General features: G+C 41.9%; 1 protein-coding gene across 1 annotated transcript; it reads left to right on the forward strand.

Moving 5' to 3' along the window:
* The first annotated feature begins 14,918 nt into the window (after positions 1–14,918).
* Positions 14,919–53,115, forward strand: BANF1 (BAF nuclear assembly factor 1). Its single transcript, XM_044073791.1, has 2 exons — positions 14,919–15,069; positions 52,647–53,115. Exons 1-2 carry the CDS (start codon positions 14,944–14,946, stop codon positions 52,791–52,793), a joined length of 273 nt encoding a protein of 90 aa, XP_043929726.1. The 5' UTR covers positions 14,919–14,943; the 3' UTR covers positions 52,794–53,115.
* Positions 53,116–72,089: the final 18,974 nt, after the last annotated feature.

A 72,089-nucleotide genomic window follows, 5' to 3' on the forward strand; every position in this document is an offset into this window, starting at 1 on the left:
CTGTGACTGAAAACGGTGGCATTTGGCATGAGGTTGCTGAGGGTAGCAACCTCCTCTATGCATAGGATGGTGGGCCTCTAATGCTTGAAGTCTCTTGGGTCAACATACATTCTGATTTCGTCTGAGCTTTTCTTATGAGCAACTACCATGGAAGATAGTTCGGTGACTGGACAAAACACCTTGTTGCACCATTTTACCTAACTGGACCTTGACTGTCCTGCATAGCTATCTGAATCATTTTCTCTGGTCTGGCCACTTGACTGACCTCTGGGTCTAATTTCGTGGAGTAAACAACAAAGTTTACCTAGCTTGTCTTCAGAAATGTTGGCATACTCCTGAGAAAATGGCATCGGTGAGACTGGAACTAGGACATTTGCTTACATGATGGACTTCTTTGGTAAAAGAAAGCAATTTCATTCTTAAACCGTCTTGAGACCTAATAATGACTGCACAGGTCTTCTGACTAAAGTTGTAACTGTTCCCAGCTGAATAGCATGAAAGCACTACTGAGCTTTCGGTTTGAATCAATTCACCTCCATAAGCAACAAGCTTCGCACTGTTGAATAAGTTGTTCAGCCTTTACTCTAGCAAATGTTTCTGCTGATGTAGCGTTGCACTTAGTCTCTACTTTTGAGCTCTCTGGGTTTACCATTGATCAGGACAGTACAAAGCACTTCGTTCTTTGCCACTAAATTACTGCATTAACCTTTTCAGCAACCACTGATTCACCATCTACATAGATCTATGTAGAGTTGCAGCTTTCTGTATGATCAACTTGGTAACGTTGTTACCTCACAGCAAGAGGTTCTCCTGTTCGATTCTCAGCTTTGCTTGGGAGTGCCTTCTGTGGGGAGTCTGCATGTCTTCCCACAGTTGGGTAGTGTTAGAAAGACATGCGTGCGTAAATGGGTGTGCGTTGAAGGTTGGGCGTAGAGCTGGCACCTCTGTTTAGTAAATCTACTGCCAATCATTAGCGGACCGGAGTTCCACTGTGATGACCCCTTACCAGGAAAAAGCTGAAAGACCAACAACTTGCTTTTTTGAGTGACTTTTTTCTTTCTTAAATGAATGAGGTTGGCTTGAACAAAACCTATAAAAGTGGTTCCATTTTTTTACCTTTGGCATTGCTGACCAAATGCTAAACTGTTTTCTCTCTGACTTGATTGGGACCGCAATTATGACATTAAGACTACTGGGTTTTGCTGACCCACCCTTGTGCTGCACATAGCATGTCTGTTTTACTGAGCTAGTCTTGGTACTTGCTGGAAGTTATGGGCTCTCCCTGGAAATCCTGCAGGGGCTGCAGCTGCCATGTGCTTAGGCCTGTTTTCTGTTAGCCATGTGCTGCATGCTGTTTGCTCTAGAAGCTGCTGAAAACCTGCTCGTGTCACTTGGCAAGCATGTTTGTGTGCCTTTCTATAAGCTCAAGTATCGGACAAATCTCTCTAGCGTTGCTCAAGCCACATAAGCCTGTCTTTATCAACTCATCTTTCATATCACCAAACCTGCACATTTTTAGCCTTGTTCAAGTCAAGTTTATCCTGGCTTTTGGTCTCTTGTATAAAATGGGTGTGCCTCCAATATTTTTCTGGGGGTTAGATTTCTCTTGTTTCAGCACACTTGGGGTACTACCTTGATTTCTCCCCTTCTCCTGCATATATTGCTAGTGCAAAATGCCCTTGTACAAGCCGCATGTATGAAAATATCGTATTCCTTCTCAAATACTCTGGGTCTGAGAAATGCCTTTGCCATATCAACACACAATAGTAAAGATCCTTGAAATTGTGTACAAACATGCGCACATGTCAAATTTTTATGCCAGAACTTGTAATTATGACCAATAGCACAATAGACTCTTCAAAGTAACTAATGCCTCCGTAGCACAAGAACACTTGAAAACCAATGTACTTTGCAAAACCACTCGGTGTAAGAAACACTTCAAAATGATTGCACTTTGCAAATGAACTCCACACTGCACAAGTAACGTCACAAAATCGCTGTACTTTGCGAATTAACAGTTAACACTTTGCAAAGAAAATCTATATGGCAAAAACTTTTCAAAATGACACTTCTGATTGCACTTTACTGTATGCAAAGTAGTCATCTTGCAAACTTTGAAATAATTCTGTAATAAAAGCACACACTGCAAACACTTTGCACACTCTGAAATGCTTCGAACAACTCCTACTTTGAAATATATAAATTTGCCCAAAATAGCTTGTCAAAATATGATCATTTTACTAAACATGCAGTTGCCTTGCTTTGTGCTTTTATGCTTATTTGCCCTTTTATTGTAGTCATTATGCTTATTTGACTATCGTGCTCGTTATACTTGTGTTCGTTTTGCTTTTAGCAATGCTTGTTATGCAATTTGGAAGTAACTGAACAAGTATATCTTTCCGAATGCTTCTTATAATCATTCATGCGAGTTTGGTTACCTACAGTTCGTTTCTGGCCTTTGTCAGTCACCCAACCTGCTCCATGTACTTCACAGTTAATTCTGCACCTCATGGCTTGAACCTGCACACTGTCACTGTTCTGATACTATGTTGCTCGTCTGGTTAAGAGAAGACTGTCGTGGGTTCAGCTTCATTATATACAAACGTATCAGGACTGAGGCTTAACTTATAAAACAGACTTGACTACTGCACTCATGCATGTTAACACTCTGGCTGTTCTCTCAAAATGGCACTGCTGCCTACACATGCTGCTTATTTATATGCACATACCCTTACTTTGAAATACATACACATGCTCTGCTCTACAGTCCCATCCTGGTTTCAAGAGAAATCACACTTTCAAGCAGCTTATTCTGCAAAGTAAGATTTGTAGCTAAAGTTGATTTTTTTTTTTTTAGGTTCATAGTTCCCCCATGGGCTGTTTTAAGCTAGCCAGTTTTCCTTTTGGACTTTAACATGTCCTGTTTTTGTTAGTTGGCCTTTACAATCCCATGGTTGATAACTGTATGTTGTCCCTAATGTGAATAACTGGGCTTATACCATGGATAAGCTGGGGGAGCATGCACTGGGTAAATCTTTTGGGAGTTGCCTATGCCTTTCTAATATAGGGGCTGTCCTGGGGTTTCCATCCGTAGCTCTAAGCTGTGCTGAATATAGGCAGGGATGGACTTTGTGGGTGTGAGTTTCAGAGCAGCGGTATCCTCTGAGATGCACATGTCCTTCCAAAATGTTCTGTTGATGTTGCCAAAGAGGTTTAGATACCTTGACATTGTATGATTCCATTTAACTTGCTGATATGTAGTAAAATCATCCGTATTAGGTCAGAGGATTCCTTGAATGCCAGATGTGGGTCACCCCTTTTCAGTCTGTGGGATAAATGGTATAGATGCAGTAGGAGTTGGTCCATGTAGAACATGTTACTTGGGCCTTGTATCCTTTAAGTAGGGCATCTCTGTGGGAGTTCGATTGCATGTGTACAAGCAGATGCATGCCAAAGAGGGTATTGTGTTGAGTGAAGAGGGACTATATGACATCCCTGGATCTACACGCACGTTCCTTTTGTTTTTAAGCTGTGTAATAGAAGATTTACAATTGACGTGGATCGGGGATGAGGCCTCTAACATTCTGGGAATTACTCTTGCTTTTAGTCAGAATTGTTTTCTCGTTGATATTCTGGTTCCACCATGTGTTGTGTTTTTATTTATTTATTTATTCTTCTCCCCTGTAATTGCTGGTATAATGTGATACTGTACTTCATATTCAGTGAAGTTAACTGGGTTTGGTGGGGATTTTGAAGCTTGCCAGTGTATCACTTGGTTTGGTGGGGATTTTGAAGCTTGCCAGTGTATCACTTGGGAGTTGGTAGTTTTGTCTTATTGGAAGGGATTATGGCATGCATAACTAATATGAAGTGGTTCACCTGATGTGATTTTGTGATTGTGTTTTTTTTTTTTTTTTATGGTTGTCTGCTTGAAGGGTGAGGTGATGTGTATTTTGTGTACTTTTAGACTGCAAAGGAATCCTTCCCAGAGTTTTGTGGTCCTGTAATCTCTTACCAGGTGCTCAATGTAAACTGTAGTGTGTCCGCCACTGTTTATGCCCCAAAGTGGCCTCCTGGACAGTGGTAGTTTAAACAAATTGTCTTGCTGTCCCCCCCCCCCTTCCATATAGGTTCATAGGTAGGTACTAGGCTATTGGCCCTGGGGCCTGTACAAGCCCAGCCAAAAAGGTACCCTGGCTTTTGCCACCCAAGAAAATTATTTTCCTGTACCACTGTCGAGCAGAACCACAGAGGTGATGGGGTGAATTTCCTGAGTGCTAATGAGGAGCTTTGTTAGGTTTATTCCAGAGTATGGGAAGTCTCTGGGACATGAATCCATCCCTCCGGCATGTTCTGTTTATTGTGATGACAAGGTTTATGTCCCTAGAGCGTGTAGCTCTGAGGGATTGGGATTTCTTTAAGTGGAGCATGTCCAACAGCTCTGGGTTTGACATAGCTTTGTATGTTGGGCAGAGATCACCTCTTGAGTAGGCGATATGTGACAGAGTAAAGCTGGAGTTTTTGAGATGGTCTGCATAGGGCATCTGTTTGAGGCCGGTAATCCCCTCTTTGTGAGGTATTTCTGAGGCCTTTCCAGTTGTAGATGTCTTGTGAGGTACATACCAAAAGGGACGTTTTACTCTCTAATGGAGTGATGAGTAGAGGGGAACTATGACTTTTTTTTTTTTTTTTTTTTTTTTTTTTTTAAGAAACCTTTTGTGATGTGTGCCACACAGGATTTCCTGACTACTGTGGCGATGTGGTTATCAAAGGAGAGACTACTGTCCACCTGTGTCCCAAGGTTTCTTATCACACTTTCGGTGTTGAGTATACTACCGCCTATGTTGTAGTTCATGGGTACAGAGTTTTTACCAAAGGGGATGACGGTGCACTTTTTGGCATTGAGCTTGAGGCCATGGCTTTGACAGCAGGTCTCGGTGAGGCCGTTTTGTAGGATGCCCACATAGTTAGGAGTTTCGATTATGGCTCCTAGTTTGCAGTCGTCTGTGAACTTGGTTAGCCAAAGACCTTCTGTGTTAGCCTATACTTCAGAGCAGTAGATACCAAACAGGAGAGGACCCAGGACTGAACCCTGTGGTACTCCACTTGTCACTGGTCTGAAGTTGGATTTGGAGTCTGCTACTTCAGTGTGGGTTCTCAGTGAGCCAGTTGGCAACCCATCTCGTGACACAGGGATTTATGCCTAGTTTAATGAGTTTATCTATAATTCCAGAGTGGGGGATGGTGTCGAAAGCCTTGGCAAGATCTAGATAGGCTGTGTGATCCACCTTACCCTTGTCCATCAGGTTTAGGAGACTTGAATCTGCCTTTTTCAACCCGAACTGGGTGGGATCCAGAGTTTGGCTTGTTCCCACAGAATAACTCCTAAACTTGTTCTGTTTTTAATGTAGAACATTTCTGTGCTGCTACATCGGCTTGACTGCATACTTCTCCAGCAAGACTCTACAAGTTGGGTGTGAACTTGTTTCAGGGTCATTGTGTTCTGACATTATTTCCCAAGGTGTTTGGGTATGAATTCCATGTGTTTGAAGTGGATAGACTAGGTCATGAAAGATGATAGTCATAACCCTAACATCTTCATGATCTGTATGCATAGAGTTCAGCATTGGCCCCACCTTGATTACTATACCACTTTGCATTGGTTTGGTCAAGATAACTTTGTCAAATGGAAAAACTTTCACTGAAACCACTTTCAGTGAACTCGACAGTTGTATTTGTATGGGGGTGGGCAAGCCCCCCACCCCTGGACTTGTATGTACCAACTTGAGGTCACACAACAGTGGAGAACAAAGCAATTCTCACTGTTGGTGCAAGTTAATTTTGACACATGCTCTCATACTATAGAAGTGAGGAGCTAAAGCTTTGGCAGTGTCATGTATTTGCTAAGAATTGCGGCCTGCAGTGACGAGTCCTAGTGTTTAAAGTGGGAAGACATGGATAATGAAGCTTTGAACTTTATAAATATGTGGGTCTGTCCTCTAATGATAACGTGCGTTAGCTACACCTTGGTGTAGATTACGTTTAGTCTTGAAGGAGACTAGATTGGTGCATTGTGGAATTGGTAGAGGTGCCAAGCAACCTGGAAGAGTGTTTGTTTTTTTGGATTGTTATGCAGATATCCCTGCCTGGTGTTATGGAAAGTACTTGAGTTTACGTAGCCTCTTGTACATCAGTGGCACTGTTGCAAGGCTTATAGTGCACAGTAGAAGTCTTGTCTGCAGCTTGAATGCATTTCTCTTCTGAGAAATGGGAGAGCAGATGAGTGATGGCTTGCTTGTTCTGTGCAGTCAGTATGTTAGCTTGATTTTCTTCTGTGCTGTAAACTTCCCCCGGAATATAATTAAGTCTTCCAAGTTGGCTACTGTTCCACTTTAAATTGCTGACTTTTCACTTTGGGTAAGTGTATTATGGCAAAAGCTGCAGTAGTGTGTGCAGGTAAATGTAACACAACTTGGTCCTTCAACTTTACAAGATCCTGCAGTGTTTGTGATCTTAATTGTCATACCCCAGGCATGGTATGCTAGTTCTAAATTCGAATAGACTGCAAAAGGGATGCTTTGCACAGTTTATAGGTCTTTGGGTAGTTCTGGAAGACACATACCAAAAGGAAAGTGCATGGAGATGGGTGGCGCTTATGTTCCGCCGAGCATAGACTTTGGATTTTCCTCAGAGCGTAGATTTTGGATTTTTGTCATTGACCAAGTCTGTGGTATATTTATTAGTCCATGTTTTCATGGTGTTTATGGGTTACCAATAAGCAACTTTCCTGGATCTGCAGACCAGTTGACTTTCTATCAGTAAGCCACTCTAGCATAGGTTCATAGGAGAGTACTAAGCTAGCTGCCCTTACAGGCCACTTTTAAGCCTAGCAAGTTTTCTTCAAAGGTGGTGATCGAACCTGTGTGGTGAGGTTAAATACCATCACCACCATTATGCAACCCCAGCCCTCTTAGTCTGCAGACTATTACATGGCTAGCCAATAACCAGCCAGAGACTAAAGGTGAGAATTAAACCTTGTACCTGGTGTTGCCTGTGAGGTAAACACCTTGACCACGAAGCCAACCCCATGACCAAAATAGTTGGAGAAAAAGTATGCTTTTGCATACAAATTTCAGGCATTGGCAATAATGTCCTACCCTGCCAGTGCTGTAGTGTCCAGGTTGTTTAACACTATCTAAGCTAGTGCTTGCTTTTATTTGTGAGACTCTTCAATGCATCAGCTACTCTCTCGGCAAACCAATTTCACCTGTCCATTCCTATGTAGTCCATATAGGCTGTTATTTCTGTATTACCTTTGGTAACCACAAATTTTCCAAGAGGTAGCAGTCTGTCCAATGTACTAGAATAACTTCTCTTGAATGTCTACAAGTCACTGTATAAGTTCAGATATTTGCGCCTCGTGATTTAATGTTTCACTTCCATGGATGCCCTTGATATATTTTTGCTGTGTTCTGTACAATTTTCTCAAGTTTTTAAGGCTTTCTGTTCCATACTCACATTTGTCTAATGTAACTAACAATCATTTCTGATTTCCTAGACTTTATAGAACTACAGGGTGCATAAAAAGATTTACAATTGTCCTTAACCAATTGACTGATTAGAAAAATTCAAAGCTGAATCTACCCATATACCAAAATACTTAAATAATTCTGTAGTTTGTCACTGTATACTGTTAAATATTCACACTTCAGTTTGTCTCCAAAATCTCATATGCTTAAGTGTTTTTTTATGAAAAGGTGTTTTAAGTTGAATTGGAGAAGCAAACAAGGCAGAATTCTTGGCATCCACAGAGGCTCAAAGAATGCCAGCTCATAAGGTTATGGGTAGAGGTGAGTATCAAAGAAGGCATGAGCTAAAGTCCAGCTCTTGTTTTATGATTGGATGCCACTGAAATGGACAAACTGGATCCTTCAGGATGTGTCTAGAAGGGGAATCTTCTAGAACGTGGTGTCTAAACCTCCTACAAAAGGATGCTAGACAAGCCCTCAAAAATAGTGCATTTAAAATTCTGTCCCCTTGGAAGCAGGGTTAGGTGTGGTGGTGTAGAGGAAACTGAAAACAAGTTGTATCATTGTGGTATTTAGAATTCACTTTTAGTTCTTACTGTACTGCAGTAGTACTCATGTTAACATGTGCCTCCAGGTGATGTCAAGCTTTAATTCCTATAATGTGGTTTAGCTATATATGTCAGAGTTTGTGTAGTGTTGGGCAAAACAATTCACTGAAAGTCCACTGCAGTTTGTTTAAAAATGTAGCATTTCAGTATCCAGATCTTCCTTAACTGCCTTGCTTTTGTTGGCTGTGGCACTACTGGTCACTCATGAGCATAAATGATTTTTGTGTGTTCTCTTTCAGAAGTGCTACTGAAATTTGGACAGTATGTCATCCACTTCTCAAAAACACCGTGATTTTGTAGCCGAGCCTATGGGAGAAAAGCCTGTAGATGCTCTTGCCGGAGTAGGAGAAGTGTTAGGAGGCAGACTTTCAAACAAGGGTTTTGACAAGGTATGTAGAAAGTGATGGAACTGTATCCTAAGGATATATTTGCTTTTTGTCACTAATGGTGTTGAAGTATAGTTTATTCCTGAAATGTATTCCACATTGCACTTAATGGGTCGGGTAAGACCATGGTGTTCTAAAATAGCTTGGCAAAATGCTAGTAGACAGCAAGCTGCATTTTTCATCTCATTTAATGGTGATTAAGGCAAGGGTCAAATTGTAGTGCTTGTATGCCTGCACAGCCTGTAGCCAAAGGGAGTGGAGGCAGAGGGACAGTTGTACAGTGTCATGGTGAGCTGGTGGTTGGTTTCTTGGTTTTTCTTTTGTAGAAGTGTGGAAGGTTTTTGCCTCTTTGTACTGCTTAAATGGTTCAAAGACAGTATTTGAGCCTGTGGGGGCTGCACGCATTTCTTGGAAGAGTGGAGAACTACATATTTTCTTAACAGTTTCTCCCCCCACACACCTTGCACAAGAAACCTGAAGTATATTTTCTTTACTTTTTTACTACCTCTACCTGTCAATAGTATTTTTGAGTGGGTGAATTTACTGCTTTGCAACACCCATTTTTTTTTTCCCCCTGTAATTTCATCTTTCATAACCAATTCACGAAGAGTGGTTATGCATGTTCAAACTAGCATTGGGAGTCAAAAGCTTGAGCTCCACTCCTTGCTTGCATAATGCATATTCATTCCTCTTTGCCACTCTTGTTTACTGCTAACGAGCATTGCATGGATCCTCCACTGCTAGTGTGTTCTGTGTTCTCTTGTGTGTGATTACTAGTTTTTTTTTAACTGACTAATTCAGTTTCCTCCTCAGTCCCAACCTGTTTCCTTTTACTGTAAGGTTGATTCATTTCAGGCCATCTTTTCTACAGGTGTACTGTTTTCTTGCTGTTTGCTGTTTTTGTAGTAGTATCAAGTGTGTGCCTGGCTACTATGTCCTCTTCCCACCCTTTTCAATGTTTCATTAAGTGCACAGTTACTGCAATAGATGGTTTGGTAAAACTTGGCTGCTGTTTTTCACTCCAGTCTTCGGTGGGCCATAGCATTTTTAAACCAAATGGGCAATGCCTTTGGTGCTTTAGGTGTAGCTGTAAATTACACAATAAGACTCGCGCTACCTGTGTTGTCATGAGCCCTTGTGATGGATTATTTACAGACTTTGTATTTTTTGGCTTTTCCCGGTTAGGGGTCGCCACAGCAGATCTCTGGTCTGCTAATGATCGGTAGTTTTTTACGTGCAGAGTTACCAGCCCTGACGCGCACCCTTCAACGAAGGTATACCCATTCACGCACGTCTCCACGCAGAAGAAGCCCTAGCTGAGAATCGAACCAGACAGCGTCTTACTGTGAGGCGCCAACGCTACCGCAGCACCACCACCGCGGGTATGATTATTTACAGACTGATACTTGTAAGAATTTTAATTTTGGTTCACATATTTGGTGGGGGTGTCTTTCTTTAGAAGAGAAATTGCAAAAGAAGAGGAGGAAGAAGAAAACTAGCAGAGGTTAAGCCCAAGTGATGGGACTGCTGTTTCAAGTATTGAGAGAAGACCCAATACTTGCTAGAAATCTGCCACGTTGGGAACCAGGAATCTCCTCTTGGCTTCTCTAGCCTTGGGGTGCCTGCCTCTCCTTACCTCTGTTTTCCAATGGAGAAGTCTGTAGGTGCCCTTTGGATCTGGTGTTCTGTAAACAGCCTTTATATCCAACCACTATCAGTTATGTTTAGTAATGTAGGTTTGTACATAACTTTAACTGTTCATATAGGTAGGCAAGGATGATGAAGGCCTTGTTCAAAGCCCAGATGTTCTTCATCCCACATTGCTGCAGTCCTAACACTTGGGTAGTCCGCTGTCCCTCGGTCGGCCCGAATATCAGAGTATAAGGCTGACGTCGGTCAAGGTGCATTTGACTGACATCAGAACGTCAGGGTACAAATGCGCATGACCGTCATATCCCCAGTCTTTTTTGCCGCATGGTCCGATGCAGAAGCAGTGTTGCAAGTGCCGTTCGGCGTTCGGTCTGAAACTCCGAATTCGAAAAATTTCAGAAGTCAGAGTTGGTTAAGTACCCCGTTGGGGAATATTTTGGTTTTTTCTTGCCTCAGTGGTTTACTGGATGTCAGAAAAAGTGAATAACTGTATTTCTTGTGGGAAACAGATACTGCATAGGGATTACCATAATTTGTGTATACCTTGTTTGGGACCTGAGCACGACGTTGTTGGGTGTCGCTTTTGTGCTAGGTTCAATAAACGCACTATAAAGCGTAGGTTGGATTGTGCCAGGTTAGTCTTTGGGAAGCGGTGCAATTATATGCCGCCGGATGCTCCGACGCTTCTTCTAAGAAGCGCAAGGACAAGGCAGTTAAACCTAGGTTAGAGGAGTCGTCCGAACCGGACGCCGGTTCTTTAGAGGAGTCAGTGGAACCGGTGGTTCCGACGGAGGCCTCTATGGAGTCCCAGGGAGAGGATGTGGCCTCCCAGGAGGCAGGTCAGGCTGTAGGGGCTTCTCAGGTAACTGTACTCCCCTCCCTTCCTAAGGTGTCTAGGCCCTCTCTTCTGCTTCCAAGGCTTCTCCTAGAGGCAGGTCTAGTTTTGCTTCTGTGGGTGTCACTCCTAGTTCTTCAGGTTCTGTGCCCAAAAAGCACATGCTTAAAATGGCAGAAGATTTAATTACTTTAATTAGAGGCTCTATGCCCCCTCCTGATAAGAGGCCTAGGATGGAACCTGTGTTGGGGATTATGAGCAGGCTTCGGATGTGTCTGAGTCTTCGGCTGAAGACTTGCAGGAGTATTCTCATTATTCTGATTCTGATGTGGATGATTCTACTCCTTCTGCTTCTCCTCCTGAGGATTTTTCTTTTTCAGAGACCCTTCACTCCATGAGAGAGCATTTTAAATGGGAAGGTCAGGATTTCTCTGATTCCAGGAAAAGGCTTAGGGAATTTTGTTTTACCCCAGCATAGGCCTTTAGCTATACCTCCTGTTCTGAATGTAGTGGAAGATGTGTTTGCAGAGGCTTGGCAATCCTGATTCTTTGCCTCCTGCTCCTGTTAAACCAGATAGGTATTACAGGGTGCCTGAAGCTCATAAGTATCTTTTTAAGAGTCCTAGGGCAGACCCAGAAACTGTTAGCCAGGGGCCTAAGGGTGTAAAGGCTTCTGTTGTCAAGAATCCGGTTCCTGCAGATAAGGAGGCCAGGGCCTTGGATAGATGGGGAAAGAAAGTTTATACTTCCACTCTTGCCATGAGAGCTTTGAATTGCCAGTTTCACATGTTGAAATATCAAAATTATCTCCTTTCACAGTTGAAATCTAAGGTGGATGCTCTGGAAGGTATTGATTGTAAAGAGTTACAAGATTTAGTGCATGTTTCTGAACAGGTGGGTAAGCATTCTTTGCAATGTGGTTTTGATGCTGTACAGGCCTCGTCTAGAGTGGCTGCTACTGGGTCAGTTCTTCGCAGGCATGCCTGGCTGAGGGATCAAAATTTATCTGACCATGTTAAAACTAGGATTTTGGATGCCCCTTTGCAATCTGATGTCTTGTTTGGTTCTCCTGTTGAGGCAGTTTTAAAGAAAATGGAAGACAAGGCTAAGTCTATGCAGACTGTTAAAGATTTTTTGCAGGTTCAGCCTCCAAAGTTTAGTAGAAATTGGCCTACTAAAGGGTGGACGTATCCTTCTTATGATTCCCAGTCTAGGGGTAGATCTAGACGTGGCAGGGGCAGAGGTCAGGGCTCTTTCAGGCCTAGGACAGGGAGTTCTCCTGCACAGTCTTCGGGTGAGGGCAGGGGTCAGTCCTTTCGTAAACAGACCCAATGACTTACCTTTTCAGCTGCCAGAACCTTCTCGCCTGGCAGCACCTTTGGGAGGAAGGTTGGCACTTTTCAAAGAAAATTGGAGTTTGATTACCCAAGACAGATGGGTACTGGATATCATACATCACGGTTACAGGTTTTATTTCCATACCTTGCCTCCTTTCAAAGGCATGCCAGACATTCCTCCTCAACAAAGAATAGAGGCTCACAAGCTCACAAGCAAATTTCTCTGTTACTCCAAATAGGGGCCATACAGCCGGTTCCTATGCCAGAAAGGGGCCTAGGATTTTATTCTCGCCTGTTCCTTGTGCCAAAAAAGGGAAACGCTTGGAGACTGATTTTGGATTTATCAATCCTCAACACTTATCTGGACATTCCCAAGTTCAAAATGTTGACGTTACAACAGCTTTTACCTCTACTGGGCAAGGATCACTGGATGGTAACTTTGGATCTCAAGGAGGCTTACCTTCATGTTCCTATCAGGCTAAGTTGCAGGAAGTATCTGCGTTTTCGGACTGGGACTTCTCACTATCAGTTCTCTGCATTGCCCTTTGGCTTATCTACTGCGCCCAGAGTATTTACAAAAGTTCTGGCTCCAGTGATAGCTTTCTTCAGGCTGAAAGGAATACAAATCTATCCTTATTTGGACGATTGCCTGATACTGGCTCAAGGAAGGGAAGAGCTTCTTCGTCATTTGGAGTATGTGATAGCAGTGCTAAGATGCCTGGGGTATTCTGTGAACGAAATAAAGTCCAGTCTAGTACCCTCTCAAGACATGTGCTTTCTGGGAGTAAGACTGAATACAGCATCCCAGATGGCCTTTCTAACCCCGGACAAACAAAAGAATCTTTCCCTTTACTTCCATCATCTATCTCTTCAGTCCGGGCTGACTGCAAGGACAGTCCTTCAAGCCTTAGGGTTCATGGCATCTTGTATTCTGGTGCTTCCCAATGCCAAACTGCATATGAGGAGGTTGCAATGGTATCTCAAAAATGTATGGACACAGCACTGCCAGCATCTGGACACTGTCATTCAAATTATACCTTGCATTCAAAAGGAATTTTTGTGGTGGGCTCAGGAATGTCACCTAAACAAGGGACTCTCTGTGACCCGGCCAGAGGCGAGTCAAATTTTAACAGATGCCTCAGACAAAGCTTGGGGAGCTCATCTAAATGGAAAGTGGATACAAGACAAGTGGCCTGTCAGACTACAGCATCTACATATCAATTTGAAGGAGATGTTAGCAGTCCAGTTTGCATTTGCATTAATAGCTTTCAAGGATTTACTTCTTCCAGGGCAGGTGTTGATTCTAACAGACAACACAACTGTCATGTGGTACATCAACAAGCAAGGGGGAACACATTCTTATCCTCTATGCAGGCAAGCAATGATTTTGTGGGAGACTGCTCTCAGTTACAACTAAGTCTTCAGGCAAGGTTTCTGCCGGGAGCACAGAACTCCTTAGCAGATGTGTTAAGCAGACAAATCATGGATCCCCACGAGTGGAAACTGGATCTTCATGTATTTCAGAAATTGACAGTGTCCTGGGGAACTCCAGACATAGATCTGTTCGCTTCTCCACTAAACCACCAGCTGCCAAAGTTTTGCACAAAGCGGTTTCATCCCACAGCTTGGAAAGTGGATGCTCTTTCTTTCAGTTGGAAAAATCTTCATGTGTATGCCTTTCCACCTCTGCCTCTCCTCCCAAAGGTACTTCTGAAGGTCAGACAGGACAAGCAAAGGATGATTTTGATAGCTCCAGATTGGCCTCTACAGCACTGGTATCCATTACTGAGAAGTCTGGTACAGAAGCCTCCATGGCCTTTGCCTTTGATTCCTCATCTGTTGTCCCAGGAGGACAGTCATTTGCTCAATGTCAAGCTTCACTCTCTTCACCTAACAGCATGGCATATTCTGTTTTAAACCATAAAGGGTCTCAACTTCCACAACAAGTTTTGAATGTGATTTTGGAAGCTAGACGGCCTAGTACAAGGAAAGTGTACGCAGATAAATGGAAGAGATTTTTATTTTGGAGTGCAGCTAAGGATTTGGATGTTTCTGAGCCTGATTTAAGTGTGGCTCTTCAATATCTTACTGAGTTATTGGATGCCACTGAAATGGACAAACTGGATCCTTCAGGATGTGTCTAGAAGGGGAATCTTATAGAACGTGGTGTCTAAACCTCCTACAAAAGGATGCTAGACAAGCCCTCAAAAATAGTGCATTTAAAATTCTGTCCCCTTGGAAGCAGGGTTAGGTGTGGTGGTGTAGAGGAAACTGAAAACGAGTTGTATCATTGTGGTATTTAGAATTCGCTTTTAGTTCTTACTGTACTGCAGTAGTACTCATGTTAACATGTGCCTCCAGGTGATGTCAAGCTTTAATTCCTATAATGTGGTTTAGCTATATATGTCAGAGTTTGTGTAGTGTTGGGCAAAACAATTCACTGAAAGTCCACTGCAGTTTGTTTAAAAATGTAGCATTTCAGTATCCAGATCTTCCTTAACTGCCTTGCTTTTGTTGGCTGTGGCACTACTGGTCACTCATGAGCATAAATGATTTTTGTGTGTTCTCTTTCAGAAGTGCTACTGAAATTTGGACAGTATGTCATCCACTTCTCAAAAACACCGTGATTTTGTAGCCGAGCCTATGGGAGAAAAGCCTGTAGATGCTCTTGCCGGAGTAGGAGAAGTGTTAGGAGGCAGACTTTCAAACAAGGGTTTTGACAAGGTATGTAGAAAGTGATGGAACTGTATCCTAATGATATATTTGCTTTTTGTCACTAATGGTGTTTAAGTATAGTTTATTCCTGAAATGTATTCCACATTGCACTTAATGGGTCGGGTAAGACCATGGTGTTCTAAAATAGCTTGGCAAAATGCTAGTAGACAGCAAGCTGCATTTTTCATCTCATTTAATGGTGATTAAGGCAAGGGTCAAATTGTAGTGCTTGTATGCCTGCACAGCCTGTAGCCAAAGGGAGTGGAGGCAGAGGGACAGTTGTACAGTGTCATGGTGAGCTGGTGGTTGGTTTCTTGGTTTTTCTTTTGTAGAAGTGTGGAAGGTTTTTGCCTCTTTGTACTGCTTAAATGGTTCAGAGACAGTATTTGAGCCTGTGGGGGCTGCACGCATTTCTTGGAAGAGTGGAGAACTACATATTTTCTTAACAGTTTCTCCCCCCACACACCTTGCACAAGAAACCTGAAGTATATTTTCTTTACTTTTTTACTACCTCTACCTGTCAATAGTATTTTTGAGTGGGTGAATTTACTGCTTTGCAACACCCATTTTTTTTCCCCCTGTAATTTCATCTTTCATAACCAATTCACGAAGAGTGGTTATGCATGTTCAAACTAGCATTGGGGGGGGGGGGGGTCAAAAGCTTGAGCTCCACTCCTTGCTTGCATAATGCATATTCATTCCTCTTTGCCACTCTTGTTTACTGCTAACGAGCATTGCATGGATCCTCCACTGCTAGTGTGTTCTGTGTTCTCTTGTGTGTGATTACTAGTTTTTTTTTAACTGACTAATTCAGTTTCCTCCTCAGTCCCAACCTGTTTCCTTTTGCTGTAGGGTTGATTCATTTCAGGCCATCTTTTCTACAGGTGTACTGTTTTCTTGCTGTTTGCTGTTTTTGTAGTAGTATCAAGTGTGTGCCTGGCTACTATGTCCTCTTCCCACCCTTTTCAATGTTTCATTAAGTGCACAGTTACTGCAATAGATGGTTTGGTAAAACTTGGCTGCTGTTTTTCACTCCAGTCTTCGGTGGGCCATAGCATTTTTAAACCAAATGGGCAATGCCTTTGGTGCTTTAGGTGTAGCTATAAATTACACAATAAGACTCGCGCTACCTGTGTTGTCATGAGCCCTTGTGATGGATTATTTACAGACTTTGTATCTTTTGGCTTTTCCCGGTTAGGGGTCGCCACAGCAGATCTCCGGTCTGCTAATGATCGGTAGTTTTTTACGTGCAGAGTTACCAGCCCTGACGCGCACCCTTCAACAAAGGTATACCCATTCACGCACGTCTCCACGCAGAAGAAGCCCTAGCTGAGAATCGAACCAGACAGCGTCTTACTGTGAGGCGCCAACGCTACCGCAGCACCACCACCACGGGTATGATTATTTACAGACTGATACTTGTAAGAATTTTAATTTTGGTTCACATATTTGGTGGGGGTGTCTTTCTTTAGAAGAGAAATTGCAAAAGAAGAGGAGGAAGAAGAAAACTAGCAGAGGTTAAGCCCAAGTGATGGGACTGCTGTTTTCAAGTATTGAGAGAAGACCCAATACTTGCTAGAAATCTGCCACGTTGGGAACCAGGAATCTCCTCTTGGCTTCTCTAGCCTTGGGGTGCCTGCCTCTCCTTACCTCTGTTTTCCAATGGAGAAGTCTGTAGGTGCCCTTTGGATCTGGTGTTCCACTATCAGTTATGTTTAGTAATGTAGGTTTGTACATAACTTTAACTGTTCATATAGGTAGGCAAGGATGATGAAGGCCTTGTTCAAAGCCCAGTTTGAACTTTGTGCTGTCCTTGCCCTTTTTGTTTTCAGTGCACCTAGAGAAAGGCATCCCCTTTACACATCTTGCTTTTACCCTAGGCCTAGTTTTGGTGCCAGGAGTATAAAACAGCTTTGAAAGACCAAACACATGATGTGTCTAAAAAAGATAAAAGAAATGTAGTGTCAAAACATTTTAGTTGAAGTACCCATCAGTTTGTTTTATTGTGCTACAACTTAATGTCAATGTCCGCATTAGAGGTGGTGTCGGCACTAAAACAGTGCAACTCTAAAATCCATTTTGTTTCAATACAAAGTGACAGAGGTAAGGTTCTAAATGTTTGTTCCTTTAAAGACCACTCTTTAGGTCACATGACCTCAAGAGGTAGACCTGAAACGGTGTTTAAGCAGCATTTTATACCCATTTGATTAGATCTGAAGAAGCACCTGGATAGGTGTGAAAGTGCTTGATAAGTTGTCCATCTCTCCTTCGTTCTTGCTGTTTGGGTTCGGAGCCAATCCTTTGCTCCGACTCTGCCATCTTGTATAGCTTGAGAGCTGTTTACTGGCTCGAGGCTACCCCTTATCCCAGTATGCCTAGTGTCGGCTACCCAGATCTCGTTTGCTGCTTCAGCTGCGAGGTTGCTTCGTTACTGGCTCAGGCTTTAATCTGTCAAGTTTTTTATCAAGTTTTTGTCTAGCTATATTACTTTATCCCTTATCGCTTTCTTGTGTTGTAGCTTTATTGGCCGTCGCTCCATAAGTCGCAGGCCTTCCGTTTCCCCTGAACTCGCCCCCCCCCCCCCCTTCAAGGACAGCCGTTTAAATTAGAGGCTCTCCTTTCTGTTCCAAGACTATTTCTTAGTTTAGTAGTATAGCATTTTCTGGTGGTAGTTAGGAAAATGTCTAAGATACCAATGTATCTGGCTTCAAAGTGTGTGACTCCTGCTGTCAGAAAATGTATGACAGGCACACTAGTTGTGTCTATTGTTTGGGTGCTGTTGACCTGCAGGACTCCTGTTCTACATGTCCCCCTTTTTAGTCCAAGGGTCCTGCAGGAGCGCAAAAACAAATTTAATCCTTCGGGGATTATTGAAGCTTCAGGATTCTCCGGCTAAAAGTACTCTGCCAGCGGAATCCCCCAAGTCTGACAAGCTGTCTGCTCCATTTTCGGAGCAGACTCCTTTACTTGACCGGCCAAGTATGTCCGTGCTGGCTGGCACCGACAAGGCAACTCCTCTGTTCCATGTGATATTTCTGAGCCATAAGAGACTGAGGTCTCTGTCCTTGGAGCCCATCCACTCGGCACCTCTGTCACCCTTGTTAGAGTGAACGTAGCCATCATTCTTTCCACATCATGATCTGATAATGAAGGATTGAGAGGAGTGGGGAGAGTAGCAAGTTGCTAAAGTCACAGGCACTGGCAAAATTACTGTCCAGCCCACCTCCAAGGGTATCTGCTCCAACCGCCTCTATTTCCATTCCTCCTCCGACTACATTTAGCTCTGAGCCAGAGACCATGTATGTATCTGCAGGTAGTAGAACCGTCGGCGCCGATAGTCATATTTCCTTAGGTTCCGATTGCCTCGATTGTACCTTCTATCGAGGGATCTGGGTGCCAGGGCGTCGGCTCAGAGGGGGGAGTGGCATCAGACCCTTGTCTGACTCAATTCTCCCCCTCGGAGCTTCGGCGCAGGTGAGCTTGGCTCCAACATCTGCCTTGGAGCTGTCACTTTCGATGCAGAGAAGGACTCCTGTTTCTTCGGAGCCGCTTTCTCTGCATGGGGCAGTGTGTGCTGTCCCCTGAAACTGCTCTAATGCCAGCTCCATCCGCTCCTCCCCCCTGGTGTCTGTTCCAACCTCTAACTCCAGACCCCAAGCATAGGGAACCTATGCCCCAGGACACCCCATTGGGTGATCCCTCTTCCGAAGCCTCCCTTGATCACTCTGAAGAGCCTCCCTGGAAGAAGTGCAAGAGGAAGCACATAGACTCTCATATCTATCTGAGGCAACACTCAAGGGTGAATTGGAAGGGTCCCCCTCTGAAGAGGTTTCCTTTTCGGACTTCCTTGAAATGCTTAGAGGAAGGACTGGACTTTCCTAGCCCCCACAGAGGACAAGTCTGTATACCTGGATGCATTTGGTTCTTTACCTTCCACCTCCTGGGTATCTCCTTTCAATCCACTCATGTCTGTAGTGGCTTGAAAGGCTTGGTCAGCTCCAGATTCCAGAACCTATTCCGATAAGACTAAACAAATTTATTACAGCCCCCCAGGACAAACAGTTCCTCTCCAAAGGTGTGTCCATTGATGCCATGGTGGTAGCAGCAGCCATGCAGAAACCTCTTCATCCTCCAAACAGTGCGTCTCGGACTATGCACAGATATGGAAAGCAAATGTTTGCTTCAGCGACCTTTTCAATGAGGTCCCTGAACTGTCTATGCCATTTTACATGCCTTCAAAGGGAGCTCCTGAAAAAGCTTGGAGATGCCCTTCAAGATCCTACAGCTGAGGGAGTAGCAGCCAAATTAGCTTCTCAGCTTGCGACTCTTAATTCCACAGTCAACTCCTCCATGAGGCTGACTTCCTAATGCAGCTGATGGAGCAAGCAGAGCTGCAGGGACAGGTGTGGCTCTCAGACATGCTTGGATGCGGCTGTGTCAGTTTGTGGAACCCTTTCATCCTTCACCAATACTCCTTTTGATGGCTCCTTTCTCTTTGGTGCTCAGGTGAGACACCTTGACCAGCTGTGAGCAGGAAGGCAGCTCTCTGCCGTGGGAGTTTTTCCAGACTTATCCCAAGGGTCAGAAGAGTTGAAAGATGCGGTTCCGAAAATCCCAGGGACCCTTGCCTGACTCGCATGATTTTTTTCCCCCAGGGGCAGAGGGGGAAAACAATAACAGATGCCCTTGTGGCAGAGGGGGGCCGCAAAACCAGGGTGATAGAGAAACCACCTCTGCCAAGCCCTTCCAGCATCCCTGAAGGGTTGCCAGACTGCTCACCTCTGGAGGCAGTCGGGAAGACTTTCGCTGTACCCAAAAGCCTGGCAAAATATAACAAGAGACAGACTGGTACTATCCATTTATATTCGGAGGTTACAAAATTCCCTTCCTCAATCCCCCATAGAATCAAAAAAGCCCATCCCAGATGTCCCACCCAATCAAGCAGTCACAGAAGTTTCAAGACTGCTAGAAAAGAGCCATTCAAGAAGTCCCCGCAGACAAACTAGGATCTGGAACTTATTCAGACCCAAGATTCTTTTTAATACCCAAAAAGACAGGGGACTGGAGATGGTGACACTGCAGTCCATTTTCCCTTTTCTGGGTCAGGACAATTGGGTATGCTCGATCTTCAGGATGCGTAGTACCATATCAAAATGAACAGATGCTCCAGAAGACTTCTTCACTTCTGGGTAAGGGCCAGTCATTACCAGTTCAGAGCTACAGTCATTACCAATTCAGAGCTCTGCCCTTTGGTCTCACCTCAACCCCCCAGGGTGTTCAAGTGTATGGCAGTAGTCACAGCTCATCTTGAAGCATCAAGGATTCCAGGTATTTCCCTATCTAGACTGGCTCCTGACTGCTACCACCAAACATCAACTCTTAGAGGCACGGGGATTGTACCATCACATCATGCAGTCAACTAGGCATTACAGTAAATTTCGAAAAATCTGCCTTGTTGCTCCGTCACACTATCACATACATAGAAGCAGAATTAAACAAAAATGTTTGCAAGATTACCACAGGAAAGAGTTTCCACTATTCGTCAAAAAGTGTTAATCCTAATGCAGAGCAAAAGGATTCAAGTCAGATATGTCCTCCAAGCTCTAGGCTTCATGGCAGCTGCCATTCTTGTCCCATTAGTGCATTTCCACATGAGAATCCTTCAGTGGCTTTTCATGCAGTGTTTTTTTTCCAGGAGCTACCCATGTCTCACATGATCCTGATCAGAAACCTGCAAAAGGCACCTTTCTTGGTGGATGGTCTCCCCACTAGTAATTCAGGGCAGACCTTTCATACAACCCCCTCTGGTAGCCACAGTGACCATGGACACCTTCCTGATAGGGTGGGTGGGGCATTATCTAGGCAGGTCAGTCCAAGGCACTTGGCAACCTCGCGAGTACCATCTGCATATCAGTGTCTTAGAAAAGAGCAGTGCTCCTAGTGTTGCAAGCCCTTCAAGACTCTCTTCCTTCCGTGACCATTGCAATCCAAACTGACAAGTCAGTGGTATGGTACATCAACAAACAGGGCGGGACCAGGTCTTACCCCTTGTGTCGAGAAGCAGTCAAGACTGTGTGGCAATGGGCGATTTCCTCCCAACGTTTTCCGATAGCAACGCACATCCTTGGGAAATCCAGCGTCCTAGCAGACAGGCTCAGAGCTATCCTCATGCCTCAGAGCTATCCTCATGCCTCACGAGTGGTTTCTGAATCGGGAAGTTGCGGATCTTATCTTCTGCAAATGGGGACAGCCTTGCTGCAATCTATTTACCATTCCTCTCAAATGCAGCAGCTACTTCTCCCTACTTCCTCTTCCAGGTCATATACCAGCAATGCTGTAGTCCACGATTTGGCCTCAAGGACTCCCATTACACTTTTTTCCCCCGTAATACCAAGACTCTCAAAGCAAAATTGTTGGGTTGCAAAATGATCCTTATTGTCCCATATTGGACCTGGTTCCAGATCCTGATTCATCAATCAGGTAGGTTGCACCAATACCTTCACTCCAGCTCACAGCTTGATTACTCTTCCAACCTTAGCCGGGCTTTCCACTATCTCCCCAGCAGTCTGTGATATTGTTGCCTCGCAAGTCTACTACAAGGAAAACGTATGCTAGTAAACAAGCTTTCTTACTGGGCAGATTCTAGAAATTTGGATCCTTTCTCGGCCCCAGTCCATGAAATTCTTGAATTTCTAGCACAACTCTGTCTGGTGTGGCTTCTGCACCATTAGAGTACAGCTAGCTGCCATTTCTAATTTTCATATCGGTATGTTTAATTCTAGCATAATGTCTCGAGTTCTGCAAGGCCTTTGAGAGGAACATCTCTTCTTAGACCCCCAGTTAGAGATCCTCTTCCTCCTTGGGATCTCAATTTAGTGTTAGCTTCCTTAATTTTGCCTCCCTTTGAACCAGCAGCATCATGTTCTTAAAATTTCTTTCTTGGAAGACAGCAAGGCGGAATACAAGCTCCATCATTTGGATGTGCTCAGACAATTGCATTTTTACCTCCATAGAACTAAGTCAGACCAGTTATTTCTTAGCTTTCAACAAACGAGGCCTTCCAGTTTCTAAGGTCACCTTATCCAGATCGTTATGATACGATTGCCTTTATTTCAGTTACGAAATAAAGCGCTACCAGCTAAACCAAAAGTCATTCTACTAGAGCATTAGCCATTTCTGTAGCCTTTCAGTCTGGGTTGCCCATAGACTTTGTGCAGCTGCCACTTGGGCAAACCCTCGCACATCTCTCATTACAAGGTGGATATGGTCTCTGCTGTTCTGAAGAGTCTGTTCCAATGAGCCACCCGGGATTTTAGATGTTAGGGACGCTGTCCCAAACAGCAAGAACTAAGGCGAAATGGACAACTTAACATGAAGTTATGTACCTACCATAACATTCCATGTTGGCGGTCCTCATCTCTCTTTCCTTCTGGCATCCCCCCCCCCCCTTTACAGGATTGAGGAGTTCCTTTTTGTTTTCACTGGCTGAGTATATCTCATTACTTCACATGCCAGGTAATTTTATGAGACTCTTCTTGTTTAGGTGTATTGGACAACCGGTTTTTAGGTAACTGGTTGCTCTACTTATGTCCTAGTGTGCGCTATCATAAATGATCTGGGTAGCGGACGCTGGGCATTCTGGGATAAGGGGTAGCCTCGAGCCAGTACACAGCTCTCGAGCTATAGAAGATGGCCTAGTCTGAGCCGAGGATTGGCTCCGAACCCAAACAGTGAGAAGGAAGGCAAGATGAAGGCAACTAACATGGAACGTTATGGCAGTTACATAATTTAACATTCTTATGCTGTTTTTATTAAAATTTGGAACTGCTACTTTATTGGATTCAGATGCATTGACCTGTTGTCCTTTTATCAGGAGTTTTAATTCCATGTTTGGAAGGACTGTGGAAGGGAAGAGGAGGAAAAGGGGAACAAAGTCAAATTTCTGTGTTGCATTTCCAGTTACACAGTATCGATTGTTTTTATTAAAAATTGACTTTTTTTTATGTAGACATTGTGGTGCAAAAGGAGGAAATAAAGATGGGTGAAAACATGTTAAGGCTAATCTTGGCTGGTTGAGGTGGGGGGATGGGTGTAAAAGCGCACAGATCACAGTATATGTAGGGGTGGTTTATTTTGCGTGGGTGAATGTTTGGATTACGACCCTTGGCTTAATCTAATTTGAAGTGGAAATAAGTAAATATGAGAAGTTTTCCTTAAACAGTAAATGTTTCAACTGGTCTTTCAGGCTGTAGCAGAGGGCTGTTTGTCTTTATTTTTTTTTTACCTTAAGATTCCATGAGGACAGGCTGATAGGGCAATAAAAAGACTGGTTTCTTTAAAATTTAAGTTGATTTCTGAAAGCATGCATGTTTTCACATGGGGGACGGGTTAAGATGTGTTTGTGTTTTTCTACACAATTACTGTAAGTAGAAGCACAGGCATAACGTACATCTTGGCTCTAATGACCTTAATTTCTGGTTAACTAGAGCCTGTTTTCTCTGGGAGAAGTGTCCCTATTAAGAGGGTTAAACTTCATTGTTTGAAGATGTATATAGTTTGTATTAAGTCAACAGGTTATGGGATATTCTGTGGGATTTATTAAAACCATGTTATAAATGTGACATGGGTTCTAGTGTTGGCGGGGGGGGGCAAAATTAACCTGCCAAACAATGGGTGCATGCATCACAAAGATGAAAATAATTTTTTTAAAAACTTTATAAAATAGGTGAGTAATAACTTCTTGGAGAAGTAGAGACGAAAGAGTATATTAAAAAAAAAAAAAAAAATGAATAGTTCTACAGGAGACCTATTTGGAAAGAGCTGAACGTTTGAATTTGATGCATTTTGGGGTGGATATTTTGCAGAATATCATGAACAAATGAGTACTTCAATTGCTACAGCAGCTCCATAACTGGTTTGGGGGATGGATGATGGCAGACTTGTGGTAGAATGGTCTACTGGCAAGAGGGGATTATGCTGGCATGTATTTGCATTCCACATAAAATTCCTTTTTATGGAGTTTACATTTTTTGAGACCTCTGCTTTCATTAGGGGATGTTACTTGTACATGGGGACTGGAATTGAATTCTCAACAATTATGTATGTGGTGGGGTCTAGAAGGGAACATGAGGGCATGTTTTCTGGAGAAATTTGAAAGTGAATTTAGTACTTTGAAAGACTTGGAAAACAAAGTATCATCACCGAGCTGGATTAGACTGACTTTTTAAATTTCATAAATATGTATTTAATTTTGACACCTGATAACTTCTAGGTCCTTTGCCAATAAATTACCAAGATAAAAATGCAGGAGAGGAATCTTAAAGAATGGGTAGTGGAAATTTATTTTTGTTTAGGGAAGATGGGGAAAGTACTCTGCAGGTTTATAGCTAATAAGTATGATAACATGACTTGAGAGTTTAAGTGGAGTAGAAATGAGAGAGAGCTGGTTAAGAATTATTTAGAGGGGCTGACAAGCATTACAAAACAAGGGGAATCTCCTAGAGCAAGAAGAGGTCTAGAAGAACAGGTCCAGTTGCAGAGTGCTAGAGTACCTGGTTAATATGCATGTGTTTAGAAAAATTGCTGTTGAGCAACTTTTTTTTTTTTTTTTAATAACTTCAGAGCACACAAACACTTGGGCAACAATGTAGACTTGTTTTTTGCCAAACTTTGGGAGCCTATAACAAAAATGACAAATTATCTTGTAGAGACATTTTGAAAATTTACACAAATTTGTAGTGAGCAGAAAAGTGAGGAAATCCAAGAAAGCTCAAATAGAATTATTTATGTAAGACTTTAAATATGCCAAGGTTGGTTAACATTTTAAAATGGGAGGTGACGCTGTAAAAAAAAATGTATAACCACTACAGGAAAGTTTCCAGGAATGGATGGTATTGCTGTAGAAGTTTGGAAGGAGGAAATTGATAAAGATCTGGAAGGTTTGCTTAACAGTATATTTTTAAAAGTAGGGGAGATGGGCCAATATCCTTAATTCAGGTTTATGAAGTCTCATTCTTTAGCGGTTATAGAGATGGGTGATGTCAAAATTTGATGTAGACCAGTGAGTTGTATGTGGAGGGGCATCAAACATTTGGCATTAATAGAACAATGATGTTCCAGAAGAAAAATGTATATAAAAAAAAATAATGTTCTTGGTGGACCTTGATCTAGTAATAAGATTAATTGGAATATACGAGGGCTTTGAGGAAAAAAATTAAAATGGAATGATTCATCTGGTAAGTTATGTGAACAGAGGCATCCTATTTCACCTTTTGTTTACATTATTTAGGACCATTAACAAAATGTGGACTCTGAAATTAAAGGATATAATTGGTATGGTGTTCAAGAAAAAAATGTCTATTTGCAGATTTTTGTATCTAGTGGAAGCAGAAAATGACATCTGTGTTGTGGAAATTGAGTCTGTTCTGATGAAATGAATATAAAACAAAGGCTATAGCTATAAACTATGTAACCACACAGATTGGTTCAGGAATACCCATATGTATTGGGACATGAAATGAGCTATAGCTATAAACTATGTAACCACACAGATTGGTTCAGGAATACCCATATGTATTGGGACATATTTAGGAGTAAGGATTAAAAAGGATTCTGTTATGGCAGCTAAGAATAATGTGGGAAGAGACTAAAAAGATAAGCTCTTGGCTGCGAATATGGATAGCAGGATACAAGACGAAAAAAATGCTGAATCCATTTTTGGTCTGTATAAAGGTCAGGCATATTTATCGACAAGAAAAGTGGATAGTAGTGAGGAATTGAAGGATTTTATTTGGGAGGGTAAGAGACAAAGATTCAAGTGGGATAAGCATAGTAGGAGGTTTAGAATTGTCTGGTATGAAGGGATATTAGTTACACACGTAAGGCACTATAATGCGCAAGTAGCAGAAAACTACAATCCAAAGTGGAAAGGGCTGAAGAAGTGGGAGGTAATTAAAGAAGTAAGGGAAGAGTGGGATTTTGGATGCAGATACTTGAGAGAGTCATACAGAATGTTGTATTTTATGAAGTAGCAGAAAGTCTACCAAGAAGTTAAGCCTCCAGTGGAGTGGAGAAAGATCTACTGACGGGAATGACTGCAGTTATGAATACAGAACATAGACAAGCGAAGTAACAAAGGTTGTCTGTCTTTCGTTTTTTCCCGGTAAGGGGTCGCCACAGCGGAACTCTGGTTCGCTAATGATTGGCAGTAGATTTGTACGAAACTGAGGTTCAAGCTTGACGCCCAACCTTCAACGAAGGCACGCCCATTTACACATGCATGTCTTTCGAACGCTACCCAACCGCGGAGAGGACATGCAGACTCCACACAGAAGGCACTCCCAAGCCCAGCCGAGAATCTAACGGGAGAACCTCTTGCTGTGAGGTAACAACGTTACCACCGTGGCATCTCAAAGTAACCAAGGTATTGAGAACAAATTGGAGGGAAAGGTAATGGAATGTGAAGAGGCCAAGAAGACCTTTTGGATTGCAGTCTAGTGATGGCCTTCCCCGTTGGGTATTGGTTAAGTATACACAGAGGGATGGGGGGATCCTAAATGAAAGACCTGCACTGGCTGAGCTTTCTAATTGATTCTTAATTGTACAATGTTTTACATGTCCTTATCTGTTTTACAGCTTCTGTTCTAGATTCAATCAGAAGAGGTCAGAAAAGGTTGAGAAGAGATGCAGATGTTCTTCGTTCCCCATTGCTGCAGTCCTATTGGTATAGTCGTCCAGTCGGAATACCAGAGAGAGGCTGACGCCGGTCAGGCGCGTGACATTAGACTGACGCCACCGGGTAGTAATGCGCGCATGACCGACGCATATCCTCAGTCTTTTGCCGCATGGTCCGATGCAGAAGCAGTTTAGTGCAGGTTGGCGTTCTGAAATATCGGAGTTTCAGACCGAAACAGAGTTACATTTTTTTTTCTTGCCTCAGTATTTAACGGATGTCAGAAAAGTGAATAACTGTATTTCTTGTGGGAAACAGATACCTCATAGGGATTACCATACCTTGTGTATACCTTGTTTAGGGCCTGAACGTTGGTTGCCGCCTGTGCTAGGTTTAACAAACGCACTATTAAGAGGAGGTTAGACTGTGCCAGGTTAGTGTTTGGGAAGAATTATAAAATGCCGCCGGATGCCCCAAGAAGCGCAAGGACAAAACAGCGGCCTAGGGTTGATGAACCGCAGTCCCCCGGACGCCGGTTCTTTAGAAGGCTCAGTGGAGCCAGAGGTTTTGCCAGGAGTTTCCATGGAGTCTCAGGCAGAAACTTTACTGTTACAGGATGTGCCTTCTCAGGAGGTAGGCCAGGCTGAGGGGCTTCTCAGGTAACTGTTCTTCCTCTTCCCAAGGTAGTTAGAGCCTCTCCTTCTGTTGCCAAAACTTCTTTGAGAGGTAGGCCAAGTTCAGCTTCAGTGGGGCTTCTCCTAGCATTTCGGGTTCTGTACCTAAGAAACATATGCTTAAAATGGCAGAAGATTTGATTACTATGATTAGAGGTTCTATGCCCCTCCTGATAAGAGGCCTAGGGTGGAACCGGAGTTTGATAGTTTTGAACAGTGTTCAGAGGCTTCAGAGTCTTCATGGAAGACTTGCAGGAGTATCCTACTTATTCTGATTCTGATGTGGATGATTCCACTCCTACAGCTTCTCCTCCGAGGATTTCCAGAGACTCTGCATTCCATGAGGGAGCACTTTAAATGGGAAGGCCAGGATTACTCTGATTCCAGGAAAGGCTTAGGGAATTCTTGTTTTACCCCAGCATAGGCCCTTAGCTATTCCTCCTGTGTTGAATGTGGTGGAAGATGTTTTGCAGAGGCTTCCCTGAACCCTGACTCTTTGCCTCCTGCTCCTGTTAAGCCTGATAGGTATTATAGGGTGCAAGCTCATAAGTATTTGTTTAAGAGTCCTAGGGCGGACCCAGAAACTATTTCTCAAGGGCCTAAAGGTGTTAAGGCTTCTGTGGTTAAAAATCCTGTTCCCACTGATAGAGGCAAGGGCTTTGGATAGGTGGGGAAAGAAAGTGTATACTTCTTCCACTCTAGCCATGAGAGTTGAATTGTCAGTTTCACATGCTAAAATATCAGAATTATCTCCTTTCACAATTAAAATCTAAGGTGGATGCTGCGGAAGGTATTGAGTGTAAAGAGTTGCTGGATTTGGTTCATGTGTCTGAACAAGTGGGTAAGCATTCTTTGCAATGTGGTTTTGATGCTGTACAGGCCTCCTCGAGGGTGGCTGCTACTAGTTCTGTTCTTCGCAGGCATGCCTGGTTGAGGGATCAGAATTTAGCTGAGCATGTTAAGACAAGGATTTTGGATGCTCCTTTACAGTCTGATGTGTTGTTTGGATCGCCTGTGGAAGCAGTTTTAAAGAAAATGGAGGACAAAGCTAAGTCTATGCAAACTGTTAAAGATTTTTGCAGGTGCAGCCACCAAGTTTAGTAGAAATTGGCCTGCTAAGGGGTGGACATATCCTGCTTATGATTCCCAGTCTAGGGGTAGGTCTAGACGTGGTAGGGGCAGGGCTCAAGGTTCTTTAGGCCTAGAACAGGAGTTCACCTGCTCAGACTTCTGGTGAGGGTAGGGTCAGTCCTTTCAGAATAGACCCAATGACCTGTCTTTTCAGCTGCCAGTAGATTCTCGTCTGGCAGCTCTTTGGGAGGAAGACTGTCTCTTTTCAAAGAAAATTGGGATTTAATTACTCAAGACAAATGGGTGTTGGATATCATTCACCACGGTTACAGATTTTATTTCCATACAATGCCCCTTTCAAAGGCATGCCAGACGCCTCCTCCACAAAGAAAAGAGGCTCACAAGCAAGTTTCTCAGTTACTCCAGATGGGGCCATTCAGCCAGTCCCTGTATCAGAAAGGGGCCTAGGATTTTATTCTCGCCTGTTCCTAGTACCAAAGAAGGGAACACGTGGAGACCAATTTTGGATTTATCTCTCCTCACCACTTTTCTGGACATTCCCAAGTTCAAGATGTTGACGTTACAACAGCTTTTACCTCTGCTGGGCAAAGATCACTGGATGGTAACTTTAGATCTCAAGGAAGCTTACCTTCATGTGCCTATAAGGCTAAGTTGCAGGAAGTATCTCCGGAAATTCTCATTATCAGTTCTCTGCATTGCCCTTTGGCTTATCTACAGAGTATTCACAAAGGTTCTGGCTCCAGTGATAGCTTACTTCAGGCTTCAAGGAATTCAAATCTATCCTTACTTGGACGACTGCCTGATTCTGGCTCAAGAAAAGGAAGACCTTCTACAGCATCTGGAATATGTTATAGCAGTGCTAAGATGCCTAGGGTATTCTGTGAACTAAATAAAGTCCAGTCTAGTACCCTCTCAAGACATGTGCTTTCTGGGTGTGAGACTGAATACAGCAGCCCAGATGGCCTTTTTAACCCCTGACAAACAAAAGAGTCTATCACTTTACTTCCATCAACTATCTCATCAGTCCGTGCTGACTGCAAGGACAGTCCTTCAAGCATTAGGGTTCATGGCATCTTATTCTGGTGCTTCCCAATGCCAAACTGCATATGAGGAAGCTGCAATGGTATCTCAAAATGTATGGACACAGCACTGCCAGGATTTGGACACTGTCATTCAAATAATACCTTGCCTTCAAAAGAATTTTTGTGGTGGGCTCAGGAATGTCACCTAAACAAGGGACTCTCTGTGACCCGCCAGAGGCGAGTCAGATTTTAACGACAGATGCCTCGGACATTGCTTGGGAGCTCATCTAAATGGAAAGTGGATACAAGACAAGTGGCCTGCCAGACTACAGCATCTACATATCAACATGAAGGAGATGTTAGCAGTCCAGTTTGCATTAATGGCTTTCAAGGAGTTACTTCTTCCAGGGCAGGTGTTGATTCTAACAGACAACACAACTGTCATGTGGTACATCAACAAGCAAGGGGAACACATTCTTATCCTCTATGCAGGCAAGCGATGATTTTATGCGCGACTGCGCTTAGCTTGCAACATACTCTTCAGGCAAGGTTTCTGCCAGGCGCACAGAACTCCTTAGCAGATGTGTTAAGCAGACAAATCATGGATCCCCGCGAGTGGAAACTGGATCTTCATGTATTTCAGAGATTGACAGTGTCATGGGGAACTCCAGACATAGATCTGTTCGCTTCTCCACTAAACCACCAGCTGCCAAAGTATTGCACAAAGGGGTTTCATCACACAGCTTGGAAAGTGGATGCTCTGTCTTTCAGTTGGAAAAACCTTCATGTGTATGCCTTTCCACCTCTACCTCTTCTTCCAAAGGTACTATTAAAGGTCAGACAAGACAGGCCAAGGATGATTTTGATAGCTCCAGATTGGCCTCGCAACACTGGTACCCACTACTACGGAGTCTGGTAAAGAAGCCTCCATGGCCTTTACCTCTGATTCCTCATCTGTTATCTCAGAAGGACGGTCATCTGCTCAATGTCAAGCTTCACTCTCTTCATCTAACAGCCTGGCATATTCTGTGTTGAGACACAGCAGGTCTCAACTTCCTCAACAAGTTTTAAATGTGATTATGGAAGCTAGAAGACCTAGTACAAGGAAAGTGTACGCAGAAAAATGGAAGAGATTTTTATTTTGGAGTACAGCAAAGAATTTGATTTCTGAGCCTAATTTGAGTGTGGCTCTTCAATATCTTACTGAGTTATTGGACAAAGGTTTGTCCTTCTCTTCCATTAAGATTCATGCTGCATCAATTTCAGCTCACTATGATTGTGATCCACCATTGTTTTCGCATCCTTTGTTCAAGCAGTTTCTAGGGGCAAAGAATATAAGACCTACTCCTGCTTGGGATCTCAATTTTGTGTTGGAAACTTACCCTACAACTTTTTGAGCCTGCGGCTACTGCTGAATTGAAATACTTGTCATGGAAGACTGCTTTTCTGTTGGCTATTACTTCTGCAAGAAGGGTGTCTGAGTTGCAGGCCCTTATGGCAGTAGAGCCTTTTGATTTTCCATAAGGATAGGGTATCATTACGTACTAATCCTTCCTTTATGCCTAAGGTGGTTTCTAGTGTGGCTTTAAACCAAACTATTCATTTGCCTACTTTTATGCAGACCCCCAAAATAAAGGGGATAAGATTTTGCACACTTTAGATGTACACAGGCAATGCTATTATTTAAGCAGGACTAAGGATTTCAGGCAGTCTCAGCAGTTGTTTGTTTTTTTGCTTTGAGTTCACAGGGCAAGCCTGTGTCAAAACAAACTATTTCTAGGTGGATTGGCTTTTGCATTGCATTTTGTTATTCCCATCATGGCAAGGAGATTCCAGCTGGGATTAGGCCTCATTCCACTAGGGCTACTGCCACTTCAACAGCATTTCTAAGGGGTGGCAACTAAGGATATTTTGGAAGCAGCTACTTGGAGTTCAGTGCATACTTTCTCTAAGCATTATCACCTTCCTATCTACTCTAAGTCTAGGGCTGGTTTTGCCACAGCTGTTTTGCAAGGCATGTTGTCAGCTCCTGCTTCTTTATGATTTGCCAGCCTCCTTACCTCTGCTTTGGGATTCTACCCAATAGTAAGGACTGCAGCAATGGGGAAAGAAGAACATAGTACAGTTCTGTACCTACCATACATGTGGATCTTCGAGGTTCCCCATGCCCGCAGTCCAATTTACCCTCCCTCCTTCCCCTCTGTGTTTAGGGGTGGTTGTGTAGGTGAGGTTACATGCTTATATTTTTGTATATATTCTTGTATATATTGTACATATTTTTGGTGCAGGTATTTTGGGCCTTGTCTTTTAGGGTCTTCTGACATCTGGGGCAAGAAAAGACTGAGGATATGACGGGTCATGCGATAGTACCCTGACGTGACGCCAGTCTAATGCGCCCTGACCGACGTCAGCCTTATACTCTGGTATTCGGGCCGACTGGACGGCGGACTATACCCAATAGTAAGGACTGCAGCAATGGGGATCCTCGAACATCTACATTTATGGTAGGTACAAAACTGTACTTTCACAAACATTGGGCGGACATGCCTGTGGCTGTCATATGCAACAATACCTAGCAGACTTGAATTTTGCCTGGAAGTGTGTGTGCATATATATTTTTATACCCCAAGCAGACTCAGTTTCCCCATTCACTGGAGGGGAACTTTGTGATAGGGAAGGGGGTAACTGGGGAACATGTTTTGGGAGAAATGAGTTGGCAAGACGCTTTTTTGGTTGCTGGTATATAGGATCTTAATAGTCTAGTAAGGCCTTAAAGTTTAATTTTGATGGCTGCCAAAAAAACATGCTAGAAAGTGGAAGTCAGTCTAAAGCGCCTCTTCTCCGATAAAAAGTAGGAGTAAATTAGTAAAAAAAAATGGAGAAGCAATGCATGTTGGAAGAAGACAGGAATTGAAGAATAATTATGTAATGTTGCCTAGATTACAGGAAATACAGACATGTATGTGCTGTATGTTAATATGATCTTTTTAATATGGTTCGATTTAAATTTTATATAATTGTAAGTTTGTGCAAGTGATGAAGTAAGCCTCACCTCCTTATGGACCATCTCTTGTGTTGGCCTTCATGAGATGGCTCTCTGAGGAGACCCCCCCCCCCCCATCCACCCCCCTGGTGAAGGCTCTAGGGCTGTGGATCAAATAGGAACATGAGCTTTTGAATTTGGGTACTCCTGCCAAATTGCCAAAAACTGTCTGCATGTTCAGAGTGACTTGGAGAAGGTTAAAACAGTTCACACTGCTATTTATCAAATAGACTTGCAGGTTGCAGCCGTTGTCAGTATCCTTGAAGCTTGTTCCATATCACTGCAGATGGGAGCATCTGGGACAGTGACTGGTGTTGCCATAAGGAGGCATAGCTTTCTGGCTCTGCAGAAAACTTGGGTGTCTTTTGCCTCTATGCTCCCTTCTAATAGGTCCCTGTTAAACTGTAGGTGAAGTAAAGGTTGCTCGCTCTCCTCCATTGTGAGGATCTGTCTGGAATCAAAGGGCATAAAATATCAGTACTGTGGTGATAATTTCTTTTCTTTGGGGCCACCACCCTCCATGGCTTACTGTCATGACCCCCACCCAAAACTGTACAGGTATGGGTTAGGTCTTTCAGTTGAAATGGACAGGCTGAATCTTTTTTGAAAGCTGTTAACCCCAACAGTAGATCTTGATTATCCATGTAAGTTGGCTTTGGTATAAACGCCCTGCTTTCCCACTCAGTTGCTCTGTATTGCCTAATATAAGGCCCGTAAAGAACAGTGTGCGATGTCTGCACTAGCATGCATTCTTGTTTAGCTGGGAAATTATATCCATTGTGGGAGTGATGAGAATTTCACGATATGCCGGATTGGATCCCCGTGCAAGTTGAAGTGTTTGGATCAAAATCAAGACCCATCAGACCTTGGTGTGTAACTTTAATGCTGGACTCCTTTTTTTTTTTTTTTTTTTGAGGGGTTTATTTTGGTTTCTGTTCATCTAATTTTATAGATGCCCTGGAAGTTCACTTTCGTTTTTCTGAATGTGAATTTTAATCTTTGTGTTTGTAATGACTGCACCTCCTATTATGCATTTGGGTCTGTGTTCGACTACTGAAAAATATCAGCAAATAGCTAAATATTGAATGTAAAACATTTTAAACGTAACCTTACCAAATGCTTAGAACGTTGAAAAATCATTCATCAAATTTTGTCTAACATCGCAACCACAACCAACAAAGGTCCCTATCTCTCTCTAGAGAGTTTGGTGGTGGCTGCACTGTTAGCCAACTGTGGCCATTCCATGAATGATTTTTCAAAGTTATAAGTTTTGGTAATGTTACGTTTCAGTGTTTTTACATTCAGTATTTAGCTCTTTGCAGATGGTTTCTTTTTGCTAGCCTAACATGGACCCCATGCATTCAGCCTTCTGCGCAACTGTGAAGCGCATTTGCCAGAGATCACAGCAGATGTCCTTGTGAAACTGATTTTGGGAATCTGGGTCTCCAAAAACAAAATAGATTTCCACTTCATACATGCCTGTAGGTGATGCATGTGCTCCCCGCGAATCATAGTGGCTACCTCAATGCTGTAACAGCCCTGTAAATCCTAGTACATTTTATTAAAGGCTGCTTTATCCTGCGATAGAATGGTCACTTGTACTACAAATAGCATACTGAAAAAGCTACCTAGTGCTAATGGTAAACATCCCTACTGGGACCACTGTGCCTTTAATTGCTGGCTGCCTTTGTCTGCTGTTTGTTGTGCATTCCTTTGGTATGGCTGAATGTAGTCTTTCTCTAGCCTTTTGCTGAAATATTTAGCTTACCCCCACCCCTCCATTTTAACACGGTAGGCCTTGTGCACTGACCTGTTAAATCACTTCTGTTTTTTAATAGGTTTTAAATTGGAGAATCCTACTATGACAAACTAGCATTGTATCTTGACATTAGTTTGGACTTGTGTTCAATGTGATTTTCTTTAGTGTGGTAAATCTTTCAGCTTTCCATCCCCCAAAGACTGCAAATATGAGTCTTGTGTTACTAATGGTCAAAATGCAGAACACTAAACTTCAACTAGGTAAGGTTGCTTCACGAGTTAATGTTCTGATGTACCCAGTAGGTGACAAAACTTCAGTGTGGAATATGAAAGGCCTTGTAGTCAAAATGAGGAACTTTCCTCATGATGAGCTGCACTTTAAATTATGAAAAGTAGTATTGATTGGATACTCTAAATTGGCCCTAGGCGTGAGTGTGTGCGCCTTCTGTGGAAGGCTGGCAACTTGACACATTAAACCTCCACCGCTGATCATGAGCGGATAGGTGATCTGCTGTGGCAACCCCTAACTGGGAAAAGCCGAAAGAAGGTATTGGAATATAAATTCCTGAACTATCCACTTTTGTCTAGAAGTCTATGCTTTGGCTTGGCAAGAGTCTACCCATCAGAAGCAAAAAGGAGGAAGCTTTCTACATTCTGTTTTACTCCTGCACATTATTCTGTATGTATTGTTCCCTCAAACTTTTAATTTGTGTGACTTGCTCTTTTTGTTTCCTAAAGGTCCCAACTCCAGATGTTCATCGTGTTTCACTGTTGCTGTCCTAACCAATGGGTTATCCAGCTCCCGGTAGCCCTCTATCAGCCAGAGTACCAAAGGTAAGTAAAAATGTGTGCTGTCTTTGGTTGTAAAGGACGTCAGGGTGTCAAGCAGAAGGTGGCAGCCAACGTCACTTCCTCGGTCTTCCTTGCCACTGAGCCTGAAGCAGAAGCATTTCTTGCACGAGTACCGGTCGGCAGTTTACCTTTTGTGTTTCCGACTACGAAGTTGGAAGTCAACTACAGCTAAGTTCCCCACTGGGGATCCTCTTATTCTTGCCTTAATGAATGTCAGAAAAGGTTAATTGTCTTACCTGTGGAAAGCAGATTCCCCATGGAGAATTTCATTCCCATTGTATTTGTTTAGGCCTTTACCACGATGTTCCTAATTGTGATCTTTGTGCTTCCTTTAATCCACATACTATTTGTCGTCGGGCTAAGCTTTTAGCTAAGCATTTTGGAGTTTGGCCTAAGTTTGTTGGTATGGTGTCAGCTGGTCTTCAGGCTTCGGATATCCCCAAGAAGGGTAAGGCCCGCAACTGGCTTCCAAAGGTCAAGTCCTCGGATGATGATAGGTTGGTCGTCTGTCATGTGGTGGCCAGTGAGGCGTCTTTGCAGCCCCCTGCAGCCTTCAGATTTTCAACCGCAGGCCTCAGACAATTTCTGAGGTTCCCAGGCCCTCTGTGTCCATTTTGCCTTCTGAACTTCCACCTGTTGCCTCTTCAGCTGGATCTGCGAAGCTGACTCCGGTGAGACCTCAGTTCTTCGTTCAGACTGCAAGCTCATGCTGACTACTTCGGTTGCCTCCCAAGTCCTTTAGACTTGCAGGTACTTCTTCCAGTCGTAAGCCTGTGAAGAGCCAGGCTCAGTTTCCTCTCATTCCCCTCAATGGCTGACCGTTTGACTTTTTATTAGGGGTTCACAGCCGCCTCCTTCAAAAAGGGGTAGGGATGTCTGTCCTGGGGCTTTGTCCTTTTTCAAGTTCGGATACTTCTAGTATTTCTATGGATGAAGTTTCTCAAGCTCTCTCTCCTTTTGAGGATTCAGACGCAGAGGAGTCACATCCCTTCTGCTTCTCCTCCAGAAGATTTCTATTTTGGTGATACTTTAAATACTCCTCAGGGAACATTTTAAATGGGGAAAGTCAGGATTACCCCCTTTCTAAGAAAAGGATTAGGGACTTTTTGGATTTGCCTCCGCATAAGCATTTGTCTATTCCTCCTGTGTTGGAAGTGGTGGTTGATGTGTTTCTGGAAAATTCCTAGACTCCAAATTGCTCCCATGAAACTGACTGGTACTATAGAGTTCCTTCCTGATTCTCAGTCTTCTTTTCAGAAATCGTTGGCTGATCCAGAGGCTTTTTCTCAAGGCCCTAAAGGAGTTAAGGCCACTGTTACTAAAAATCCTGTTCCTTTTGACAGGGAATCCAGGAACCTAGATAGGTGGGGGTAAAAATGTTTATACCTCTGCCACTCTTGCTATTGGATCTACTAATTTGTCTTTTTCATATACTGAAGTACCAGCACCACACCTTGGAAGCTATTAAATCTAGGATAGCAGGTGCGTAGTCTAAGCATTCTTTACATTGTGGCTTTGACATTCTAGAAGCCTCCTGTAGGACCACAGCTACTGGCTCTTATTAGAAGGCACACTTGGCTCAGGGAGCAGCCCCTACCAGAACCTGTTAAGGCTAAGCTTTTAGATGTACCTTTGCATAAGGTCAGTGTTTTTGGCAGCAAAGCAGAGTAAGTGCTCAAGATGATGGAAGACAAGGCCAAGTCTATGCAGACTTTCTGTAATTTCAGCCTCCTCGCTTTAGCAGTAATTGCCCTTCTAAGAGTTGGACGTTCCCTGATACTAGCAGACAGAGCCGCTCTAGGACTAGAGATTACAAATCTTCTAGGGAGCAGAGGGCTACCCCTCAAAGGTGTAAGCGTTGGCAGGCTTCCTCTTCCCAAGGTTAGGAGGTTCTAAACCTGCATCTCAATCTAAACATTCTCAATGACTCTGTCCAACTTCTGCCTGTTGTGTGCCCCGGAGAGGTTGGCCCTATTTACAGATGTGTGGGCCACCATCACAGATGACAAATGGGTACTCTAACTGTATCCCTAGGGTACAAGTTTCATTCCATACCTTTCCAGTACCCAAAGGATTCCCAGACGCTCCTCCAAACCAAAGGGCAGAAGTAGAAAAGCAAATTGTCACATCTGGGAGCAATAGATTCCGTTCCTGCTCAGCAGATAGGCCAGGGATTCTATTCCACACTTTTCCTAGTTCCAAAAAAAGGCACCTGATGTCCTATCCTGGATCTGTCCATCTTGAACACTTTCTTGATAAGTTCAAAATACTCATTCTGCATCAGTTACTGCCAATGTTAGAAAAGGATTCCGGCTGGTAACATTGGATCTCAAAGAAGCTCATCTGCACATCCCTATCAGAGAAAGGTGCAGGCAATACCTCCGTTTCAGGGTGGGCAAGCAACATAATCAATTCTCTGCACTGCCCTTTGGCTCATCTACTGCTCTCAGAGTTTTCGCAAAGTGCCTGGCTCCAGTCATTGCTTCTTTTGCAGGCAAAAGAAAATTCAGATTTATCCATACTTGGACGACTGTCCTAATTCAAGCAAATTCTCCGGAACAACTGCTGAAGGATCTAGAATTTGTAAAGACTCTTCTCTTCCCTGGGTTACACTTTCAGCGTGGAAAAATCAAAAAATTATACCATCCAAAGAGATTACATTCCTGGGAGTGAGGCTGAACACAGCTGCCCAGATGTATCTCACTCAGGAGAAGCAGACCACTTTCAATTTACTTCAATGATTTGGCAAGCCTCTCTCAGCTCCCTGCAAGGAAATGCCTGCAAGCTCTGGGATTCATGGCCTCTTGCATTGTCATGGTTCCATATGCAAAACTGCTTGAAGAAATTGCAGTGGTATCTCAAGGATACTTTGGTGTTGGATCTGGATGCAATAATTCCTCTGCTTCCATGTCTGCGGACAGTTTCTTTGGTGGGTAACGTCAGCCTGTCTACAGAACAAAGGCATGCCTTTTCACCTACCCCTAGCCACTCTAGTTCTTAACACAGATGCATCTGACTATCCCTGGGGAGCTCACCTGGATTGCAGATGCATACATGGAAGTTGGAATGCCCAGCAGATGCACCTGCACATAAATTTTAAAGGAATTGATGGCAGTCAAGCAGGCTTTACTAGCTTTCGAGCATCTTCTTTCTCCAGGGACCCTTCTTGTCAGGACAAACATGTAGTACATAGAGCAGGGAGGGACTCATTCTTACCTCCTGTGCAGACAGAGCACGAGTCCGCTGCAGTTTGCCTTCCCTCCTCTTCCTTTTCTTCCCAGAATATTATTGAAGATTAGGGACGAATAACCATGGGCTATTCTCATAGCTCCGGACTGGCCCAGGCAACATTGGTATCAACTGCTTCGCAGTCTCTCCCAATTTCCTCCTTGGCATCTTCCTCTGAGGCCAGATCTTTTGGTTCAGGAAGGAGGAAATGTTCTACATCCTCCTTCAGTCTCTCCATTTGGCAGCTTGGCTCACTGTGACACTCCATCCTATTCTTCCCTGTCCCAGCAGGTGGTTGATGTGCTGAAGGAGGCGTAGCACAGGAGGCCTAGCACTATTATGCTGGCAAATTGTTTGGATGCAGGCTAAGAGGGGAATCTTCTCGGCCTACCCTTCCTCTGATCCTGGAATACCTGGCTGATTTGCTTCAGGGTGGTCTTTCTTTTTCCCCTCTCAAGATCCCTGCTTCAGCCATTTCTGCTTGTTCTTTTGAACAACCCATTTTCTCTCTCCCTCTGTTTCTCGGAGGTGCTTGCAACTTAAAACCTCCCAGAAAGGCGCCTACTCCAGCCTGGGATCTTAATTTTGTTCTAGAGAAACTCTCTTCCTCTTGAGCCAGCTGCCACTGCAGATTTAAAGTTTCTCTCTTGGAAGACTGACTTCCTCTTGGCTATTACTTCATCAAGGAGGGTTTCGGAACTGCAGGCTTTGGCTGTGGAGCCTTTTCTTTTCCATTCAGATAGGGTCTCTCTGAGAACCAACACCTCCTTTATGCCTAAGGTGGTTTCTAGCCTATCCATCCATACACCTGCCTACCTTTTCCCTTATTCTCGATAGAGGTGAGAGGATCCTACATTCTCTGTGCATAGACAGCTCAGGTTTTACCTGGACAGGACTAAGACCTTTCGAAATCGACTTGGCTATTGGTCAGCTCCGCTGTTTTGTCAGCTTTGCCCCTGGAGCCCAGGGTAAGGCTATTTCTAAGCAAACCATTTCTAAATGGATTGCTCATTGTATTACTTTGTTCCTTTCATGGCAAGGTTCCTCCTCCAAGGGGTTGGGACCCACTCAACTAAAGCAGCTTCTACTTCTGCAGCCTTTTAAGGGGTGTCCCCACTAAAGACTTTCTGGAAGATGCCACATGGTCTTCTGTTCACACTTTCACAAAGCATTATAATTTGCCTTTGTTTTTGAAGGCCAGGGCAGGGTTTGCCACTGCTGTTCTGCAGGGCATAATCTCCCTTTCCTTGATTCTCTTGGTGGTTCCTCCCTTTTCTCTGGGCTTTGGTAATCAACCCATTGGTTAGGACTGCAACAGTGAAACACTATGAACATAGTGCAGTTGTGTACACTTACCTTAAATGTAGATGTTGGTGTATTCACTGTTGCAGTCCTTTCCCTCCCCCTTTTTTCTCTTTTCTGAAGGTATAGGCTACATTTAGTGTAAGCCTTGTTTTCTGGGGCTTCTGACGTATGGCAAAGAAGACTGAGGAAGTGATGTCAGCTGCCTCCTTTTGTATAGGGCATCCTTTACAACCGACGTCATTTTTACTTACCTTTGGTAATCTGCCCGACCTGAGGGCTACTGGGAGCCGGATAACCCATTGGTTAGGACTGAAACAGTGAACACACTCTTAACATCTACATTTATGGTAAGTGCACACAACTGTACTTCTACGTGTAGCTCCTTTACAGTATTCAGTTCAGCTAGATTTCCATTTTCTAGTAATCTTTGGTGGCCAGTAGCAGTAAACCTTTTTGGGGCAGTTCGTGTCTTGTATCTCCTCCCAAAAGAACAATTTCCTTGGTTACATCTATGTATTTCCTTTTAAGGTAACCTGTAAATTTTATCTGGCAGCTGTTTTACATTCCCAGAGGTTGAAGAGAAAAATCTGAATCTACTGTATAAAAATAGCTATGCAAACACATCCATGCAAAATAATGCATTGCTGCTTTGCATTCTTCAATCTTTTCTAACCTTTATAGTTCAAATACAAGGTCCACAAAGTAAAAATTCATTCCTGTTAATGAACAGCAACCGCAGTAGAATCCAAATGTTTATTCATTAGAGAGAAACTATTAAAATCCAGATGTTTTGGATTTTTAATAGTTTCTAGAGAAATAAACTATTAAAACACTTTTGTCCCTTCTACTCTGTACTTCAGAACAGTTGTGAACCAAATCCTCTAAACTGTCTGTCTGTGTGACCTCTATCTAATTAAACCTTTTAGTATTGATAGTCAGAATATCAAACAATTGACCAATAAAACAAACCTCAAGAACAATGTATAAATTGTGTTTATAATGAATGATATAAATACCTAACACCACCAGCATATTCTGAAAATATAAGACCACAAAAATCATTTTGCAGCCTTCATTTTTAAAACTGGGTGAATGGAAATCTGTTTGTTCAAGCCATATAATGTAGTGGCATCAAGCCAAATTTGCTAAACTAATTCTAGATGATTCCATTCTGTTCTCCCACTGCCCACCCCTAATACTCAGATGTATTTCAAGAATACCAAATTCAAACTTGGTGAAACCTTGACAAACCAGGGAATGTTTATATAAAGCATTGTTTGACATTAAATATTCATTTTTTTTCTTTAAGATGTTTGTATGTCCTCTTGCAAGTTCCTTTTCAGCTTTAACCACACAAAAAGGACTAACACTTTACAAATAGCCATACAGGCTAGTCCTTTTTCAGTTTCCTTTCTCTATGGTAAAATACCCACCTTTTGCATGAGGTTCTAGATTGTATAGTTGCCATATAATATTCTAACGCCATGCTCATCACAGTGGCTACTATACTAAACTCCACTAAAATCTCTACCAGTGTTAGTCTTTAACTTGGCACTCCCTTACCCTTCTCTCTGCCTATACTCTTATGAAACCCATGGAGGAAGGTAGTCTGTTAACCTGAAGTCCAAACGTCTGCTTGGCTTCAACCCACTTCCCTTGCTCCTGCTACCTTTGTTCCTTTGCTAATTTCCTCCAGTAACTTCCACCCTAGTCTTCCCTATTTTCTATAACCCCAACATTGTCATCTCTGGTATAGTATTTTCTCCATTCCTGTTCTGGCTTGACTCTTAATACTTTTTGCTACTTTACAAATGTATTCTGCATGGTGGCTGTCTTACTCTCCTGATGGGCTTATCACTTTTTTCCTCTCAAAACTGCCTCGTTTTCCACTATGATTATAACCTTGTTTGAGTTGTGTGTGAGCCTTATAGCTTTAGAGTATCCTTTCAAGTAAGATGACCTTTAACCCATCTATGCGGAGAATAAACTTGTCCCACATTTGCCTTTCCCCTCCCCAAAAATATTCTTTCATAGTTGATGATCCAGTTTCTCCTCTGGCTGACCATTCTTTTAACTGTCCTTTTATTTAAAAGCTTGATTTATTTTATTTATTTATTTATTTATTTTGTCCCTTCACATTCTTGGCTGCCATAACGAGACTCCATTTTAATCCATGTAAGTTTGGGTATTGAACTAACTCGTGTAGTGGTACGTTGTTTTTTTTCAAGATATTTGAGAATTGCCAGTTGCAAAAGTTTTGCCACAGGGTATGAACCATAATTTGGAAAGTGCTATGCCCCAAGCCTAATTGACGGACTGAATGACCAGTTCAGTGACCTGAGACAAATGGCTGGTACAAAAATATTAAACTGTGTGCACGATGCAAGTTACAAATCATGGTTTATGAAAATGCTTCAGTGTTTACTTTATAATTTCCCATTGCAGGTATGTGTGCTGCAGGCAGTTGGTCCAACACCATTTTAATAAAGCATTCTTGACTGGGACTGGGCTTTAGTACCCTGGTATCTGCTTCCAGGTGTAGTTTAGCAGTCCTCCAGCACTTCTTCATTTGCTACTTTTACAGTCCTAATAAAGAACCTGTTTAGAGGGATGACCATTAAAAGCAAACCTCGACTTTCATAAAGGGTTTGCGGGTCTATCCTTTATTCTCAGCTGCTTGTTTTCTTCCTTTAATGGCCGTTTTTTTGGCTTCTGTTGAATTTCCCTTAATCTGAAAAGTCTCCTTTCTTGCAGCCTCAAACTCGCCCTTCCTTGATTATGGAAATGTGCATGCTTAATACTTTCTGGGGTTGCACTAGTGGGCTTGGGTGTTGGGTGCACTGGACATGTAAGTAGAATAACGTAGATAGCTGATAAAGTCCAAAGGAACACAACACACGTTGGATAAAAGACTTTATGTATGAATGCAAAGCTTTCAGGTAAAACCCTTTCTCAATACTGAATACCATATATTCAGTATTGAGAAAGGGTTTTACCTGAAAGCTGAATACCATATATTCAGTATTGAGAGAGGGTTTTACCTGAAAGCTTGGCATTCATACAAAGTCTTTTATCCAACGTGTGTTGTGTTCCTTTGCACTGGACATGTACCCTGATTGGCACTATTGCTCAAAAGCCCCTGCAGACTGAAGGATGAACCAGACCGATACATAAAGGAAAGGTCCACTTGTTGATCAGTTGATGTGAGTGTATGGGATCCCTACTGTTTGTCACTGGGAAGTTGATGGCTCAAAAAGTGCTTTTGAAATCGCAGGTGTTGTCCTGGGTAGTGCCGCATATATTTTGCCTTCCCAACCCCCACCTTTTCTCAATTTTATGCAGTCTTGAGTTGGTATAGGTGTAGAGGCTCCCCGGTAGGGAAAATCCCAAGGTGTCCAGTCACATGTCAAATGAGGCCCATTTTAGTCGTAGTAGATAATGTCAACTGAAGACCTGCTCAATATGCTTGCAGGAGCCATAGGAAATTTCTGTAGAAGTTCTGTTACTCCTTTATTCATTTGGGATTTTGTAGATGGCAAATTTGAAAGCTTCATTTGCATTTTTGTAGAAAGCTTGTTTAGTGGTGCTAAAGTGTGCAGTTGCACTGAGGACACTGAAATTTTGTATTAGTTTATTTCCGCATTAATAGATTATACAGTGGATATAAAGTGTTCACACCCCTGTTAGTGCCAGGTTTGTGATGTAAAAAGAGAAATCATTGAAAAACTTTTCACCACCTTTAAATGTGTCCTATAACCTGTACAATTCAATTGAAAAAACTTTTGGGGGACAATATAAAAAAAATACAATAAGCTGGTTGTACAAGTATGTACACCCTTAAACGAATACTTTAAAGCACCTTCTGATTTAATTATAGCATTCAGTCTTGGGTACGCACCTGCCATCAATTGGAGAGACTCTGATTTAACCCCAAAGTTCAGCTGTCCTAGTAGGATTTTCCTGACATTTACTCAGTTGCCTGCTATAGCAAAAGCCATGATTCGCATAGAGCTTGCATACCTTTGAACAATGAGATCCCTTTGATGCCATCAGTCAGAAGGGTACAAAAAAATTCCACAGCATTAGACACTCCAAATAAAGATGTGGCATGCTGATAAACTCCTACCCAAGAAGACAATGCTGTAATTAAATCACAAGTGCTTCAAAGTATTTGCGTGTAAGGTGTGCACACTTGTGCAACCAGCTTATTGTACGTTTTTATTTTTTTAATGTATTTTTCCCTTAACAGATTTGTTTTTCAATTGAGTTGTACAGGTTATAGGTTGCATTAAAGGTGGGAAAAGTTTTGAAGTTATTTATTGTGGTTTTTTTTTTTTTTTTTTTTTTTTTTGTCGCAAAAGCCTGGCATTTTAACAGGTGTGTGTATACTTTATATCCACTGTAGGTGGTTTACTAGGCTAACAACTGCAAGGGCCTTTATAAGCCTAGCCACGCATCCTAAATCTGACAAGTTCTCGTACCCTTTAAGTATAAACGGGGGCTTGGGAGATGGTTCCTTTCCCAGGTCTCTGCTTGTAAATGTTTCATGTGCTGGCTGCCTCTGTCCATTAGAGAGGGGGTGCCAAACCAGGGGTAAATTTCCTGTTCCCCATCCAATTTATACTTGAATCGAGTAACTCTGCTTCACGTGGATGAGGAACCTGTTCAAGACAAGCGGTAGATTCTGGCATACATAACCTGCCTCTCCAGTAGGTCCAGTTTATATCGCAGGCAAAGTTTCTCTTTAGAACGGATAAATCTGTCTGTTTTGCAGAAGGTCATCAAAGTGGGGTCTGACTATGCCTTGTATGCAAGGTATAGTTTACCCTCAGCAGCCTGTAGGAGACAGAATACAGGGATAAGGCCTTGAGGTGGTCTGCATAGGACTTGCATACTGTGTTCCTTTAGTAGGAACCTGTGTGGACATTTCAGTTGGATGTGCCTGGTTGGGGGCATTGTACTTTGTGATAGGTGTGATGAATACCATAGGTTCATAGGTACTAGGCTATTGGCCCTAGGGCCTATACAAGCCTAGCCAAAAAGGTGGCTTTTGCCACCCAAGAAAATTAATTTCCTGTGCCCCTGTTAAGCAGAACCACAGAAGTGATCCCTGGGGAGAATTTCCTATTACTCATCCAATCCTCAAGATTTTTCTTAGTGCTAATGAGGAGCTGTGACAGACAGTCTGTTCCATAGTATGGGAAGTCTCTGGGACAGGAATCTATCCCTCCAGCATGTTCCGTTTATTGTGGTGACAAGGTTTAGGTCCCTAGAGCGTGTAGCTCGGAGGGATTGGGATTTCTTTAAGTGGAGCATGTCCAACAGCTCTGGGTTTTACGTGGCTTTGTATGTAGGGCAGAGATTGCCTCTGAGTAGGTGATATGCGACTTGAGTAAAGCTGGAGTTTTGTGTAAGGCAGGCATCTATATTTGAGGCCAGTAATCCTCTGCGTGGTATTTTTGCCAAAAGTTATTTCCAGGGTGTCTCTAAATCAAGCTATTCATCTACCTACATTCTTCCCCAATCCTCAAAATAGGGGGGGAAAACTACTGCATACTTTGGACATACACAGACAACTACGCTACTACTTGGACAGAACTAAGGCCACCAGAAAGTCTGACCAGCTGTTTGTAGACTATGCTGCTGGAGTACAAGGAAAAGCAATCTCCAAACAAACAATTTCAAAATGGATTGGACATTGCATCAGATTTTGCTATTCTTTTCATGGAAAGGGTGTGCCAGCCAATATTAGGCCACACTCCACCAGAGCTATAGCCACTTCCACAGCTTTCCTAAGGGGAGTGGCAACAAAGGACGTTTTAGAGGCTGCTACATGGAGCTCAGTGCATACATTTACCAAGCACTACCACCTGCCGTTATACTCCAGATCCCGAGCAGGCTTTGCTTCGGCAGTCCTGCAGGGGATTTTAGCTACACCATCCTTAACTTAGTTCCATCCACCCCCAGCTTGGCTATGGTATTCAACCCATATGTTATGACTGCAGTTGCATTCTTGAAGGACATAGTACAGTTTTGTACCTATCATAAATGTAGGTGTCCGATAGATATGCAACTGCAGTCGGATTTTCCCACCCTCCTACCCCTCTGTATCCTTCTTTTTGGGTCCCTACCCCTTTTCCCTTCAGCTGGGGGTATCTCCTATGGTGTATCTGTTTATTACTGTTGTGCATGTTTGGGATTATTTTTATCCATTTACCAAATTTAGCCTTCCTAAGAGGGCACCTGACATCTGGGGCAAGAAACACTGAAGAAGATGGCGTCGGCCGATGCCTTTATACTCCAGCCGTTGTGACGTCGGAGAGGAGGCGACACCAGCCGACGCCAGACCCAGACTTTGGAATTCGGCCGACCGAGGGCTGCCTGAGGCAGGACTAACCCATATGTTATGACTGCAGTTGCATATCTATCGGGCATCTACATTTATGGTAGGTACAAAACTGTACTTTGTCTTTGGAGAAATTTTTTACGGTTTGTTTGCCTAATGGGGGGGGTGGGGTGGGAGCGAGATGTGAATGTCTAGGGTGATTAGCTTGTGGTCAGACCTGACCAACGAGGAGCTGACCTCCTGTCTAGGGTGATTAGCTTGTGGTCAGACCTGACCAACGAGGAGCTGACCTCTGGTGTGGAACACCAGTCACCCATGTTAGTAATGACCAGGTCTAGGATATTGTTGCCCCTGGTGGGGGTGTGGATAAGTTGATCCAAGGCGTTGGAATTTATCTCCAGAAAACGTTGAGCAAGAGTTGGTACACAAGTAGTTTTTCCAGTTAATGGTAGGGTAGCTGAAATCGACCATTATTAGAATGTTGGGTTGTACCTTAATATTTTCCAGTGTATCAAGAAAAGAGGAGTGGGAATCCTGGGGCATGGTGGGGGGTCTATAGCAAGCTACAATCTGGATTGCAGTTTTGCCCAGAGTTTAACTTGGATAATCTCAGATGCATTATGCTGAGCAACTAGCTTGGAGGTGTGGATATCCTTAGTGAATATGGACATGCCTCCACCTTTAGTGTTTCGGTCCAGGTTAGGTGGCCGAAAGGTGTGGTATGAATTGGTAATGCAGGGGTGCTCTCTGTGGAGCTTTGAACCAGGTCTCTCTCACTGCACATATGTAAATGTTCTCCATTTTTAAGGAGTGCCTTGAGTGCATTTTGAGGTTTAGACTTCTAGCATTATCCTCAGATTTTGCTTGCTTGTACCTGTTACGGTGGAGAATTTGTCATTTTAACCTTGCCTAATAAAGGCACTATAGGGGTGGCAGCCTTTGCCAGTATCCAGAATCCCAAGGGTGACAGGTGCAGGCCATCACTGGCAAAGCAGCGTGGTCTGTCTATCATGTTATCCCTTGCAGACAGATGCTGGATTCTCTTAGAATGACACCAGAAGATTAGCCAATTGTTAGTCAATCATTTTGTCCTTGTACTGTGGTATCCTTCTGGGTGATGGCAGGATGCTACTCTGGGCTAGGGTCATACCTGCCTGGGCTACAAGATCTGAGAGCTCCTCCATGTCTCCATGTAGTCCAGAGAAGTACATCTCTGGTCAGTCACACCAACATGGACAATGACCTTCATATTTGTACTTGTTGTGGAGTCACCTATGACTAGTGTTGGGTACGTTATGCCTTATGGGCTATAGTTGAGTGGCGCACTGATGTGGGCTGTGTATCATTTTGGGTTGTGTTGGGGGGGGGTGGAGGTTGTTTGCATTTCTGCTTTGGAGGTCTCTGGACAGTTTTTATTGAGCCTCTGTGAATGTAGGTGTGTGTTTGGTGTAGGTTTTGGGGGACTATGTTGTGTGGTGCAAGTGTTTACCTTCTCTTGACTGTCCAGTCTTGGGTGAAGAGAGCTTTGCTTCGTTTGGCTATATAGGTTCATAGATTAGTATTAAGCTAACTGCCCTTGCGAGCAATTTTAAGCCTAGCCAATTATCCCTTGTGAGACTCAAACACTGCACCTTATGTTTGTAAGGCAAACACCTTAACCATTAGGCCACCCTCTGCATCTCTCACAGGTCTTAGTGTTGGGTAGTAGTAGGAGAGGGTAGTCTGTACATGAGGCAATTGCTGCATTGTCCCACGATGCCCAGATTAATCGGGTAGACAAGAAAAAAACATTGGGAGCTGACATTTAGACATTCCTGAGTAGGTGCTTATTAAGTACTAAAAACAGTTTTCCTCTAGACGAGTGAGGAAAGTTGAGTGCTGTAGTAATTTGTAACTTAGTGCTTACAATGAGTTCTGAACAAGTGCTGAGCTCAAAGAAACAAGTGCTAAAACTAAAAAGCTGGCTAGTTGCAAGGGAAAATTGGAGGAACAGACTTTATGGCGCCAGGAATAGTTTAACTCTAAGTGGGGGAGGGGGGGCTCAGCTCTCAAACAGTCCTGGACACAGCAAATCCGTATCTGGACAAGACTTGCCACAGGAAAGGGGGGTAAAAGTGGAAATGGAGAAAGCTGGAACAGAAGTAAATTCAACGTTTATCTGAGTGGGTTGGCCTTTACAAATGTTCTCTATTGGATTGAATGAACTAATGACACTAGACTGGGAGGAGTGTCGCAGATCAAATACAGTATGGGTGGGCAACTGCATAGCCACCAAATCACCGCCACAACACTAAGGAGTGTGGGTGGGAAAAATTACAGCTCCTAGCTGTAGCCACTAAATGAAAGTTTTAAACGGATCAAGGAGCCAAGCAGACTCTAGAGAATGCTTTTAACTGTAAACAGACAATTCTAGTAATGCACACTATTACAGTTCCTAGCTGTAGAACAAACCTCAAAATCAAATGCACAGAAAAGCTTGGATAGAGCACTCACAAACAGAAAATACAACTCTCAGTATGAAAAAGCAGTTTACAGTTAGTAATTCAGTAAACCTGCAATTACTGTAATGAAAAATACAGTTGAAACTGTACATAAATGCAGTGAAACAATAAAAAAAGCTTCTACCTTGCAAAATGTAGTAGATCAACTGTATAGCACAATTATAAGCGTTTCAGAAGTGCAGTTCAGTGAAATAAGTGCAAGAAATAACTTGTCCTGCTCTTGGAATCTTAAGGAATTTCCACAGTTTCAGTAATGCAATGCAAGCCAAATACAGTGGAACAATATAGCTGCACAACATAGAATGATTTCCTCATTGCTGTTGACATGTGATGGTCAAAGACTAGAGTATGGTCTGTGTCCCAAGTCCCTGACTACTAGGTCAATTCTTAGAGGAGTGTGTTTCATTCATCCCTGGCATGTATTTTTTGCCTTCTAGTTTGTCCATGGCTCTGACACCAGTTTTGTTGGCCCTTCTTGGAGGACATTTGTGGCAATGGGGGATTTGATGACTGCCCTAATATTAAATCTGCAAATGTAATCCTCCAGAGGCCATTGATTTCCTTTTGCTTTGGAGAAAAATTTGCCAAAAAGGAGTGGTCCCAGGACAGATTCCTGAGGGACTGTTTTTGATTGGCTTCTTTATAGAGGTGGACTCCCAATTCTAACTTCCTGGGTCCTATATCTGAGCCAGCCACCTGTCCACTGGGTGGCTTAAGGATTAGTTCCTAACCTGTCGAGCATGGTCAACAATGCCAGAGTGGGGTATTGTTGAAAGTGTTGGCCAGTTCAAGGTAGGCAGTGTGACTCATTGCACCCTCATCCATTGCTTTGGTGACCTTCTCAAAGAAGTCCACCTGGTTGAGTAGGCTTTACCTCCTCTTGTTGAAACCAAGTTGGGTTGGGTCCAGCGTCTGAAGACTGTCATCACTTAATTATGAGGTAATTCTTAGTGGCTTTGCATATGCGACTGCTGGGACTTGTGGGTCTATAGTTTCCAGGTTCTGTAGGTGGCCCACCTTTGTGCAGAGGAATGACTGGCTTTGTGCTTCATGAATGAAGAGCAGCAACAATTCGGAAGCTACAATTAAGTAGCAATTTCAGAGGGCCTGATAGGTCATGTTTCATCCTGAAAGTCTGGGTCCATTGATGCAGTGTTTGGGTCCATTGATGCAGTGTTTGGCTTGGAGAGATGGCATTACAGGACCTGTTCCTTATGATAATAGAGTTATATTTGATGGTATTTCCTGGTAGGTTTAGGGGGAGAGCGGGGTAAAGTTGGAGCTGAACTGGTCGGCCAGTAGTTTTGCTATATCTTTGGTTTCAGTATAGGTGGCTCCATTAACTATTGGCTCTGCATGCAATTGTGTATTGCCTTTGAAGTTGTGGGCATAGCTAAAGAATGCCTTGTGGTGGCCCTTGGCCTGGGAGGCCAAAGTTACCTCCAATGTAACACTGGTAGACTTGTTTGTCAGTTTGGTTTGAGTGTGCTTTTATCCTGCTTGGTGTTGCACCTCATAATTTTTCCCATGATTTTCTTCTGTTACACAGCTTATTGATGCTGTGATTCTGCCAGGGTGGCTTGTTTGGAGTTGGGTCTAAACTTCCTAGTGGCTACATCTGCTGCTGTGCTGTTAACTCGTCACATTCGAGTGACTCCTCCAGGTGCTTCTGCAGTTGACTACAGGCATCAAGATTTGCTTGTCCAGATTTGTCACGAATTCCAAAATCATGTTATGTACAAGTTATTTAAAGTGTTCGTCTTGAAGCTTACACAATGGCAAACTCTACTGCATTACTATTTGACCTCTGTCTTGTGCGGGTAAATTAAATATAAACTGTTTTATGATGTATATCTATATAATTTTCACTTTTTTTCCCTAAATATCTCAACCAAGTAACAGAACTCATAGCCTCATACGAAAGCTAAATGAATAAAATGCTGCTGATAGTATGTGTGTAACTTGAGTGGAAGTTGTTACAAAATATTGCAAATGTAATAGTTGTGTGTACAGTGACTTATAAAACTTTAAGACCTAGAACCTAAAGAATACTGCCACTATATAAAATGTAGTTTGTGCCTAATTGTTTGCCATTTATACTACTTTCATGCCCCCTATGGTTCCAGAGGTATGAACTTTTGTTAGAATCAAATCCTTCCTTGCATTTCAATCAAAAGGGTTGGTTGCTGCTTAGCTCCATTGGAGTGAATGAGTTAACATGCTTGTATAAAGTTTCTGTGAAATAGTTCTGCATAGACAGCAGTGTTCTCGGGGTTTATGGGGTTTGAAATTTTGCCAGGTTATCACTTGGTATAAAGCTAGCCTTAAGCGTTCTTTAATATTCTAGGGTTAGCTGGGGTTGCAAGTTCCCTCTATATGTCAAAGGAGACCATTTTGTGGTCTGACCTTTCCTGAGAAGGCAGTACATTGGGGAGAAGGGAGGGTGCAGCACTCGTCCTTATTGGTGAGGACCAGATCCTGTATGGTTGCACCCTGGTTGGTGCATTGGCAAATCCGGTCTAGGGAGTTTGTTTACAAAATCCAGGAATCTCTATGCCTGTACATTTTGTCTTATGATTCCCAGTAAATAGTGGGGTAATAAGTCACCCATGAATATGGTATTGGGTTGGATGTGGAGTGTTTCCAGTAAGTTTAAATGCATGGTATGGGTTTCCTGGGTCATGGAGACCTATAGCTTGCAAGGAAGTGATATGGGATTTTACCTATAGTGATTTTTTTTGAATGGAGAAGCTGAAGTGCATTGTCCTGTTCGACCAGTCTTGTGGCATTTTATATTTTTGATGTAAATCAAGATTCCTCCACCTTTAGTCCCTGTATGTGTAGTAGTTGGCGTGGAAGGCATTATAACCTTGCACTCTGCTCACCGCAGGTTTAAACCGCGTCTATGATTGCACAAATGTTTTCTAGGGTGAAGAGAGCTTCTAGGGAGTGGAGGGGTTTTGTTTAGACTTCTAGCATTGATTAGTAACACCTTTTTAGGTTTTCTTGGTTTAGATTGTCAGAAGTACTTTTCAGTTCGACATTGCCTGAAAAAGGCACTATATGGTGGAGGGCAATGTTTTAGCCAATTGAAAGCCTAGAGGGGAAAGGTGCATGTCCTCCCTAGCAAAGCAGCAATGTCTGACAATCTTTCCATGCTGACAGATATTTGTACCCCCTTAGAATGACACCAAAACTAAGCCAGTTATTAGTGTAATCTGTTGCATCATCTTTGGAGAATGTAAAATACTTCTCAATGGTAAATTCCTACCAGACTGGGGGGCACACAGCTCTGATGCACCTCCCTAGACTATATGGCGACATCTCAGGACATTGGCACATAGTCTGTGTGGGTGTAAAACTGGTGCCTGTGGTCCGATGACCTGGGTGCTTGTGTAATGTGGCAGATACTGGCTCCTGATGAACAACTGACTGACTTTCTCCTTACTTGTCCTGGTGAGAAGGACATTGGTGCGTCTCCATTGACCAGAATGTTGTCTGGTGGCTTGCATTATGGGCTTGGTAAAGGATCCATGAGGGGCTGGGGATCCTATCATGCTATTGAAGTGAAACGCAGAGAAACCGGTTCTAAATAGAAATGTAGCACCCTAGTGGCATACACACCTTTGATCACTAGTCATTTCTCCCACGTAGTATGTACTGTAGGTGGAAACGCCCAATAAAAGCCTCCCAAGAGCTTGCAGTTTTTTTTTATGAAGGCACTTCAAAGGACCAAATGAGAACCAAACACTGCAGATCAGATAATTTTATGCTACCTGACACTTACATGTGATTACAGATGGAACAGAGTAACCTAATTTTAATAGATGCAGTTTTGGGCAAAACATTTTCTGTGAAATGCTGTCTAGCTGCTCTGGGGTATTTCGTGTTTAGTGCTAGTTACTGTATTGGGCTCTAAAAGGTGCCTCAGTTATTTGACTAAAGTACTGGTTTTAAATGCATGCACAAACCCGTGATTAATCTGAGTTGCTCCATTTCATGCGTTTGATATTGTCATGCAGACTTTAAAACTGCAGGTTTGCAACATAATGAATTTAAAGTATGTTTATCTAAATTTTAATTTTAATATTTAGGCATATGTGGTGTTGGGGCAGTTCCTGGTGTTGAAGAAAGATCAAGATCTTTTTGTCGAGTGGTTCAAAGACATCTGTTCTGCCAACTCCAAACAAGCAAAGGATTGCTGCTCTTGTCTTAAGGAATGGTGCGATGCTTTCTTGTAAAATGTCAAGCCTGAAACTTGGATTCCTCAGTGTCATTTAGTGTCATGGCTGCATTTAGTTAATGGGACATTGAAAACTGACCATCTGGTTTTTACATTTTACTTTTCAACAAAATGTACTGCCTGCATTTGCGAACATCGGTCCATTTAACAATGCAGGGTTGTGAATTATTGTTGAGCTGTATATTGCCTCCTTTCCTAAGCACGTGTGGCATCTTTTAATTTTTGTAGCTATCTTAAATTTCTCCTGGACTGTTTTATAGCAAATGTTTGATGTATCAAATATATTTAAAAAATTGAAATAAAGTTAAACTGCTGTCGTTCGTTTTGTTTGGTTTAGTCTTTTGCACCATTGTGCTGCTCATGGAGTAACTTGGTGTCTGGTCACTTTTTTTCTCCTACTGTAGCATAGATTGTAATACCATGCATGGTACACTAGTAATTGCCAATACAATCCTTTTTATAGTTGTATGCTTTTTTAACTTGCCTAATGTCAGCCTTGTCAGTGCTTATGCTTTTTGTAGTTTGAAATTAAGCATGTGAATCCCCATTTTTCTAGTCTTATCTCAAGTTTGGTTTTGAACATTGGTTATTAACCCTACAAGATAACTATTTTCTCTAATTTGAGATCGGTAATTGTCTGACCAGACATATTCACAGTTACAGATCATAATAGTTGTACCAATGTCCTCAAACTTGTATTGCAGTCTACATTTAAAATATATCTTGGGTACTTCATTCCATGTAGTGTCTATTGCAGTCTACATTTAAAATATATCTTGGGTACTTCATTCCATGTAGTGTCCTCTTCAAAATGTTTCTATTACAGAATCCTTAAAGCCAATTTTAATATGGAGTTCTGTTTGATTTCAGTAGTTCAGTTCCATAATTATTTTCAGTGGTTACTGATTTTTTTTTCCCTGTTCTGTTTATAAATTTGTTGGCCACCATCTTGAAGATGGCAATGCATTCACCTCTGTTTTATATTTTACACCAGCTCAACAAAAATTTTGCTGTGCTGAGGTTAAATTCTTTTAAGTATAGCGTTTTTCAATTAAATTTTTTTGTACTGAATCAGCTTCATATATTCCCAAAATATATACTCTAACTTTTCTGAGCCATCAAATCTCCATATGCTTGTTTACTGTAAAATTATTTTCAAGTAATGTAGCATGCAAATATTTGCAAAAAATTCTGAATGGTCTTTGCTCTAGTATTGTCTGTTATGAATTATCTGAACCAGTAACTCTACTACAGAAGCTTTCTGGCTGTGATACAACTGTCTTACTGCCAGTCAGATCTCATTTGCTGCCATCCACATCCTCCAGAGCTCCTAACTGTTTACAAGTATGAAATGTTGCTCTCCTTGTCCTGACTCTCTAACGTTAGATGGTAGTTTATAGATTCATAGGTGTGTACTAAACTAAACCAGACTGGCAAATGAACGTTTTAATAAGTTTAAAACTGAGTGTAAATAAATTTACAATATACACCCATGAAAAGTAAGCGCTTTTGTTTGTACTGGATGACGAACTTCCTCTGACAAAATACATAATTTCCTTCCCATTTAAAAAGCCGTAATGGAATTAAATATACATTTCCATTCGCCCATCTCCCTAATGAATTGTAATGACATACATTTCCCTTGCACTATATTGAGTACTAATAAGCCATACCCAACACACAATAACAAAATTAAAATATATAAGCGTATAAGTATATAAATATATACAAGTACTAGAACCTAAAAACACATGTGCATACCATTTAAACCTGGCCACGAATGTGCACCCAGGCAAATTTGCTGTTTTAATTCCATTTTTTTCAAGAATAAATTGCAGTGCACCTCCCCTACTACTACTTTTTAAAATATTTAAAACCAAGAATCTAAATGAATGTACTATTTTGGGAAATATGTTTGGCAAGTGCATTGGTGTCGATGTTGTCTCTAATGGCTCTATGTTCACCTATTCGTTCTTTTAGTTTGAGCTCCGTTTTCCCTACATAAAAATGGGCACAATGGGTGGATAAAGCACAATACACACCTTTTGTGGTATCACAATTAAATTTACCCAATATATTAATATTATACTCATTAATAGAAATAGAATTTGTTTCTAGGATAAATTTACTGAACTTAAATCTACCACATTTATGTACATATAGCCCTTAGTTTTAATAGCAGAGCTGGTTTCAAAACATTTTTTAAAATTATGGCCGCCCTTATAAACAATAGGTGTGTACTAGGCTAATGGCCCTGGAGCCTTTACAAGCCTAGCCCATATGAGTACTCTGGCATCGTGCCACCTGACCTTGGTTCCCAGTGCGTCTGAGTAGAGCCACTGGAATGATCCCCGGGATGAATTTTTATTTCCCATCCACTCATCAAGATTCTCTCTTGAAGAGGGACAGTGAGGTGCTCTGCTCGACATGTATGGGAAGTCTGTTTCAGAGCATTGGTAGTCTCTGGGTTATGAACCTGTCCCTCCATGTTCCGTTTGTGGTAACGAGGTCTCTGGAGTGTGTGATGCAGAGAGATTGGGATTTCTTTAGATGTTGCGTTTCTAACAGAGCTGGGTCAGACATGGCTTTGTAAATGTCCAGTAGAGATAGTCTCTAAGTAGGGGATATGAGACCGATATTAGTTAGTTTTGAGTCTGTCCATACAGGACAAGTGTTGGGCCTAGGATCCTCTTTGCAAGGTACTTTTGTGGCCTCTCCAGTTGTTGCAGGTGTCTAGTGAGGTACATGCCAAATGGGGCATTGTACTCTGGCCTAATGAGGGAAGAGTAGAGGGAGACAATTACCCCTCTCTTCCTGGATGCCAAACCCGTAGTAATGAGATCTGCCACAATATATATGTATATATAACGCCCCAAGTGATGCTGACATCTTACAGAAAGGTCTGATCAACACCTGGTGTCAGAACCATGGCCTTAAGTTCAATGCCAGAAATGTGTAGTCATCCCCCTTGGGAAAAACTCTGTTCCCTTGAATTACCACATAGTTCACTTGAACATAGAAGGCATTATAAGAGATCTGGGAACATAGGTTGACTGCAACCTCTCTTTTGACCACCACATTGCCACTGTGGTCAAAGTTTATTATATATGCGTTGTGTTCAGTGGACTATGGTAATTCAAGGGAACTGGGCTTTTCCTAAGGGGGATGACTACACTTCTGGCATTGAGCTTAAGGCCATGGTTCTGACACCAGGTGTTGGTCTCTGAGGCCTTTCTGTAGGATGTCTGCATTACTTGGTGTTAATAGCTCCCAACTTGCTATTGTCTGCAAACTTGGTCAGCCAGAGTCCCATCGTGTTGGTCTGGACACTAAGTAGATAACCAAACAGGAGAGGACCCAGGACCGAACCTTGAGGGACTCTCTTGTGACTGGTCAGCAGTCTGACTTGGAGTGAGAAGTGCAACCGCAGAGTGATATAGGGGTTGATACCTAGCTTGGTGAGTTTTTCTAGGATTCCTGAGTGGGGAATGGTATCAAAGGACTTGGCCAGATCAAGATAGGCTGTATGAACCACCTTGCCTTCATCCACAGCTCTGGTAACAGACTCTGTCAACCAAGTTGAGCAGGCATATGGTGTACCTTTCACAAAACCAACTGTGTAAGATCCAGAGTTTGGAGATTCCGTATATCTTAGGTCCACGAATTGTGTTCCATAGGCTTTCATATCTGACTTGTCAGGCTAATGGGGTGATAGTTACAGAGGTCTGTAGTTGCACCACCTTTGTGGAGAGGGATGACTAGCAGTGTGCCATTGGTAGGGACAAAGCCTGAGGTGAGGCTGTGATTGAACAGGGCACACAGGTAAGGTGCCAGTTTGCAAAAATACCAAAACCAGGCAAAAGACCATGAACAGCTCCGAAAAGATGCACTCCCAAATTCTTCTTTAGCGCTTTCATCCACATTTATTTTCGTGAACTTCCTCAGAAATAAAATAAATCTAAAAACCATTGTTTAAATACTGTTACAGGAAATGATGTCATTAAGAAAAGTTTTTTCAAATGTTTGGATTAACAATGTATGTGTCATACTTTAAACTCCACAATATTTTCAAAATCACAAATAGGTAAAAACTTACTAGAAACATCCTTATGAAAGTGTCATTCATTACTATATAACATAAATAGTATCATTCATTACTACTAGCCAAACAACCTTATAAAAAAGCTGTCTAAAAGTTTTTTATCTATATATTAAAAAACATTTTAAGTTTATTACTTCATTTAGTCCTGGTGTTGTCAGCTCCAAACACCAGTTGCCACAAGGATTCCTTACATTCTAAAATGTTATTAAGGTCTCCTGTTAATAATCCTTTCTTCACTGTGTCTAAAATGAAAAATTCAAACTTTTTGAAATCTTTACATATAGTAGCGTGCCTTGCTTAAAGCATTATTTGTATCCTTCTTTTTTATGGCCAGAGTGTGTTCGTATACTCTGCACTTAAAAATTCTTTTAGTTTTTCCTATGTAATAATTTTTACATGTTACGCAGGTAGCTAAATAAACTACTAATTCACTATTGCAATTAAAGTATTCTCTAGCCCAAAATGTATAGTTTAAATGCTCTACTGTCACGAAAGAAGAATTGCTCATGTACCTACACTGTTTACAGTTGGTGCAGCTAAAAGTGCCCTTCTTGTTGGTACAACTGTCTAAACTATTGTTTGTCTCTGCCTGATTCCAATATACTTTTTAAATTTTATAACTTTCTTAAGTAAATTTTGGTTTGTGTCCTACAACAGAAACCAATTCTCTGTTTCCCATAATGACTTTCCAGTTTTCAATAATAGATTTAATACTCCACATTTCATTTACGATGGGCAGTGGAAATGCTGCTAAAAATTCTTTAGCCTGCCCTTCGTGATGGATATTCTCAATACATATTAGGGATGCTCCCACTGACAAATCCTCCCGAGTGCAATATTGGTTTAGCCACTCCTTTTCTGAGTGGTACCACTTCACTTTCTATCTTGACTATGAACTCCCTAGTATATCCCCTATTCATGAAAAGTGACCTCAAAAGTGATTAGACGTGAGTCTACCTAACCTAATGATCTGACCTTTAATGACCCCTCTCTTCATATGCACTGGGTGTAAACTGTCTATGTAAACTGTTGGCAAAATATGGTTTTCTGTATATTTTACTGTGAAAGGTCTTTACCTCATCATCAATGTTAAGTGTCAAATCTAAAAATGTAACTGTTTTACCAAAATCACCTAATTTAAACTTTAAAAAGTTAGTGGTCTGGTTAAGAAATTCAACCAGTTCTACAAATTCTTTGTTCTCCCTTCCATAGAAACAACAAATCATCTGTGTATCTACGGTACATAAGGACCTTACTGAATAGGGGATGTGTCTTTAAAGATTTAGTCTCCCAATTAGCCATGACAATGTTTGCGAAGGAGGGGGCCACCCTTGAACCCATAGCTACTCCTAGTTCTTGTTTATATATGTGGTCATTAAATTTAAAAAAAAATATTTTCCAAAATTAACTCCATTAAAATACATGAGTTTATTTTGGCATTTGAAAAGGCAGTATATTTATTCAAATACTCCCTCATAAACTCAATGCCCTCTTCCTGATCAATGCTGGTATACAAGTTTTTCACATCTAAACTACCAAAAAACAGGTTTTCGTCACAAATTTTTACTTCCCTTAATGTTTCCAAAAGGTTCCATGAGTCTTTAATAAAAAATTCAGACTTCTGTACTATATCAAAATATTTTCTGTTTTGGACTGTTTAGCTGAAATGATTGGTCTGAAAGGTGGTTTAGTCTCGTTCTGTATTTTGGGAATGCCAAAAAATACTGCTAGTTTGGGATGTTCTTAGTACATAAATTCATAATCTATTCTACTTAGTTCACCCTGAGAAAACATGTCAAACAAAATTGAATCTAAAACTTTAAATTTTTTGTTTACTGTCTCATAATTCACTTTTCTATATTTTTTGTCTTGTAACATTTCCTCTATCGAAATTTTATAATCCTTGTTCATAATTACCACTTTTCCCCCTTTGTCAGCCTTCATTATTCTTATGTTCGTATTTGTGACTAAGTTTTTAAAGCTGCCATTTCTTCAGTAGTTAGATTAGTTGTTTCGTTCGAAACAATGATGTTTCTAAAGTCCTTTTCACACAACCTTTGAAATACTTGTAAACTGTTAATTAGAGGTAGGTTGTAAGTGCTAGGGTTGCTAATAGTAATTTTGTCATGTAATTTGGAACACCCTATGTCTTCCATGATATAGTTGAGATTTAAAAAATCTAAAAGCAATTTCCCCAGATTCATTTGATTTGCTGGAATAAAAGTAAAACCCTTCCTCAAAACAAGTTATAATTGATGGACTTAAATTTAAATCAGACTTACTATACCAACTTCAAAAGTCCACATTTAACTCGGGAGATGCTGTTACCATCTCAGTTTGTTCCTTCCCCCGAAATTGGGTAGAATTGTACCATTTCATAGTCTTTTTGTTTTTCTTTTGTACCCTCTGAAAAGGGATGTTCACTTCAGAAGGTGTAGCCACTTTTTCTGCATAGTTCATATTCATATTATTGATGCTTGTACTTCCATTACTGGTAGTTGGTAAAACCGGAAAAACTTCTTGGAATGTGTCTCTGTCCCTACTTTCCCCTTTACTTGCTGTTCTATTGTTTGTCTCACCATCATTAACTGAAACGGTCTGCGCATCATTTTGTAGTTCAGTCCTTTGTAGTGTGTTGACTGATGTCGCAGACTCAGCCAAAACTATATAGGCCTCGTTGTTTTTGTAAGAAAGTATATCACGCCTCAATTTAGATTGCTTCCTGGCAATAATAGTGGCCCTCTGCCTATCTGCTTTTATTCTTATACCGTTATATAAATCTTCAAAAATACTGAAACTTTTATAGTTGTGTAGTTTCATCCAAAGATTTTATTCTGGCATTGAGGGCCTTTATTTCGTTGCTATAAGTCTGGATGAATTTAGACAAAACCACTATATATATAAGGTTGTTTGGCTAGTAGTAATGAATGATACTGTTTGTTATATAGTAATGAATGACACTTTCATAAGGATGTTTCTAGTAAGTTTTTACCTATTTGTGATTTTGAAAATATTGTGGAGTTTAAATATGACATACATTGTTAATCCAAACATTTGAAAACTTTTCTTAATTAATTACATAATTTCCTGTAACTGTATTTAAACAACGGTTTTTAGATGTATTTTATTTCTGAGGAAGTTCACGAAAATAAATGTGGATGAAAGCGCTAAAGAAGAATTTGGGAGTGTATCTTTTCGGAGCTGTTCATGGTCTTTTGCCTGGTTTTGGTATTTTTGCAGTTTGGTTTGTTTCACGTTTTTTGGAGTGGTTTTGTCTAAATACATCCAGACTTTGATCACGTATGGCTGCAGAAGATTCCACCAAAGAGACTTTACTCAATTTATCTATTCATTCAGTTTTGGACTATGACACCCTAGATTTGAAATCTAGGGAGTCTAAACTTTTATTAACTGAGACAGTCAGTAAAATAGTTGGTTGACGTCGGAAATATTGAAACAGGTCAGAACCGCAATGGTGGACTGAGAACACAACAGTTGCCGTCGGAAGGCAACATTTGGGATTTTTTATCTAAAGACAAGAACTAATCCCTTCTCTGACATTGGAGAAATGGTCTTAAATGACACAGTAAGTGCTTTGAATGTTGACAGTGTGTTGTAAAAAGAACATTTATGAGTTGGAGAAAATGATTTTCAAATACGTAACGCTTGATTTAGAAATACTGTATCTAACAGAATGTGTATAGAAAAATTGTACCGAAAGGTCTTAGAACAGCAAAATTTCCGAATTGCGTCTCTCCAGGAGGCGTTAAGTAAAGAACTGACAAATCTATATAATGATACGGGAATAAAAATGAACATTTTGAAAAATCATTATAGTAACGAAATAAAGGCCCTCAATGCCAGAATAAAATCTTTGGATGAAACTATACACAACTATACAAGTTTCAGTATTTTTGAAGATTTATATAACTGTATAAGAATAAAAGCAGATAGGCAGAGGGCCACTATTATTGCCAGGAAGCAATCTAAATTGAGGCGTGATATACTTTCTTACAAAAACAACCAGGCCAATATAGTTTTGGCTGAGTCTGCGACATCAGTCAACACACTACAAAGGACTGAACTACAAAATGATGCGCAGACTGTTTCAGTTAATGATGGTGAGACAAACAATAGAACAGCAAGTAAAGGGGAAAGTAGGGACAGAGACACATTCCAAGAAGATTTTCCGGTTTTACCAACTACCAGTAATGGAAGTACAAGCATCAATAATATGAATATGAACTATGCAGAAAAAGTGGCTACACCTTCTGAAGTGAACAACATCCCTTTTCAGAGGGTACAAGAGAAAAACAAAAAGACTATGAAATGGTACAATTCTACCCAATTTTGGGGGAAGAGCAGAGGAAGGAACAAACTGAGATGGTAACAGCATCTCCTGAGTTAAAAAGTTGGTATAGTAAATCTGTCTGATTTAAATTTAAGTCCATCAATTATAACTGTTTTGAGGAAGGGTTTTACTTTTATTCCAGCAAATCAAATGAATCTGGGGAAATTGCTTTTAGATTTTAGATTGTTTTTGAGAAAATTAAATCTAAACTATATCATGGAAGACATAGGGTGTTCCAAATTACATGACAAAATTACTATTAGCAACCCTAGCACTTACAACCCACCTCTAATTAACAGTTTACAAGTATTTCAAAGGTTGTGTGAAAAGGACTTTAGAAACATCATTGTTTCGAACGAAACAACTAATCTAACTACTGAAGAAATGGCAGCTTTAAAAACTTTAGTCACAAATACTAACATAAGAATAATGAAGGCTGACAAAGGGGGAAAAGTGGTAATTATGAACAACAAGGATTATAAAATTTCGATGTTACAAGACAAAAAAAATATAGAAAAGTTAATTATGAGACAGTCAACAAAAAATTTAAAGTTTTAGATTCAATTTTGTTTGACATGTTTTCTCAGGGTGAACTAAGTAGAATAGATTATGAATTTATGTACAAAGAACATCCCAAACTAGCAGTATTTTTTGGCATTCCCAAAATACAGAACGAGACTAAACCACCTTTCAGACCAATCATTCCAGCTAAACAGTCCAAAACAGAAAATACACCTTTCAGACCAATCATTCCAGCTAAACAGTCCAAAACAGAAAATATTTCTATCTGGTTGGACAATATTCTAAACCCTATAGTACAGAAGTCTGAATTTTTTATTAAAGACTCATGGAACCTTTTGGAAACATTAAGGGAAGTAAAAATTTGTGACGAAAACCTGTTTTTTGCTAGTTTAGATGTGAAAAACTTGTATACCAGCATTGATCAGGAAGAGGGCATTGAGTTTGAGGGAGTATTTGAATAAATATACTGCCTTTTCAAATGCCAAAATAAACTCTATGTATTTTAATGGAGTTAATTTTGGAAAATAATTTTTTCAAATTTAATGACCACATATATAAACAAGAACTAGGAGTAGCTATGGGTTCAAGGGTGGCCCCCTCCTTCGCAAACATTGTCATGGCTAATTGGGAGACTAAATTTTTAAAGACACATCCCCTATTCAGTAAGGTCCTTATGTACCGTAGATACATAGATGATTTGTTGTTTCTATGGAAGGGAGAACATAAAGAATTTATAGAACTGGTTGAATTTCTTAACCAGACCACTAACTTTTTAAAGTTTAAATTAGGTGATTTTGGTAAAAGTTACATTTGTAAATTTGACACTTAACATTGATGATGAGGTAAAGACCTTTCACAACAAAATATACAGAAAACCATATTTTGCCAACAGTTATTTACATAAAGACAGTTTACACCCAGTGCATATGAAGAGAGGGGTCATTAAAGGTCAGATCATTAGGTTAAGTAGACTCTCGTCTAATGAAAGAGTTTTCCAGAATGAATTATCACTTTTGAGGTCACTTTTCATGAATAGGGGATATACTAGGGAGTTCATAGTCAAGATAGAAAGTGAAGTGGTACCACTCAGAAAAGGAGTGGCTAAACCAATATTGCACTCAGAGGATTTGTCAGTGGGAGCATCCCTAATATGTATTGAGAATATCCATCACGAAGGGCAGGCTAAAGAATTTTTAGCAGCATTTCCACTGCCCATCGTAAATGAAATGTGGAGTATTAAATCTATTATTGAAAACAACTGGAAAGTCATTATGGGAAACAGAGAATTGGTTTCTGTTGTAGGACACAAACCGAAATTTACTTATAAGAAAGTTATAAATTTAAAAAGTATATTGGAATCAGGCAGAGGAGAACACAATAGTTTAGACAGAAGTTGTACCAACAAGAAGGGCACTTTTAGCTGCACCAATTGTAAACAGTGTAGGTACATGAGCAATTCTTCTTTCGTGACAGTAGAGCATTTAAACTATACATTTTGGGCTAGAGAATACTTTAATTGCAATAGTGAATTAGTATTTTATTTAGCTACCTGCGTAACATGTAAAAATTACATGGGGAAAAACTAAAAGAATTTTTAAGCGCAGAGTATACGAACACACTCTGGCCATAAAAAAGGATAAAAATAATGCTTTAGCAAGGCACGCTACTATATGTAAAGATTTCAAAAAGTTTGAATTTTTCATTTTTATTAACAGGAGACCTTAATAACATTTTAGAATGTAAGGAATCCTTGTGGCAACTGGTGTTTGGAGCTGACACAACACCAGGACTAAATGAAGTAATAAACTTAAAATGTTTTTTAATATATAGATAAAAAACTTTTAGACAGCTTTTTTATAAGGTTGTTTGGCTAGTAGTAATGAATGATACTATTTATGTTATATAGTAATGAATGACACTTTCATAAGGATGTTTCTAGTAAGTTTTTACCTATTTGTGATTTTGAAAATATTGTGGAGTTTAAAGTATGACATACATTGTTAATCCAAACATTTGAAAAAACTTTTCTTAATTAATGACATTTCCTGTAACACAGTATTTAAACGGTTTTTAGATGTATTTTATTTCTGAGGAAGTTCACGAAAATAAATGTGGATGAAAGTGCTAAAGAAGAATTTGGGAGTGTATCTTTTCGGAGCTGTTCATGGTCTTTTGCCTGGTTTTGGTATTTTTGCAGTTTGGTTTGTTTCACGTTTTAAGGTGCCAGTTTGCTCTGTAGTTCGTGTAGATTCCTGTCTCTGAGACTTTCCATACTCTGGAACAAACTACCTATGTATATCAAACAAAGCTCCTCATTAGCACTCTTCAAGAGAAATCTTGATTGGATGGGAGATAGGAAATTCACCCCGGGGATCACTTCTGTGGCTCTGCTTGACAGGGGCACAGGAAAATATTTTTCTTGGGTGGCAAAAGCCAAGGTACCATTTGACTAGGCTTATGTAGGCCCTAGGGCCAATAGCCTAGTACCTACCTATGTAGCACAGCCAGGGATATTGTCGGGTCCCATAGAAACTGTATTCTTGGCCTTGGACACTGCTGTTTTTAACCTGTGCAGCAGTAATACTGGGTGCCTGGCAATGTATTGATTGGCTGTTTGGGGGAGAGGGGTAAAGTTGGCACTGAATCTGTTGGCCAGTATATTGACAATCTGTTGGCTCTGTATAGGCGGTACCATTGTGCAGTAGCTCAGAGCAAATGTAGGTATTGCTGTGGATTCTTTACATAACGTAGAAGGCCATGTGGTTGTCTTTATGTGCTGCAATTCTGTTTTCATTGCGAGCTTTAGAGAGATCATCTTTTTGTTGAGGCTAATAAGGGAGTTTTTCCAGTCTTGGGACTTTACAACAGGAGGAAACTGATGCGGAATAAGTTTGACGGGGGGGGGCACCAGATTGGCTTCCTTTTTTTTGCAGGAGAGCATCTTTGTTCTGTTGGGTATGGTGAGATCATGCATTTGTGTACGTTAGTACAGTGCACTGGTGCGTTTCAGCAGTCGTGCAGCTATTCTCCATTTGCATGGGTGCCATGAAGTTGGCCACCTCTGTTTTTAGGAGCCCAAAGTTTGGCTTTGGAGAAGTTGTTCATGGTGGTTACCTTTTGCGGAGGGGGGTGAAAGGGATGTGGATTTCCAAGGTGATTAGTTTGTGGTCTGATCTAAACCAGGGAGGAGTTAACTATTGGCATAGAGCAACTGTCGTCCATGTTAGTAATGACCAGGTCAAGGATGTTGCTACCTCTTGTGGTAAGAATGAGCTGGTCCAGGGTATTGGAATTAATGAATTCCAGGAAATGGGTAAGTGTATTGGTACACTAGTAGTTTTCCCTGTTAATGCTGTTAATGGAGGGGTAGTTGAAGTCGGCCAGTATGAGTGTTGGGTTGGACTCTAATATTCTCCAGGGTGCTTGGGAACATGGAGCGAGTCTTGGGACATGGTTGGGGACCTGTAGCAGGCTTATAACCTGAATCTGTCTCTTTCTTCAGGTGCAGCTAGCATTGGGTATCCAAGATGCATTATGTTGGGCTACCAGTCTAGAGGTGTGCGCATTCTTTATGAATATGGAAACACCACCGCCTTTGGAGTTTCAGTCCCAAGTTCTGGGGCCAAAAGGTGTGGAATGAGTTATAGCCCGGTAGTGCAGGGGTGCTTTCTGCTACCTTGAACCAGGTCTCCTTAAAATGGAGAACATTAATGGAGTGCTTCGAGCAAGTGCATTTTGAGATTGACTTCTAGCGTTGAGCAGCATGACTCACAAATTAGATTGCATTCGTTTGTTGCTGTTGTGGTAATTTGGTCTTTGGAACACTGCCTAAAAAAGGCACTATTGGGGTGGCAAGAGTCTTGGCAAGTATCCAGAAGCCCAGGGGGTGACATGCAGGCCATCTCTGGCAAAGCATTGTGGTCAGTCCAGTCATCCCAGGCAGATACTGGATCCCTTTAGAATGACACCAGAAACACCAGAAACTTGGCCAGTTGTTGAAATCAATCATTTTCTGTTTGTACTGTGGTATTAATCTGGGTGATGGTAGGATGCTGCTCAGGGCAAAGGTCATACCCACCTGGGCTACATAATCCGAGAGCTCCTCCATGTAGTCCGGGGAGTTGCATCTTGAGTCATTCATGCCCTCATGTACAATGACAGTCATATTTGTACCTGTTGTGGGACCTGAGTGCCTGTGCTATGTGGTGGATCCTGGCACATGACAGACAGCTGACTTACTTTCTCCTTATTCAACATGGTGAGTGGGACTTCAGTGTGCCTCACTATCGAGTCACCCATGACTAGTGTTGGGCATGCTGTTTTGCCTTGGGGACTTTGAGTGACACACTGTTCAGGAGAGATGTTCATTGTGTTACTGCTGCAGTCATTGCACTTGGGTTATCCTGCATTCAGGCGGTCCCGCAGTCCGCCAGAGTTGCAAAGTCTTGGTCCGGCGTCTGTTGCTGCTTCTTCCCTGACGTCAGTGTGCCAGGGGTATATAAGATGCATCCGACGGTATATTCTTCAGTCTTTCTTTCCGCGCGGTGCCCGAAGCAAAAGCAGTTCGCAAGTGCCGGTCGGCAGACTCCTGAGATTTTCGAAGTCTAATTTCAGATCCGAAGTCTTAAAGCTAAGTACCCTGTTGTGGAAACTTTTTTTCTTGCCTCAGACCGATGTCAGAAAAAGTTATAATTGTATTTCTTGTGGGAAGCAAATACCTCATAAGGACTTCCACTCTTACTGTATTCCATGCCTAGGCCCTGATCACGACGTCACTAGTTGTCGGTTTTGTGCTAGATTTAAGACGCACTATTAAACAATGTTTTGATTTTGCTTTGCACTACTTTGGCCGAAGGTTCAGTTATACAATGCCGTCGGAACAACCGACCGCAATTCTTAAAAACGCAAAGACAAGGATAAAGACCGGCATCAGAGGTCAAAAACCGAAGCCTCTTCTAGGCCAGTTGCCGGTTCTCAGTGAGGTGCTTTCGCAGGCCCTGACACCTGCTACCTCAGAGCCACAGGCCGCCTCTGACTCCCATGTGGTGACAACTAGGCCTCTGGTAACTCAAGGTATTGGGCTTACGGAAACTAATCCCTCGGATGGGTCCGGAGCTGCTGAGCAGGCATCAGCTTCTGAGGGTGTTTTCAGACCTTCACAACTTACCATTAAAGCAATAGCCCAAGGCAAAAACACCATTCAAGACAAAGAAGCAAGTACAGCATTCTTCTGGACAGTCCTCCATGCCTAAGAAACAGATGCTCAAAATGGCCAAAGACCTCATTACTCTAATCGGGGGTTCCCATCCTCCTCCTGAGAAAAGGCCTAGGCAGGATACAGACTGTGATTCCTCTGATCAGGTTTCCATTTCCTCTGATTCCTCTTCAGACCAGGGATACTCTCTACCCCCCTATGAGGACTCTGATGCTGAAGAATCCATCCCTTCAGCCTCTCCTCCTGAGGATTACTCTCTTGGGGAAACTTTACATGCCATGAGGGAGCATTTCCATTGGGAAAGTTGGGACTATTCAGAATCCAAGAAAAGGCTCGGGGACTTCCTTTTATTGCCTCAGCACAGGCCCCTTTCTATTCCGCCTGTGTTAGATGTTGTGGATGATGCGTTCTTTGAATCCAGCTTTATCTCCTGATTCTTTGCCCCCTGCACCAGCCAAGCCAGATAAGTATTGGAGTCCCTGACTAGTTTCTTTATAAAAACCCTTCTGCTGACCCAGAAACCATGTCCCAGGGTCCCAAGGGGTTAAGGCTTCCATTGCAAAAAATCCAGTCCCCTCTGACAGATTCTAGAGCATTGGATAGATGGGGGAAGAAAGTTTACACTTCTGCAACTTTAGCAGTAAGTGCTTTAAATTGCCAGTTTCACATACCAACAATATTTAATGGCTCAGTTAAAACAGAAAATGCTTACAAGCTCAGAAGCTCCTGACTATAAAAAAATGCAGGATTTATTGCATGCAGTTGAACAGGTAGAAAAACATACCCTGCAATGTGGTTTTGATTCTTTAGAGGCCTCTTGTAGAGCTGCAGTTACAGGTTCTGTGATTTGAAGACATGCTTGGTTAAAAGAACAGAGTTTACCTGATCATGTTAAGGCAAAATTATTGGATGCTCCTTTACAGCATGGTACCTTGTTTGGTGTTAAGGCAGAAGAGGTGTTAAAGAAAATGGAGGATAAAGCTAAAGCTATGCAAACAGTCAAAGATTTCTTACAGGTACAGCCACCTTGCTTTAGCAGAAATTGGCCTACTAAGAATTGGTCCTTTCCAGTGTCAGACAGGCCACCGAGAGGCAGATACAGACGCCCAAGAGGCAGATCTCCGCCCCAAGGCTCTAACAGATGACAGTAGGGTACCTCAACCCCAAAAGGAGGTGAGGACAAGTCTCAACCTTACAGGAAACCATCCCAATGACTTCCCACTTCGTATGCCAAGCAGTTCCCTTTTGGCAGCCCCCTTAGGGGGGAAACTAGCACTTTCTTCTCAAAATTGGCAAACAATCACCCAAGACAAATGGGTTCTGAATATTGTCTCAAGGTTACAGGTTCCACTTTCACACTTTACCAAGGCTAAAAGGAATGCCAAACCTGGCACAAAATCAATGGGCAGAGGCTCAAACAAATTTCAGCCCTCATGGACATGAGAGCTATTCAAAAAGTACCACAGCAGGGACAAGGATTTTACTCAAGACTCTTCCTGGTCCCCAGAAAGGACAAAGCCTGGAGACCCATACTAGACCTTTCAACTCTAAATACTTAGCTGGATGTTCCGAAATTCAAAATGTTGACACTACAGCTTCTTCCCATGCTGGGCAAGAAGGCTTGGCTTGTTACTTTGGACCTCAGAGGCATACCTGCATGTCCCTATCCGACAAGATTGCAGAAGATACCTCCGATTCAAAGCTGGTACAATGCACTACCAATTCTCTGCATTGCCCTTTGGCTTATCTACTATGCCCAGGGTCTTTACAAAGTGTCTGGCACCAGTAATTGCATTTTGCAGACAAAGTAATTCAAATATCTATACCTGGACGACTGCCTCATTCAAGCAGAGAGGACATTCTTCTAAAGCATCTGGCGTTTGTAAAAAGGTTGCTAATTTCTCTAGGGTACACAGTAAACGAAAAGTCAAAACTAGTGCCCTCAACAGATAATATTCCTGGGTGCCAGCTTAAATACAACGGCCCAGATGGCTTATCTCACACCAGACAAACAAGGACAACTTTTGAGCCAGCCAATACAGCCGACCTATAATTTTTATCATGGAAAACAGCTCTGCTCCTGGCAGTAACTTAGCACGAAGAGTCTCAGAGCTACAGGCATTAATGGCAGTGGAACCTTTTATAATATTTCATCAGGACAAGGTTTCTTTAAGGACAAACCCTACCTTTATGCCAAAAGTGGTATCTAGTGTGGCTCTTAACCAAGTCATCCATTTGCCAACTTTTTATCCAAACCCCCAGAATAAAGGGAAGAAACTTCTGCACTCTTTGGACATACACAGGCAGCTACGCTTCTACTTGGACAAAACAAAAGCTTTCAGGAAAAAGGAGCAACTGTATATGCTGCAGGATCACAGGCCAAGGCTATCTCAAAGTACACTAATGGATAGGACACTGTATTCGTTACTGCTCACACAGCATGGAAAATCAGTCCCTAATAACATTAGGCCACATTCTACCAGAGCAACAGCCACTTCAACAGCCTTTCTCAGAGTACCAACCAAGGAAATTTTGGAGGCTGCAACTTTGAGTTCAGTGCACACCTTTACCAAGCATTACCACTTTCTCCTCTACTCTAAATCCAGAGCAGGATTTGCCACTGCAGTTCTGCAGGGCCTCTTAGCCAAGCCTAACTCTTTATAGACCAGCCACCCAACCTTGGCTTTGGGATTCTACCCAAGTGTAATGACTGCAGCAGTGTAACACGATGAACATAGTACAGTTTTGTACCTACTATAAATGTAGATGTTGGAGTGTTCATACTGCTGCAGTCCAGGTTACCCTCCCTCCATCCCCTCTGTCCTAGCTGGACTTGTCTATACCTTTCTATCCTATACAAGCTATGTTTTATTAGCAATATGTATTGCTTACCTACTTGGGGGCACCTGACATCTGGGGCAAGAAAAACTGAAGAAAATGGCATCTGATGCATCTTTTATACCCCTGGTGCATTGATGTCAGGGAAGAAGTGATAGCAACCGATGCCGGGCCAAGACTTTGGAACTCTGGCCAACTGCGGGGACCGCCTGATGGCAGGATAACCCCAGTGTAGTGACTGCAGCAGTGTGAACAGATAACATCTACATCTATGGTAGGTACAAAACTGTACTTTGTGTCTCTCATGGTTTGTGTTGTGGTGAAAGAGTGCATTTCTGCCGTGGGGGTCTCTGCTGTTTGGGTAAATTTTTAAGAGCCTTTGCGAAGGTGGGTGTGTGGTTTATGTGAAGGCAGTGCTGGTGTGTTCTGAAGGACTGTGTTCCATGTGGTGTGATACAAGTGTTGACCACCTCCTCTTGACCAGCTGTTCGGTCTTGGCTGGAGAGCGTAGCTTCCAATTTGGATTATATAAATGCATCTCTTGCAAGTCTGAGTGTTGGGAGGTAAGAGGAGAGGATTTTGTTTACATGAGGCAGTACCCACATCTTCCTTAATCTTAACATTATAATTGATGCAAAATGTTCAGACTTCAGTAATCCAAATTCTTTGCAAATTCTACTTGGGCTGAAGTCTAAAACTTAAGGTTAATCAACCTAATCATTTTAATGGCTTTCTTTACATCAAAATACCAGTGCTTACAAAGTTTTTAACATGCGTGGTCTATTACACTTGTGTAACTTCATGGTTCGGACCATGTTAAAATATTTTGATGTCCAGTATTTGATCTTGCTCAGGAGATGCATTTTTCTGGTGGTATTTGTTCCAATTCATTCTCTGTTTCGTTAATGTGCCCAAATACACAAGTATCTGAACTTGGCTGGTATTCTGTAGTATTCCACTTTCCATCTGCTACCATACGTCCTGAATGAAAGGCTACAACTTCTCCCATAGTATTCCTTGTATCTTATCTTTTTGCTTTTGGTGAAATACATTGCGTAGATAGCTTAACTTTCGCACCCAGCCAACAACCCCTCTCCATTGCAAGTCCTCTCCGTTTCTCCTTCTCATACTTTATTCTGTATACTCTTGTCTTTTTCTTCCAGTAAAGAAACCCTCCTTCCCATGTTACAAACCTTTCGTTTTTCAGGTATGTTTTTTGTAACCTTATCTGTGCAGAAGTCTTGTAAATGTCTGTATCCTTTTGTCCTGTTTCTCTTAACTAGCCAATTAACATTTCAAAGTGGAAGTCAGTTTGTGCCATAGTATATCTTTTTTTTTTTCCCTTGTAAGCTAGTCCTTCTGTATCCTTTTGTCCTGTTCTCTTAACTAGCCAATTAACATTTCAAAGTGGAAGTCAGTTTGTGCCATAGTATATCTTTTTTTTTCCCTTGTAAGCTAGTCCTTCATAGTCTGTCACTTTATACTTTGAACTTTTGTCTCTTAAAAAAAAAACCCAGTTCCTCCCAACCCAGACAATAGCATATTAACTATATGAATATTTTCCCCCAGGTAAATTCTCTCTTCTAATCCCACACCAACCTCTTTGAGTTAGAGAGAGCCTACTACAAACCACTGGTCTGTTTTTCACTCGGTAGCATTTGTTTGGTAAATGTCCATCTATCCTTGTTGCTAGTCTTCATTGCTACATGTTGTATTCTTGTAGCCATGCAGACTTTTTAAATTTCCTTTTACTGTAATTGGATATTTCAAATGTTTAATTGTTTTGAAATGGTTAAACTATCCAGACATGATTGCACCCTTTTACAGGCAAACAGTTTGTCAGGGAAGACAAGTAACATTCCAACAGCTATTGACCAATTCTCCTAATGGAACTCTCCTCTCACAGCTGCTTAAAGGCACACAAAAACTGGTGCTGTCCTCCTGGAAGAACCCATACCTTTTTGAATCCTCCCAACCTGAACAAATCAAGGAATAACCCACTGCTGGTCCGGCAAGAAACCAAACAGGAATTTAAAAGTGTAGGTTATTTTGTGTTTAAGTTACTGGCTTGCAAAACCGCTTGGACAAAAGAACTACCGCCAAAATATGAAACAAAACTCAAATTGGGTTTTACATTTATCTTTTCCCTATAATAACCACCATTTACCAGTAGAGGGCAGCAAAACCTTGGATAACTAAACTATCTGTTCCGAGCCCAAATTCATAAAAACTTATCCTTTGCAAATTGTCCTTTCTCCTAAGCCAC

The sequence above is a fragment of the Protopterus annectens genome, chromosome 6.part0 (genome assembly GCF_019279795.1).
Source record: "Protopterus annectens isolate FY-2018-M chromosome 6.part0, PAN1.0, whole genome shotgun sequence".
Classification (NCBI taxonomy): domain Eukaryota; kingdom Metazoa; phylum Chordata; order Ceratodontiformes; family Protopteridae; genus Protopterus; species Protopterus annectens.

Coding starts and splice junctions, on each gene's coding strand:
- BANF1 (XM_044073791.1), top strand. CDS start 14,944: ATGTCATCCACTTCTCAAAAACACCGTGATTTTGTAGCCGAGCCTATG. Junction 15,070..52,646: donor CAAACAAGGGTTTTGACAAG/GTATGTAGAAAG, acceptor TTTAATATTTAG/GCATATGTGGTGTTGGGGCA.